At 46.5% G+C, this 65,649-nt stretch overlaps 2 protein-coding genes across 2 annotated transcripts in view; one reads left to right on the top strand and one right to left on the bottom strand.

The window, feature by feature from the left end:
* Window positions 1–11,467, top strand: part of Azin2 (antizyme inhibitor 2) — a 29,001-nt gene extending 17,534 nt beyond the window's left edge. Inside the window, exons 10-11 of the mRNA XM_013020521.1 lie at window positions 7,885–8,099; window positions 10,988–11,467. Coding sequence (XP_012875975.1) covers window positions 7,885–8,099; window positions 10,988–11,126 — 354 coding nt within the window. The 3' untranslated portion in view covers window positions 11,127–11,467. The remainder of the gene's footprint in view (window positions 1–7,884; window positions 8,100–10,987) is intronic.
* Window positions 11,468–19,452: 7,985 nt separating this feature from the next.
* Window positions 19,453–44,701, bottom strand: Trim62 (tripartite motif containing 62). The gene is made up of 5 exons (XM_013020518.1): window positions 44,022–44,701; window positions 34,232–34,327; window positions 29,524–29,780; window positions 28,161–28,276; window positions 19,453–21,745 (listed from the first exon to the last, which is right to left on the bottom strand). Exons 1-5 carry the CDS (start codon window positions 44,427–44,429, stop codon window positions 21,195–21,197), a joined length of 1,428 nt encoding a protein of 475 aa, XP_012875972.1. The 5' UTR covers window positions 44,430–44,701; the 3' UTR covers window positions 19,453–21,194.
* Between the last annotated feature and the right edge of the window lie 20,948 nt (window positions 44,702–65,649).

The raw sequence follows: 65,649 nt of genomic DNA, 5'->3' as shown, positions 1-65,649 counted from the left end.
GGGGCCTAGATATTATGCATCAACATAGTGGGTCCTCATTCCATAATTAAATATGATTTTATGTTTGTATAAGGGAATTTCCCAGACGTGCTACAGAATTCAGTTTTCTACTCAGACACACTACATCCTACTGGCTACATTCTTTATATATCTTATATCCAACAGGCCACACCATACCAAAAAAGGGACTGGACTAGCCTGGGCCAGCCCAGCCCAGCTGGTAGAGTAGGCAGCAGCTCTCCTCCTCCAGTCACCCTCTTCTCATTTGATGCCATGTCTGACTCCACTCTCCATTCCTTTCATCAGCGGCTCAGAAGAGTAGATCTTAGTCCCTGCCTACCAGTGCCCCAACCCACTTGTGCGCTGTCCTGCCAGGGGCTAGGCTTTAACCAATCTCTAGACGGCCTTTCTGGCTTGGGTACCAGGAAAGATGTTCCTGTTCCTTGTGGTTTGTGCCGTGCCTTCTGTGGGTGACCTACCTGAGTTTACTCCTTTGGGCTGTCAAACACTCAAAGCAATGGTTTCAACAGATTTGGGATCCTGTTTTTCCTTCCCAAGGACTTTGATTTTGGATTTATGGTGTGAAAGGTTGCGTTAGCTGGGTGCCAGTGGCTCACACCTGTAATCCTAGCTACTTAGGAGGCTGAGATATGAGGATTACAATTCAAAGCCAAGCTGGGCAGGGAAGTCTGTGAGATTCTTATCTCCAACTAAACACCAAAAAGCTAGAAGTGGTAGAGTGCTCCCCTTGAGCACAACAAACAAACAAATAAAAGCCTCAGGGACAATGCCCAGGCCCTGAGTTCAAGTCTCAGGATTGACCCACGTTTACATGCAGGTCCATGTGCACGCGCACACAGACACACACACACACAATATATATATATATATATATATATATATATATATATATATATGTAACTTAAAACCTTCAGGGAACTTTTAAAAAAGTAAAACCCTCTCCAACACTCTGCCCTGATGGAAGTCCTTTTCTGTCAGCATGCACAGGTAGGGCTTTGTGTTTTTCACCACACATATGTGAAGGCTAACGTTAGGGTGTACCTATGGTAGCAGGTACTGTGCTAAGCACTGGACATGACAATTTCTCTCTTCACATTTGCCAAAATCCTTTAGAGTAGATCCTATGGATCATTTTACACTGAGAAAACTGAGTTCAAAAAGGTGAGTTATCTTGTTCAAAGTCACATCCTTAATAGGGGGTGATGCTTGTTAACTACAGGTTGTGAGCCCTTGGGGGCTCATGGCTTAGTCATCTCTGATTATCTGTCTGGTGCCAGAGAAAGCTCTTAACTCTTTTCCTATAGACCTACACCTTCCTATAAAGTTGCTGTATCATTGGGCATTTAAGCATTGATTGCTCTCTTTTTTTCATGTTATTTTTATTAGTCTTCCACCAATATTCCCATGAATATTGCTAGTGTGTTCTTTGCTAATCTTCCTGCCTAGATGGCTTATTCTACATGGTAGAATGAATGTATTCATTTAAAAAACTATTTTCATATGATGAGTCCTTGAATTATTACCAGGTGTTTCCAGCTGATCTTCCCACAATCTTAGTCTAATATGTACTGTAACCACGTGTACCTCTTTCACAATAAGCTCACAGGCATTGCCTCCTGTGACCTTTTATTGATGGACAGTGTATCTGAAAGGTCATATTTTAGCACAACACAGATCTTTGATAAACTAAAGCATTTTGTTTTGGTTATTGTTTTGTATGCTTTGATGTCAATGTTTTTTTTTATATTTTTTGTGAAAATACTGTACCGAGGGGTTACAATTACATGGGCAAGATAATTCAATGTTTTTTTTATATTCCCTGTTCTTTTGATTTTTTCTTGCCAATCCTAGGGCTTGAACTCATGGCCTGAGCTTCTATTGCTTAAGGCTAGCACTCCTACCACTTGAGCCAGAGCACCACTTCTGGCTTTTTCTGTTTATGTGGTACTAAGGAATCGAACCCAGGACTTCATGCATGCTAGGCAAGCACTCTACTACTAAGGCACATTCCCAGCTCTGTTCTTTTAATTTGAGATGTCTTAAAGTGACTTTTGTTTTTTATATTTTTTAAACAAATAGAGAAGATCTTGCAAGGGCTTGCATGTGTTTCATGTGATAGTTGATAGTTTTTTTCAGTCTGTTCATTTGTTATTCTAGTTTTGTGATTCTGATATACAATTACGTTATACTATCATGTGTTTCTAACTGTACTCTGAATAACTAAGTTGTAAAGAAATTTGTCTCATTTGTGTTATTCAAGTTGTAAATTATGTATGCATTACTCCAGTGTTTCTTGTTAAGGAAATAGAATGTTTACTGGAGAAAATTTAGCACAAACAATAAAATTAAAGAATTTATAAATCTCACTGGTAGCACATAACTCTGAAAATTTATCTTGATTCCTCCTTTTTAAAAGGTATTACAATCTGGACACTGGTGGCTCACACCTGTAATTCTAGCTACTTAGGAGGCTGAGATCTGAGGATCACAGTTCAAAGCCATCCCAGGCAGCAAAGTCCATGAGACTCTTATCCCCAGTTAACCACCAAAAAGCCAGAAGTGGAGCTCTGTAACTCAAGTAATATAGAGCTAGTCTTGAGCACTAAAACTGAGAGGCAGTGCCCAGGCCTTGTGTAGGGGTACACACACACACACACACACACACACACACAGACACAGACACAGACCAAAAAGTATTATAAGTACATATTGTTTTCCAAGAGCATACACACACACCAAAAAGTATTATAAGTACATATTATTTTCCAAGAGGTTAATTTTTATAAATTTTCAATAGTTAGGCCTTTCTACTCAAGATTATACTGCATTTCTTCAATTACTAAGATTTTAAAAACCTCTGTAAAAGTTATTTTCATGCAGGGCCTTCACCTTTTTTTCTTTTTTCTTCCCTTCTCCCTCCCTTCCCTCCCTCCCTTCCTTCCTCCCTTCCATCTTTCCTTCCTTCCTTCCTTGTTTCCTTCCTTCCTTCCATACTTGCTAGGCAGGTACTCTACCACTGAGCAAGAGCTCTACTACTTGAGCCACCGCACCACTTACATTTTTTTTTGGTGGCTAATTGGAGATAAGAGTCTCATGGACTAGCCAGGCGCTGGTGGCTCACGCCTGTAATCCTAGCTACTCAGGAGGCTGAGATCTGAGGATCACGGTTCAAAGCCAGCCCGGGCAGAAGAGACCGTGAGATTCCTATCTCCAAGAAACCACCAAAAAACCGGAATGGTGCTGTAGCTCAAGTGGTAGAGTGCTCGCCTTGAGCTGAAGAGTTGAGGGACAGCACCCAGGCCCAAAGTTCAAGCTCCACGACCGACAAAAAAAAAAAAAGAGTCTCATGGACTTTCCTGCCCAGGCTGGCTTTGAACTGTTATCCTCAGACCTCAGCCTCCTGAGTAGCTAGGATTACAGTCATGAGCCACCAGCACCCAGCTTTCTCTTTCTTTTTTTTTTTTGTTCCAGTACTGGGGCTTGAACTCAGAGCCTAGCTTTTTCCTTGTTAATTGGACATTAAGAATCTTATGAACCTTCCTGCCCAGACTAGTTTCAAACCACAATCCTCAGATCTCAGCCTCCTGAGTAGCTAGGATTACAGAAGTGCTACCAGGGCCTGGCTTTCTAAATGAGATTTTAATTATAAGGTTTTGTTCTATATTAACCCCCCTTTTTTTAATATTGCCTTGTTCATCACATTTTTTAAAAATTATTTTTAACACTTTATGTATACAAAATTTATTAGGAATTATTGATTTATTTTTAGAAGTTGAGGGATTAATGAGGAAGTGTATTAGGTCCTATATGGTTTTAGTGTTTGACTTTATTTCTTCTGGGGAACTATTCTCATTTTAGGCCTCAAAGGAAAGTAACTGGATTAGTGCTGGCTCAGAATTCTGTTCGTATAACTATGTCAGAATTTGCAGCAAGTCATGTCCCCTCTGAGTTTTCTAATCTCTAAGACCAGTTGTGCAATTGTGCCGCCTTACCTCTTAGGTAAGATATAAAGTTGTAGTGGGAACGGTTTATAAATGAGGAAACCCTGACCTTTTTCACCAAGGGGCCCAATGTACAGATAATTAGGCATGTTGTTTAGTTGCCTTCAGTTGTCAGACTTGTAAACAAGGCTGAGATTATCATCTTTTTTTTTTTTTTGCCGTGGGGGTCTGAATTCTGGGCCTGGGTGCTGTCCCTCTGCTCTTCAGCTCAAGGCTAGCACTCTACCACTTGAGACACAGCTCTGCTTCCGGCTTTTTCTGCGTATGTGGTGCTGAGGAATTGAACTCAGGGCCTCATGTATGCAAGGCAAGCACTCTACCATTGAGCCACCTTCCCAGACCCTTGTTGTCATATGCTTTGGAATATTTTTTTAAAATAGTGGGTTTAAATAGCGAAAAGGAGCCTTGAATACTGGTGTATGCCTATAATTCCAGCTACACAGGAAGCAGAGAGAAGAGGATTTTTGTTTGAGACCAGATCAGGCAAATGAATGAGACCCTATCTAAAAGGGAAAAAAAAACAACCTAAACTAAAAACTAAAGGTGTTGAAGGTGTAGCTCAAGTGGTACTTTTTGCCTAGGAAGCTTGAGACTGAGATCAAACCCCAATACTTCCAAAAGGAAAAAAAATAGTAAAAGGGTAGATTGGCTTTACTTTTTTTTTTTTTTTTGGCGGTCATGGGGCCTGAACTCTGGGCCTAGGCGCTGTCCCTCAGCTCTTCAGCTCAAAGCTAGCGCTCTACCACTGGAGCCAGAGCGCCACTTCCGGCTTTTTCTGTTTATGTGGTGCTGAGGAATCAAACCCAGGGCCTCATGCTTACAAGGCATGCACTCTACCTCTGAGCTACCTTCCCATCCTGGCTTTACTTTTTTTTTTTATAAAGTTTTAAAATCTTATTTTTATACTTTTTATTTGTACCACTAATAAAAAAATGACAGAATGCTGATGTATTAGAACTCCAGGGTGCCTTTTCTCTTTATTGTGGGAGAACTATTAAAGCCTGTTTTCTTAAACATCCTTGTGGATACATTTATAGAGTGTTTCTTTCCTAAATCTTTAAATGTTAGCTTAATGTTTCTTAATGATGGCAGCTAAGGGAGATGATTCAGAGAAAGCAAGATTAATTTTACTCATTATCCAAAAGCTTGTAACAAAAAGAACATTAAGTTAAATGAACAGTATTTGTTTCTCTCCCCTTCCTGGAACAGGAACTTGACAAGCATAGGAACCTTAGTTTTTTGTGAATGCACAATCACTGATGCATCTTCACCTCTGGTACCAAAGCCTGGCACATAGCAGATGCTCAATTAGGACTTGGTAAATGAACAAGTCAAAATATACAAGTGTTCTCTTTTTTTCTTGTGGGCATATTGGGGTTTGAACTCAGGGCTTTGCATGTGATAGGCAGGTGCTGTACCATATGATACACGCCATCCAGCCCTTTTAGCTTTCATTATTTTTTGAATAGGGTCTTGCTTTTTCTCCTAGGTCAGCCTGGGCTGTGATCCTGGACTGTGATTCTCCTGTTTACATTTCCTGCCTTAGCTTGGAGGACAAACCCCTACTATCAGATCCAGCTTTTCTTTGTTAAGATGAGGGTCTCCTGAACTTTTTACATGGGCTGGCCTTAAATCATAATCCTCTTAATTTTAGCCTCCTGAGTAGGTGAGATTATACATGCTTGCCACTGCCTTTAGCTCCATTCTTAGATTGAGTAATTAATGCATGTTTGTTTTTTTTATGGGTAGGACCGATTTCTTATTAACTACTTTCAAATATGCTTATAGAAGCTGAGACATCTTTTTCCCTCAGTTTTATTAATTCCTGTTCCTGCTAAGGTGTCAAAATGACTTTTCTTTTTTTTTTCTCCATTGGTCTTTACTACCTCATTCTAGACTTCTCTATGGTTTCAATTCATATCTTTTTTCTTTTCCTTCTTGTTTTCAACATCTGTCCATTTAAAAATATTGCAGTGAGCAAGGCACTGGTGGCTCATACCTTTAAAACTTAGCTACTCAGGAAGCTGAGATCTGAGGATCATGGTTGGAAGCCAGCCTGGGCAGACAAATCCTGAGAGACTTTTATCTTCAAATAGCCAGCAATATGCTGGAGGTGGAGGCATGGTTCAAGTGGTAAAGCACCAATTGTGAATGGACAAGCTGAATAAGAACATGAGGCCCTGAGTTCAAGCCCCAATACCCACACAAAAACTATTACAATGGGCATCTACTTTGTGCTGGACTGCCAGGTCCACAGGAGTTGGGGAAGACCTGTACTGATGCCATCCCTGGACTTGTAGAGTTTTGAATTTGTCAAGAAATTTAGGCCAGGGCTGGGAAGGTGGCTCAGTGGTAGAGCGCTTGCCTTGCATGCTCGAGGCCCTGGGTTCGATTCCTCAGCACCACATAAGCAAAAAGAAAAAAGCGGAAGTGGTGCTGTGGCTCAGATGGTAGAGTGCTAGCCTTGAGCTGAAGAGCTGAGGGACAGCGCCCAGGCCCAGAGTTCAGGCCCCACAACCGGACCCCCCCCCCCAAAAAAAAGAAATTTAGGCCAAACCAGATTCCTCACAACTGTCTCATTACTAACTATAGTAAGTGTTATAGAGATAAAACTTGGACAGTTTAGAGCTTTAAGAAAGGTTTCCAGAGCCTATCTCTTCTTGAATCTACAAGAAAGGTAGGAAGTGGCAGATTTCGGGTTCTCAGGGGACAGCCTGGGGCTTTAAAGGAAAGGGTTGGGAGAGGGAAGCTGTTGTTACTGGAGTGGGAATGCAGTGGAAGGTGGAATGGGGATGGGGACATGTTGTCCCTTGGTGCTCACCTTTCCTCCAGGGCCTCCTCAAGGGCCTCCTGGACAGAGGCCCCACACTGTGACTAACTGCACCTCTGGGTTGTCCAGAAATGATCTGTACCATAAACTTCTTCTCTGGATCTGGAAGTCACTTAGGAAATATTAAAAATACATTGTTCCTTATCATCTATTCAGTTGCTACATTTATTTTTTTCTTCTTCATTTTCTTCCATCAGATTTTATGTATTGCAGCACAGGAATTTAGTCCATTTTGCATTATTTGTAGGTAAATTTTATAGAAGACTTAGATAAATGGATGAAAATATGTTTATCTTCAGTGGAAGGCTGGATATGGTCCAGATTATCTGATTCTGTAGGGTCTCTATCTTTTATTGTCCCTGAATTATTTTATGTTATTGGAACTTACATAATACTTACGGTAATGCAGATAATTTCCTCCCATAGAAATGCAAATTTTATCTTTTGGGATTCAGCTGATTATTGCCCTATAGACATTGAAAAGATTTAAAATTTTACATCTATTAAGCAAATATATTTTGCTTTTCTTAATGACCTGTATATGTGTGGGTTTCTTTTGAATTTTCCTTTGAACCAGTTGTAATATGTTACTGTTTGCTTTACTGATAGAGTCACTAAAAGCTTTGACATATATGCATTTTATATCTACACAAAGGGATGATTTATTTTCCTTAAAAAACTACTTAAAATGAAAAAATAAGAAATGAATGTTCTACATATAGAACTCACCTGTCTTCTTAGCCTTACGAATATCTAGTAGGTACTATTTATCATTCACACTTTACAAATGAGGAAACTGAGGCAAAGAGTGATTATCTTGTCCAAGGTCACACAGCTAGCAACTGTTAGAACCTGGCTGCCAAGTGCAGGGGGCCACAAATTTGGGGAAGTGGGGAGGGCCTTGGATGCCAGCCTAAGAGGGCATACAGTCTTTACCCTGTTGGCTATGGGAGCCATGGAAGGCATTTAGGGGAGGAAGTGCCCAGGCTGTGGTATGTGCAGGAGGGCTGATACCATCTTTGTCTCCCACAGAAACCAGCTGCAGAGCAGCCCCTGTATAGCAGCAGCCTGTGGGGCCCGGCAGCCGACAGCCATGACTGTGTGGCTGAGGGCCTGTGGCTGCCACAACTACACGTAGGGGACTGGCTAGTCTTTGACAACATGGGCGCCTACACCGTGGGCACAGGGTCTCTCCTCAGGGGGACCCAGGCCTGCCGCATCACCTACGCCATGTCCCGAGTAGCCTGGTAAGGAGGCCTTGCTGCAAAATGGGGGCAGGGGTGGGGTGGGGAGGCAATAGGGAAGCTTGGGGACCTGAGACCCTGCTGCTCTGCAATCCAGTTTGACTGGGAGCCCCTGGCTGCTGGCTCTAGGTGAGGTCTGTGCCATGAATGAAAAGCTTACAACTCACGGCTCTGTGAATAATGCCGTGCTGGGCAGGGCTGTGGCTCTCTGCAAGGCCCAGGCCTGTTCTTCAACAGGTGGAAGTGGTAGGCAGCAGTAGGTGGGAGGGGCAGACAGGAGTCCTGGCAGAAGGAACTCAAGTGTGGTGTGTTTCATCCAAGGTACTGTTTCAGGTTGGCTAGGACCAGAGAGGAGGTGGCAGGCAAGGCCTGGAGGCCCAGTGAAGGGCTGGGGTGGTGGGAAGCAAGGACTGAGTTAACATCTAGAAAGACCACACTGGAGATACTGGGTTCTAATATTAAGGAGGGCAAGGATAGACAATTCAGCAGTGATATTCACTAGACATTATATTGGAGATGAACTATACAACCCGGAGGGGAGGGGAGACAGGAGAGGGAAAACAGAACAAGGGTGTGGGGTGACACTGTTCAAAAGGAAATATACTCACTACCTGACTGTAACCCCTCTCTAATCATCTTTATGATTTTTTAAGCATAGACAGAGGTGGCTGGTCAGGTGGCAGCTCTGTGACCTGGGAAAGGCTTGTTTCTACTCATTGAGCCTCAGTTTTCTCATCTAGGAAATGAGTCTAACACTAGCCCTCTCTGCTTCGCCAGCTGGTGCTGGGATCCTGTAAGGCCAGAGGTGTAGGAGATAGAGAGTTATGCCTGTGGAACCCTGATGTCAGATCTTACATTAGGTAGCTTCTGTTTCTTCTTCTCACTACACAAAACTCTAAAAAGATCCATGTTATCACCAAGTGATGTAACTGTCCTGACAGATCCACAGCTGGTTAGCAGTGAAGGGCCAAGAGAACAGGAGCACATTTGAAACTTCACACAGTGTCCTGAGGTCCCAGGAACACTATCAAACCCCAATCCCCAGGTCCTGATAAGACATCAGGAAAGTTGCATTTTTTTTAACCTGTGAGGGGCACAGATTGGACTTAGTCCTGAAGGGAGTCAGGACCCATTGAGGGTTTTTAAGAAATGGGGCCAAGCCATGTTTAAAGATAAGGAGATAGAGATTGAGACAGAAGGAGCTCTCCCACAAAGGTCACCAGCCTGACTGCTAATTTGCTGTTGATCTATACAGATCAGCTGAGAGGAAGGCCTTCCTGCCAGTGTGGGACTGGAACATGCGTGAAGTATGGAAGGACTAAGGGGAAGCACTGGATAGAAGAGGGAGGGTCTTGTGGAAACACAGATTCCAGCAGAAGCAAAGGCCAGGCTCTTGACATAGAACCCAGCCCTCCTTCTCTACCCCCCATCCACCATTTCCCAGTCTAGTGGTGGCTTGCTGCCTGGCACACTGGCAGTGGGGGCCACAGATGTCTTCCCTACTTTGCTGTAGGTGAAGCAATGTCAGGGAACAACCATTAGATCTTGTTGTTTCCAGAATGAGTCCCACTGTGTTTGGGTCTCTGGGGGTGTCTCGGCTCCCCTAAGCTCTGTCACTGAAGCTGAGATCTAGAAGTAGAGGAGGAGTTAGTCGGGAGAGGGCTGGATGATACAGGCAGGAGACAAGCACAGTACAGGCCCAAGAAGGTCCACTGAATGACAGGATAGCATCTGGAGCCACTCAGAACAGAATGAGGGCAAGGTAGGCTGGGTTGATCTCTTGGGGCCTCAGCATGGAGGGAGAAGCTGGCGACTCAGGAGCAGGGGTCTATCTTTTGGAAAGATGCATCAGTGCTGGATCCTTCTGGAAAGGCTAAGATTCAGTCAGAGAGCCTGTGCTGCAGCCTGTGCTGTGAATGGAACAGGGTCTGGATTTGCTGGGGCTAGGCTGGGTGTGAGACAAGAGTTCCTGCAGTGGCCGAGCAGTTGGCCCCATACTGGAGCTCTTTATCCATTAGGGGACAGAGGAGGAGAATTTGTATGTGGGATTGTCTGAAGGGAGCAGAGTGTTGTAAGGTGACTTATCCCAGAAAAATGGAATATTGGAGCCCTTATTATACAGTTAGCAGGCTACAGGCAGCCAGTTATTACAAAGGCCTGCAGCCCCCAAATACACACAGCACAGCTAGGAAACAGGCTAGAGAGGAAAGGAAGAGTAAAAACCAGCAAACCACTTCAGCTCTGATGGAGAGCTGAGTAGGAATGCCATAATGACTGGAAACAAAACAGGAGACAGGACATGACCACAGAGAGACACATGGTATGGCATAATGGCATCTGGGCTGGTCTGGGCCTAAATAGGGTCAAAGCAGGGAGTAGGTCCACAGGAAATCCCCAGTCCCAAGCACTGGACTGACAGATTCAGTAACCTATCAGCCAAGGGCCTGGTGGGGGTGTTTCCTTCTCCCAGTCTGAAGACAAGATGCCGGACCCTACCAACCACTATGTGTCCAATATGGCACCGGCCAGACCTGACCTTACTTCAAGGGAATGAATTGTTCACAATCCTTAAGTCTGGGGGCTGGGGACTGGGATGTGAAAACTGGAATCCTAGTTCTGCCCCCTGCTAGGAACATGGTGCTGCATAGTTATTCTTGATCCTTAGATTCCTCTCCAATAAGACAAAGGAGGTAATGCTTCCCTCAGAGGGGTTCCCATGGTTCAGGGGAAGATGTAATTAGACACATAGAAAGTGCACAATAAATGTAGGTTCCTTTCTCTGGGCACTGGGGTCAGGTCATCAGGCTTCCCTGGCCTCTACCCTTGGATTGAGGCTTGGAGGCAAACCCACCCCCAATGGGGCTAGGACTGTATGTGTCTCTTGCCCCCAGGGAAGCACTTCGAGGGCAACTGCTGCCCACAGAAGAAGACCAGGACGCTGAGGGCGTGTGCAAGCCTCTATCCTGCGGCTGGGAGATCACAGACACCTTGTGTGTGGGCCCTGCCTTCACCCCAGCGAGCATCATGTGAGCGGGCCTGCTCCCCCCCCCAACCCCCGAACCCCAGCGGGGCCGCGGAGATGCCTCTGGGAGAGGTGGGGAAGGCAGTGAGCAGGCACCCTCTGGCCAGGACTCTGGTGCCTGCTCTGCTGCCCCCACACTCCACCTGTAGTGTTTCTGCCCTGTAAATAGGACCAGTCTTACACTCGCTGTAGTTCAAGTATGCAACATAAATCCTGTCCCTTCCATCCGTGTCTGCCTTCTCTGCAGCGCAAAGGGCCTGGTCAGTCAGGTGTGGGGGTGTTCTTGGGGTCTTCCTTAGTCTCCTTCCACCTTTGTAAATATGAAACAAATAAATATTTAGTAGTTTTTTTTAATATTCCAGTGGAATCTGGAAGTTCAATTCACAAAGCAATCAGGGCCAGGCCTGGGAGAAACTTCCCTAGTCACCATGAATGAACCCCTGCGCTTCCAATTCTGTACTGCCATGCTCTGAGCCCTGTCTACAGGGTGGCATCTCCCACTGGTACCCACCTCTCCCGATTTTCCCCTGTCCTCTTCACAGGCCTCTATGCCTGGTCTCCTGAGGAAGGGTGAGATGTTGGGGCAAGGCAGGGGTCAGAACAGCTTCATTTCATGGGCTCATGACAAGCTAGTGGCCTCGGTGTGACCCACCACTCAGCCTGAGGTCTGGCTCAGAGCAAAGAAAACTGATTACTTGATACAGCTGTGGAGCAAAGGGGGCAGAGTCCACATAGATTGCTTTTTTGTTTTGCGGTGCTGGACCTTGAGCATGCCAAAAGCAAGTGGTCTACCGTTGAATTGCACCCCTGCCCCATAACCCATTTTTCTTCTGGGAGGTTTTAGTAAGCCCTGTGTCCTTTCAGTAGAGTAATGCCAATATATTGTGGTTGGTTTGGCTCTCAGGCAGTGACTGTTAGAATGAGGCCAGGCATAGAGTGTGTTGTGTCCAGTGCCAGCGGGCACTGCCTCACTCTGGCACGCCTGAGATGGGCAGTTCTTACCAGGACAAAGTCTCTTTCATACTGCCAGGATTCTAAGCTATGAGCCTTGAGAGTATGAACTGCTGGGAAAAAGACATCAGATTTTAGATTGCCCTCAGCTGCTGTAGGGGAACCCTAAATTCTTTTATCTACTTAGCTTTCTTTTTGTGCTGCTACGAGGCTTGAGCTCAGGGTCTTTCACTCTCACTTGGCTTTTTCCACTCACAGCTTGTTCTCTACTTTTGGAACCACACTTTCAGTTCTGGCCTTTTGATGGTTAACTGGAGACTAAGAGTCTTTTAGATTAGTCAGCCCAGACTGGCTTTGAACCACTAACCTCAGATCTCAGCCTCTTGAGTCGCAGGATTATAGGTTCAAACCACTGGAACCCAGCAATTTTTATTTTTAAGTGAAAAAACAAGATATAACTCAAGTAGCATAAAAATCTAGCCCTTTAAAGCATAAAAGTGAATGGTCTTCAGTGTATTTGGTTGTGCAACTATGACAACTACCAATTCTATACCTGAAGCTCCCTAAAGAAGCTCCTTACCCATCAGCTGTCACTCTGTTTTCCCTGTCCTCAAGCCCTGGTAACACACATACACTTTCCATCTTTATAGATTTGCTTCTTTGGACATTTCACTGCAATAGTTTTCATATTTTCTTGAGGGCAGGCTTAGCCACCCTGCTTCACTATTGCACATGGCGCTGAGGTCATCTAATGAGGCCATGTGCCATGTGTTCAGAGGAAATTAGGCGCAACATCTCCATTTGCAAGGTTGGGCCTCGTTTTTGTACTCAGGACATCAGGAGACTCAGCACACAAAGAAGTCTCTTGTTTCTTTGGTAGCCACCCAGAACCATGCTGTCCAAATATTCCCATATTGGTCCCAGGGCTCTGCTTGTCAGCCTGTTTCTGAAATGTCTTCCAAGCAGCTGAATCCATTCACACAGCTGCTTTTTTTCCTCCTCCTCATCCTCCTCCTTCTCCTCCCCCCCTTCTCCTCTTCCTTCTTCTCCCTTTCCCCTCTCTCTCCACCCCCCTCCTCCTCCTTCTTTGTGGTGGAAATGGGGCCAAACATTGGGTTTTCTTTTGAAACTGATAACTGCTGGCAAGTTACAGGTGTAACTCAATACTTGGTTGGGCACTTGAGGGCCTTCTGTGACTTTTGAAGTGACAAGTAGCTTGACCTGGAGCTTCAACAGATCACTCCCACTGGAAACTTTCCCGTGTTTCTTGTGCTATTTGCGGTAAGGATTTGAAATTTGCTTTTCTGAGAAAGTTATGTACAGGGGTCTCGATGTGACTTATTTACTCCAGACAGGCACTGAACCTTTCCCTCTCAGGGCTTGTCCTTTCTTCCTCTTCTCAGTCCACCCTTATTCAGAAGCCAGATCCGTCACTCCTGTGACTCCATTTTACCAAGAATGACAAAGTCCTCACCAAACTACCTCTGACTCCCACTCTTCCCCCCTCACTAATCCTGGCCACACTGACCGCTCCATTCCTCACATCCCACTGCTGGTTTTGCATTTACTCTCCCCTCCCTCTGGAATGGTCTTTCCTGTGGCAGTCACTCACTTAAGTCCTTCTATTCAAATGTTTTCCTCAGGCAAAGTCTTCCTGGATCACCTTTGAGAAAACACCACTTCCAAGTCTCTTTTTCCTATTAACTGGCTTTTCTTTCATATTGTACCTATCACTACTACTCATGTTTGTCTGTGTAGCATCTGTCATCCTGTCTAGAATGTAAGCTCCTTGGCAGCAGGAACCCTATTTATTTTTTCACTTCTGTATCCTCATCATCCAAACAGAGCAGGTGCTCAAAAGTATATGCCAAATAAATAAACATAGCTCTTAACCAATTGTTAACTCATTTGTAAAATGTGGCTACTCAATATATTTCCTTCAATGGGTAGTTATTATTAAGTAAGATGGGTAGAAAGCACTCAGCTCAGTGCCTAATATATCATTAGATGCTTAATAAATGACACTGGAAAGTCATTTCTTGGATGTTTATTTATTTCTTTTTTCGTCAATTGTGGGGCTTGAACTCTGGGCCTGGGAGCTGTCCCTCAGCTCTTCAGCTCAAGGCTAGTGCTCTACCACTTGAGCCACAGTGTCACTTCCTGTTTTCTGGTTGTTTATTGGAGTTAAGTCTCACAGACTTTCCTGTGCAGGCTGGCTTTGAACAGCAATCCTCAGCTCTCAGCCTCCTGAGTAGCTAGGATTACAGGCATGAGCCACTGGCACCCAGCCTGGATGTTTATTTCTTACCAGGGCTAGGTCTGTGCTAGAGACTGCTAATGCAGAGATGAGACTTCAAAGAACCTACAGGGTAGGAGTCATTGAGAACTTGAATGAGACAATTTGGAGCAATATGGAGCACTATATATTTCTGAAACACACGCATGACAGGACCTTAGAAGGCCTGATGGTGCCATGTTTTTCCTTTATCCCCCAGCCTGGGAGAGGTAGGCCTAGCCAAGGAGCCTGATGGAGGTCAGAAAGGATGAGTTGTCCTCTCTGCTCCTGCTCGTAAGGGAGATGGTGACTCTGAGCAGGAACTGCTTTTCTACTCCACCTTCAAGAAGTCCACTTGTCCATGACAGCTCATGCTGCCCTTTGCTGCATTTTAAACTCCTTTCCTGGCATCTATGAGATGAGCAGCTAAATTTGTGCAAAATTACCTGCGAGGGGTCAGAGAGGATTAATGTTTTGAAACATGAATCAATCCTGTCAGTCATCTGCCATAATCCTCTAGCTAATTCCCACTGAGATGCCAATAAAAACTAAATTGCCTGAGATCCCTGCCTACTCTTTTCTCATATTGCACTTCCTCAGTATGGGAGGAGGGTTGCCAGTGACCTCAGGGTTACAGTTGGGAAGACTCAGCTCAAGACGTTTAGTGAGCTAGTCTATGGCCAGAGACATACATGTATATAAGATACCCTCACACTCTCGGTGACCTTGGGGTCTGATTGCCAGATTTAAAAAAATATAGTACACCCAGTGAAATTTCTGCTTAGGTGAACGAGGGATACTTTTTATCTTGTGCAATATTTGGGGTAAAACAGTACTCGTTTGAAGTTCAGCTCTCACTGGGTGTCTTTTTTTTTTTTTTTTTGGCCGGTTGTGGGGCTTGAACTCAGGGCCTGGATTTCCGCTCAAGGTTAGCGCTCTATCACTTTGTGCCATAGCACATCTTCTGATTTTCTTGTGGTTAACTGGAGATAAGAGTCTCACAGACTTTCCTGACCAGGCTGGCTTTGAACAGCGATCCTCAGATCTCAGCTCCTTGAGATTTCTTTTTTTTTTGGGGGGGGGTCCGGACGTGGGGCCTGAACTCTGGGCCTGGGCGCTGTCCCTCAGCTCTTCAGGCTAGCGCTCTACCACTTGAGCCACAGCACCACTTCCGGCTTTTTTCCTTTTGCTTATGTGGTGCTGAGGAATCGAACCCAGGGCCTCGTGCATGAAAGGCAAGCGCTCTACCACTGAGCCACCTCCCCAACCCCTCAGCTCCTTGAGTAGCTAGTATTACAGGCGTGAGCACCGGCCCCTGGCTGGAGTCTGCATTTTATTTGCTAAGTCTAACAACCCGGCCTGGGAAGTCCTCTTCGGCTGGCTGGACGTCCCTGTATGGATTTCGTTTCCTCCATCCGTGGATCCGGGGTGTTTCTGAGAGTTGCGAAGCGACTCCTTTAGGCGGAGAACCCCCACATCCTCCTGCTCAGGACCCGCAACTTTCGGGGATGGAAGCGATGCTCTTAGTTACCGCAGAACGGAACCATGACTGCGCGGCTTCTAGCCGCTGGCGTCGCCCCGCACGGTCTCTCACTCCGTCGGCTTCCTGTTTCGTGACGTCACTTCCGCATCCCCGGGCCGCCACAGGGTCTGCACGCTCTGCCCACCCGGAGGCGGAACCGACTAAGTATAAAAACCAATGGAAGCCATTGGTTGAAAGATACAGCGGCAGCTCCGCCTCCAATGGGAAACGGAACTTTCGCTGAGGGCTCGGGCGGGAAGGAGGTCAACCCGGGCCGAGAGCGGCGTGGGGGGCGGAAGGCGGGGGGCGGGGGGGGAGTGACTCGGAGTCCACCGGAAGGCCCCGCTTGTACCGGAAGTGGATTCTGGGTTGTCTGCGACTTCTTCAAGTTCCTAAAGAACCGGAAGGCCGGTGGACGCGAGGGGACTCGTCTCTGCTCTCCCTTCGCTGTCATTTCATACTTGGGAGATGACATCTTTCTGGCAGCAAAACGAGGCTCCGAATGAGCTCTACCGAGGAGATGTTTGGCATTTTATTTTTTTTGGGGGGTGTCCGGTCGTGGGGCCTGAACTCTGGGCCTGGGCGCTGTCCCTCAGCTCTTCAGCTCAAGGCTAGCGCTCTGCCACTGAGCCACCTTCCCAGCCCCATGTTTGGCATGTTAGAATAGCGTCTACTGTCTGTCTGTCCTGCCCTGCTCTCACCCTTCACTAATAGCATTTCATATCCACTCCGGATTTTTTTTCTCTTCCGTTTCTGGAGTTTGAATTTAGGGCCTGGAGATACTATCCGATTAAGGCCACAGACCCCCTCGTCCCCGCCTCCCCCCTGTGTTTCCTGCAGCTTATTTTTTCTGGTAAGGGCCTCACTTTCAGGGGTTGGCCTGGGACAGCCATCCTCCTTTCACCTTCCTCTGTAGCTAGTGTTATACCAGGCTTTTTGAGGTAGGGTCTTGCTAGCTTTTCCCTCCCCTCCCACGCGAACCTCCAAACATGACCTTTCAATCTCTAGCAGGTTTGAAAAAAAAAATAAAAAGAGTTTTTCTATCAAAGTAGCTTGCTTCCTTTCTGTTAATTTTGTGAGAATTGTTTTTCTGAAAAAGTTCATGCTTTGCCCAGGTGGCTTGGCTCTTGTTAATATATTTTAGTTACATCCTTTTTCTTGCTGCACTTTAAGACATCTTTTTAAAAGTTCCTTATATTTTAGTTATAGCCTGTTAATTAAGCCAAATACTTTTGCAGTTTGTGAACCTGAGTTCAGCCAGTGTGAGCTGAGTGGCCAGGCCTGCTGGGTTAGGGATAAAAAAGGAGCAGCCTGTCTCCTATGTGTGCTTGCTTGCCTGGTTATGGCACAGCTTCTGTAGAAGTAAACCTTGCCTTACTGAGTTGCTTTGAATATGTGGTCCTTATTCCTACATGACATCCCAGTAACCTGAGGTATTTCTAACACTGGGCTTGCAGGCCTGCTCCCAGTGCAGGCTTGAGGTGTTTATGGATGCCAACCTTTCACTGTCTCTGATGGAATCCTGGTTTTGCCATTATAATCCCAGCACATTATCCTCTCTGCCAGTTTCTGCTTCTGTAAAATGGGATAACATCTATCTTCCACTATTATAAGGATTAGTTTTTTTTTTAAACATACTTGATTGGGTGGGGGGGGGGGGGGAGGATGGGAAGGGGAAACAAAGGAGGAGGCTACAATGCTTGATAAGAAATGTACTCATTATCTTGCCCATGTAATTGTAACTCCTCTGTACAGTATTTTCACAATAAAAAATAAATTAATGTAAAAAAAACATACTTAAGGGCTGAGAATGTGGCTTAGTGGTAGAGTGCTTGCTTAGCGTGCATGAGGCCTTAGGTTAGATTCCTCAGTACCATATAAACAATAATAATACTAAAATCATATTAAAAATTAAAGCCATACTTAAAACACTCAAAAAGTTCCTGAAAAATTAGAAAATTGAAGCTTAGATGTGAATTAACTTAAGAACAGTTAGAGCAAGTTGGGAAAAGTGTTTGCCTAATCTGAGGGACCTATCAATCACCCAAGCTGCTTTCATATACAGACTTGGTCACACTGAGGCCCAGTGTTTTGGGGGAAGCTCACCAGGACCTGGGGCTTTATGCCTCTGACTTCTGTACCCATCATAGGCTACCTTTGTTGTGGCACCACGATAGGGAGCTCCTACGCTGGGGCTCTGGGCCAAAATGTCAACCTTCCCTTACTTCACCTGACTCCCAGGAAGAGAATATAATATTTTTAGAATAGTCAAAAATAAGAATTTATGAAAATTTGAGAGCAGACAGAGGACTTCTGTATTTTATATTGATATTAAAAACATAATTTTCACAAATACAAGGAACAGGCAAGTGAACACACTTCAGAATAAAAGCATTTTTCAGTCTGTTGATAGTTTTGGACAGTTGAGTGTCTGGGTAGTATCACCTCACCTTTCTTCCTGCTCTGGTCTCTATGACCTCTTCCTTTATGTGGTTTTGGATTCCCAGAGAGCCTGGGTAAAAGCATTGGTCCTCCAGTAAGGAGAAATACACATGTCCTGGTAGGCAGTTAGGATCTATCCATTCAGCACCTCGGTCAGTACTCTGCTCTTTTCTTCCCTCCCCTGAAGTCCCATGCATTTAAACCTATTACAAACCTTTGCAACTGACTTCAGTGGAAGTAAGTGATAAGAAGTAAGAGGAACTGGTTGGAGAAGAGGGTAAATTGAGCCTGGACCCAGGCAGGAGGGGAGGAAGCAGAGTGCTGCCTGGATATTAGCAGTCAGCTTCCTGGGATGGAGTCTCTGGCTAAGAGGGAAGGCCTGTTCCCAGAGACCCCGAGATGAACATTGAATTGCAAACAGACCTTAAACTGTTGCTTTCTGTCTTTACTGTCACTCCAGAGATACTGGCCTTGTTAGGGACTAGGCAGGCCAAGATGTGGGACCCAACGTTAGAAATACAGAATCCTGGACCGTTGGTATTAGAATCCTGACAATCTGGGCTGGGAAGGTAACCCAGTGGTAGAGTGCTTGCCTTGCATGCATGAGGCCCTGGGTTTGATTCCTCAGTACCACATAAACAGGAAAAAAAAAGCTGGAAGTGGCGCTGTGGCTCAAGTGGTAGAGTGCTAGCCTTGAGCTGAAGAGCTGAGGGACAATACTGAGGCCCAGAGTTCAGACCCCACCACCAACCAAAAAAAAAAAAAAGGCTGACAATCTGTCTCAATAAACACAGGGAAATTGAAGCCCAGTGAGGTAGAAAGACCTGCTCAAGATCTCCTAAGGTTGTCATAAATCTACCCTGGGAATCATGGAGACACATGAAGCTTGGCCCCAAATTGAGATTTGACTTACAATCACACGATTCCATGAAGGCTGGTTTAAGCTCCATTTTGAAACTCAGGGGATCACAGTTCTGGTGTCATCACTGGAAGCATCCTCAAAAGTGTGGTTAGAAGCAGTATGGGATTTCCCCCATAGGATTACCCAGAGACTGGCCTAATGTAGTCATGTTAATTGTTTCTACATGGACAGATAGGCAGACCTCTGTGTTTATCAGAATGAATGGAAATGACCACTGGCATCCTATAACTTTAATAAAAATTGACCATAGCTCACAAAATGGACAATGTTTAAATAAAAATACTGGTGGAGCTGGCCCAGATTCTGGGAGTTGAGGAGGGATAGGGCTCTCTTGCTCATAGGAGGCCCCAGTGAGTGGCAGTAGAGTCAAGCTTAGCTCTTCTGGCATTTTTAAGATGGGTGTGTTCAGGCACCCCCCAGTACAGAACTGAAGCCCAAGGATTAGAGAAGCCAAGGCTGAGGAGACATTTTGTCTTGATCTTGCAGGCTTACTTTTGGAACTTTCACCTCTAGTTGCCAGCCTCTCTGCATCCTAGAAGGTTCCAGACGCCTGGCTGATGAGGGCCCTTGTCTAGAAGTTGCTGAGGACTTTGATCATTCTGTGATCAAACCTTTGGGTTCCTTTAGTCACAGCAGTACACCTCCAGGCTGTGCGCCTTAAAACCAATACCTCAAGGTGGACTCTTCTTTGTTCTTCATGGTCGTATGCTGTGACAAAAGGTGCAGATGGACTTGTTCAGTGGCCACCTGTTTTAGTATGGCTGAGGCTGCAAAGAAGAAAACTACCTTTCCCAGATTCCTTTGCAGCTAAGGATGGGGTTCTGACTCAAGTTTCCACCAACAGAATTCCCTGTGGATATGTGTATTTGGGACCTGAGTTAAGTGGAGAAAGGCAGGCTTCAGAACAACCACTTACTGGTGGGGACAGTGGCAGTGGGAGCGCAATTCTCCAGTCAGTGGCTTCCCACAGACGGGAGCAGCTTTCCTGGTCATGATAGACCCAGTAAATCTGGCAGCTGGAAATTGTTCTGGACATTCAGCAAAGACTGCTTCTTCAGCCCTTTGAGTAATTTTGCAAGCCACCAGGGGCCTGGCAATAAATCCTTGTCTAATTAAGCCAGCTTAAAGTGGCTCTTGTTTCTGCAGTAGGGTTCTAAGCGAGAGAGATGCCAAGTCTGAAAAGCATTCCAGCCTACAGTCTCTCCAACAGCTGCTCCTAGTGGTCACTCTGCTTCCTAGCAGGTCACAGAGACTGGCTGGTGAGGGCCCTTGTCCAGAGCTGCTGGGGACACTGATCATTCCATGATGGCATGTGCTTCAGGTGTCTTTAATTAATGGCCTCTATTTCAGCCTCTGGGAAGCCCTTAACCTGCCGTTAGGTGGTGGACAGGAAAGTGACATGGTAGCTTAACATGTGGGCTCACATGTGGGTGCCTTCCAGAAGCAGCATTGCCATCTCAGACTTTCAGACCATGGGAAAAGAGGAACCACAAGCTCTTCATACAAGGTAGGCAGAAGGTATTCTTAAGCAACCCTAGGATCAGCTATTGCCCATGTCCACTGTAGACTGGGGTCAAGACTTAGAGTCAAGTTTTAGACCATGAGCATAAGAGGATTTTAGGCTGCCAACTATTGGCCACATTTGATAAACATCCCAAGGCCAGGCAGCTGGACAGGAGGGAGGCAGAGGGAAGGAGTCCTCAGGGGATGAGGGTGGGCAGAGGCTGCCCTGAGAGGCCATGTCAAGGTCAGGACAACAAAACATCAATGCTGGGAGAGAGTTTAAGAAACATGGAATACCATCTCCATGTCACAAGACAGGACGAGGCAGCTGGAGGGTGAATCACCAGCTTGAGGTCTCAGAGTGGCTGTGGTAGGCTCAAGTCCAGGCCTCCCATCTTCTAGGAAGGGCTCTTGCTAGTGGTAGTGGCCCCAGGAGGCTTTGGTCCTCTTCTGAGCCTGGACTAGATGCGTACAGTGTTGATCCGCAACGGCTGGACATTCTTGCCATTGGCGTGGCTCTGGCCAGGGCTGAAGTAGGAGCAGAGCTTACCAGGGAACTTCTCACGGAAGGTGTAGAGCCAGGACATGTCATCGGCATTATAGAAGATGAGCAGGCCCTGGTCATAGTCCAGAAAGACACCCACCTTGTCAAGCTTGTCCCGGACGTTGAGCCGTGTCCAGGGCTCTGTGCAGGCGCTGTACTGGTTGCCATCATGCATGACGATGCAGTAGAAGCCACGGCTTGGCTGAATCTGGATGCTGCCCTTGCGACTGGCAGCTTCGTGTGCCAGCCCAATCACCCACTGGGTCTTCTCTGCCACCACCACCTCCCAGTAGTGGACACCACTACTGAAAGCCTCGGAACCAAGCACCGACACCTCCACGTCGAAGCGCTTTGGTGAGTCCTGTAGCGGCTGTGGGTGTAGGTTCCCATAAGCCACGATGGTGCAGTCATCAGACAGGATCAGGCGCTGGTGGGCAGTACCTGGATCCAGGGTCAGGGCAGCAGGCACTGTGGGGTGTGGAGAATGAACACATCAGTAGAGAGAACACAATAGTGCCTCCTCCAGGGAAGGGTTGTGAGGTATGCTTCCAGGAAGGTCTCTGACATACCACATGGCCCTGAATAGAAGCCTGACCCCTCTAGGTCTCATCGTCCCACCCTGTAAAATGGAAAGGGTATTGGTTAAAGTCTGCTAGCTTTGCTCTCAGCTGCAGGCAAGCAGGAACCTGGCTGTGTGGTCACTGCATGGAAAAGGTGCAGAATGGTCATTTTACAGATGTGGAAGGTCTGGAATTCGGGAATTTCAGAGCTGAAGAGAACATAGATTATTCAGATGCTACTGACCCCTAGAGGTTGATTTGGAAATCTGCAAAGGTGTTTAGGTTTATTCTTGACACAGTTGGGACCCAGGGATGCCAAAGACCCTGTGTGAGAATACACAGGACAGTGCTACTGAAGGACTAGCTCACTGTCCAGCTTACCAGTGATGTCCAAACGTCATGTGGATGAAAGCTTTCTTATAATGACCTGAAACTATAACTTAATTCCATTTCCTTTATAAATGTGAAATAAGTTTTCAGTTTTAATATACACTGAGCATCTGCAATGCAACTACCATGCTGGAGGAAGGCTGAATTTCTTTGTTTTCTTTTCTTTTGGTTTTGGTTTACAATTTCATTAAGGACTGTCTGCCTTCATGGTAAATACATCTCCCAGGGCAACATCTGTGTGAATGAGACCATGTCCCTGTATGGGTGGCACATGAGGTAGAATAGTGTTTGACCTATAATATGAGCACCTGGCAGCACCGTTACATTTCCCAGGGTGGTTCTGAGTGAGTTTCTACACAGTGACACACAATATTAAAAATAATAATTTCCTTCTATTTCTCCTTTACATTATCATTACAGCATATAAATGTATATATATACATGTAACTATATATATATATATATCTGTGCAATGATTGTATCATCTTTGAGACATTACAAATTCTTTGTAATGAGAAGTATACAATGTGTCTGGAAGAGCTGAAAATTACTAATTCCCAGTCAACTCTTCCACTTGATAGAAAGGAAAACCAAGACACAGGGAAGGAAACATGACTGATCTTAAGTCAACCAACACCCAGCAGAGCCACAAGCAATCTGGCCCCAGGGCCTTCTACCAGCCCCACCCCACTCAGGCCCCAAAGCCGTTGCTCATACTATTCCCCTAACTCCTCTCTGCTATTGTGATTACCCCACAAGGCTCAATTCAAAAAGGACTGTGCTGCTCAGCAGGCATGCCCCCCTGAATTCCTGAGCTTTCTTGGTCTTGCTCCTTTCCTGGCATGGGACATCATCTCTTGTGCTCACCTCTTACTTCATTTGCACCAGGAGTGCAAGCATTGTGGAAGTAAACAATCTGTGTGTGTCCATTGGCCAGCATGGGGCAGGCCCTCCAGAAATGCTTACTGATATAAGTTGATCCTTTGATGTTGGGAAGAGGTACAGCCTGGGTCACCTGCCTGTGGGCTGGCCATTCTGGATTAAAAGGTCTGATCCTAACATCTCAAGAACCCTTATCAAGATCTCTGTTTACACTTCCTCTTTATTCTGATGACCAGCCAGAGCAGTAGAGGGAATCCTGGGCTTCAATGTCTGTAGCCTGGAGTAGCTATTTCCAGCCCTGAGCTGGAGAGGGAAGAAGTGGACAGAAGGGCTCATGCCACAGTTCCTCAGGGTGAAGGACTTCTCCATCTAGAGCTCTGTTCTTTCGTATTTGTGGGAGTGGGAATATGAGGACACAGGCTGGGATGTGGCTCTCCAAATACCTGTATGATGGACTGTCCCAACAGGGAGCAGCAACCAGTTCCTGACTTGTGCTTCTATTCCTACATACACTAACAACAAGCTGGTGACTGATAGATCCCCCTCTTCCTGTCAGGAGTAGTAAATTTAGCCTTGCATTTCATACTTTTTTCCTCCTGCTCTTAGAACTCAGAGGGCTGTAAGGATACAACCAGCCCTGGGAATAAAGGGACACAAAAGAAGGAGCCTAGAGAAAAAGACTGAGTCCAAGGATGAATTGCCTGTGGTCTGACTGGTAACAGTGCATCTGGTGAGCATCAGAAGGCTCCTGGCCCAAGGCATTGTGGGGAATTCCCATGGGTGGGGAGAGGTTTGTGTGTGTGTGTGTGTGTGTGTGTGTGTAAGGGGGGAGGGAGAGAGGGACAGGGACAGAGATAGAGACAGAGACCATGGAGAGGATCCCCTAATGAGGCAGAGGTAGAGGCAAACGGAGAGGGGAGGGGCAAAAGCAGGAGCAGTTCTCAGTGCTGGGGAGAATGTGACTTGCATCCCAGGTGCCCAGGATGTTACAACACACAAACCTTGAAGTTTAGAATGGAAGGACCACAGGGAGACTGGCAAGAAAGCATGAAGACAAGCCTCAGACTCCTAAGCCATTGTTGGGCAGTATGGGCCACTTCTGGAGTCACTGAGCAGTGGGGAAAATTCTAGAAGGCAGTGATCAGGTAAACAGGGAACCTGACTATACCAGTCCTGCAAGTGAAGCAGGGTAGGGCCTTTTGTGACCCATCACAGCCCTAAATCCCCAGGGGCTAGTCTCCTAAGGATGGGGGGCTAGAATTCTTTTTTTTTTTTGGTTGGTCGTCGGTGTTGAACTCTGGGCCTGCACACTGTCCCTGAGCTCTTCAGCTCAAGGCTAGTGCTCTACCGATTGAGCCAGAGCACCACTTCTGGTTTTCTGAGTGGTTTATTGGAGATAAAGAGTTTCATGGATATTCCAGCCCAGGCTGCTTTGAACTGCGATCCTCAGATCTCAGCCTCCTGAGTAGCGAGGATTGCAGGCATGAGCCTGGGCACCAGGCTAGAATTATTGTAAGACGTGTGTAGCCTGGCTCTCAGGGAACTCCTACAACCTCAAGGGTTAGTCTGGAACCTGATCTCCCACCTTATCATTATCAGCGGGTCCATTTTCTCATATCTCCTTTTTCCCTCCCTAAATCTGGCAAGAATAACAACCTTCAGACCTGATTCACCCCCAGTAGACGCAATTGACCTTATGAAACCAAGGCACTCCCCTGGGCTCATCATTGTCTAGGCCAGAACTCATTTCCAAGTTGTGGGACTCTGAATTCATAAATACAAAGGTCCGGTGTGAGGTGGCCTGTCTGTTCTCCAGGCATGTCCTTTCTTGAAGCCTGAGACCTCCGGCCACAAGGCAGAAAGAATAAGAGCTGTGGGGACCTTAGGATGTGTTTATTTCTCTGTCCCAACCACCACCCAGGCAGCAGAAAGAGCCCTCTCAGAGCACAACACAGTACCCACTACTTGGCAGCAAGTGGCTTGTGTTTCTTTGTTCTCAAGGACAGCGGGGGGCAGGGGCAGCAGGGGCCTAACTGTACAGGAAATGTGCAGCTTCTCTCCCCAGGCCTTCCCAAAGTCTGTTCCCTGAGTCCTTCCACTTTGTCAGACCTCAGCTGCCTGGCAGGAACATCATACAGTTCCACACCCCCCTAGTGAGGAGGACCACCATTGCAATCCTGAGGGGCACAAATTACTGCACTTATTATTTTGTTTTTGAGGGAGAAACAGAGGCTCTCTGAGTTCAGGGACTTGCTCAAGCTGCTCCATGAACTGAGGACCAAAGTTGGAACCTGAGCTAAGTCTTCTTACATCATGTTCTGTCTATCCTGTGGTCCCAGAAAGTCTGTTCAGCAAGACTAGGGGAACATCCGATGATTCAGGAGAAGAATAACCAGTAGCAAGTGTTTACTCAGTTACAGGATTATTATCACAAATGTATAAATTCATTTGTTTCCATCCCTACCCTGGGAAATAAATGGGACTATCCCTGTTGCACAGATGAGGAAACTGAGGCTCAGCCTGGGGCACTTTGCCTTGGATCAGGAGGGCAGGCTGGGAGTCAGCCATGATTGGATCCAGATGGGCAGGGAGAGGAGTGGCAGGAGAAGCAGTGTCAGGTGTCCTTGGGACAATGGGCAGGCTGGCCCATGGCAGGGATTAGTGTCTGGGAGCTGGGTAATCAGGCCAGGTAGGCAGAAGGATGGCAGTGGGAGGAGGGTTGGGGGGGGCAAGGGGATGATGCTGATGGAGAACAGGACAGGTGCTCAGTGGAGTTTATAAGCAATCCAGTAGGAAGCTTTGCGCTATGGGGGGAGGGGACAGGAAGCTTTTATAAGCCACAGGCTGGGTCCCAGGGGTACCCCTCCCATCTGGTGCTGGCAGAGGAGCCAGAGTGACTTTACAGGCCCCACAGACAAAGGAAGGGGCCCAGTCAGAGGGCCCAGCAATCTGATGTCCCAGGGGCCTCTGCTCTGAGCAGGGTGTTTGGGGGCATACCCTGTGCTCCCTCGGCCCTTTGGCAGGCAGCATTTCCTGGGGCATGGATGGTCTCAAGTTTGTTTCACAAGGGACACTGGGAGATGTCACGACACTTGGATTTGGTGAAATGAGGCAAGAGGCCCTGCTCTATGCAGGTCAGGGACCTCAAGGGCTCCAAAGGCAGCAGTGCTGAGGCAGACAGAGTTGCTGAGGCAGACATCAGCAAGTTCCCTATCAGTTTGCTCACTGATGAGGGAGGTGAAAAGGAACCGGCATCTCTTACTCAGAGGAAGAAACTGAGGCTCTGAGGTGGAAGGGCTGTCCAAGGCTGTGTGGAATGGGAATCAACTTCACCATCATTCATTGAGCATATTCCACGTTAGGCACTATTCTAGAAGCAGAAGCTAGACTTGAATCCACTCTTCATTCATCAACCAACCTTGACTGTGCTGGATGGTAAGGCTGAGTCAGACCCAGTTACTGATAATTGCTTAGAGCTCACAGTTTAGAGACAGAGCAGCAGAGAGACAAAGAAAAGGACAGAAACAGACAACAACAAAAGAGCAAGCCCCCAAATCTAGAAAAGCTTCTCAGAGGAGCTGATTAAAAACTAAAAGGCAGCTGGATGCCAGAGGCTCACACATATAATCCTAGCTATTCAGAAGGCTGAGATCTGAGGATCGTATTTTGAAACCAACCTGAGCAGGAAAGTCTGAGACTCTTTTTCTCCAATTAACCACCAAAGAGCTGGAAGTAGAGCTATGTCTCAAATAGTAGAGCACCAGCCTTGAGTAAAAAAGCTAAGGGACTCAGGCCCTAAGTTCAAGACCAGCAGCACATACACCTAAAAAGATAAAGTTGAATAAAAATTGGCCAGTAAGACTGAGAATGATGGAGAAAGCCCCAGGCAAAGAGAACAGAACACGCAAAAGCATGGAAAAAGATCACAGCCCACTTATAACCTTAAGATGGCTCAATGGAGCCAGTGTGATACAGATGGAGGATGAGACGTTCGCAAGGCCCAGGTCTTAGAGGAACTTTGAATGCCAGGTTGAGGTCCCTAGACTGCCTCTCTGAGCTGGGATGAAGCAGATGGCAATTAAGATAGAGAGCTCCTAGACTATCTGCTTTTTTGGGGGGGGGTGTTCCTGGGGCCCAGGCTGAGAAGAGAAGGGGAGCCTGGATTCTTGCCTCCCTGGCTTATTGCTGCTTTCCCACGCATGGCCCTCATCCTACTGGGCTCATGTAGGACTCCTCAGGATGGGAACACCGAGCAACCAATCCTAGACAACAGCCTAGAACCACCACCCAGTCTGCCAGGAAATGGGCTCTTCCCCATCCCTTGCTCCCTTTGTCAACAAAGGTCCAGAACCAGAGACTTCCTTTCACATCAATCACAGTAGGAGCCACCTATCAGAAGAGGCCTGGCATCCATGGGGGCATCAGCTTTTATACCCTCAGTGATGGCCACAGGCTCTTGCTGTTCCTCCACGGGCTCAATTATGAACATCTTGGGATCCTCCATGCCCCAGCCCCAGATCCATCCCTCAAGCTTCCAGCTCCTAGTTCAAGCATCATTCGGAGCTTCGCTGGCCCCTCCCTGTCCTGCTTTTTGCCTCTTGTTCCCTCTGGGCTTCCATGGCACATGTAAGTCCCTTGTCATTATCCTGTCCCACTAGACTTGAATCTACTGGCTTGTCCCCTTTGACTCCTCTACGGGGTTCTAATACTATTTGTAGAGTGAAAATGAATCCAGGGAGGGGTAAGAACTCTGACTGCTGTGTGACCTCAGGAAGCCAGTGAGCCCCTCAGAAGCTCCCCGGCTGTCCCCCCAACCCCAGCTGGTAGCAGTGGAAGAACATCTGTATTTCTATCTGGAGGATGGGTTTTCTAATAGAACCTGTCTCATAGGATGGGATTTGCTGAGCAGGGGGGTTGTGTGGATGCCCAGAACAGACCCTAGGACAAAGGCAAGGCACTTCGCTCATATTCCAACCTTGCCTATCCTGACCAGCCCATAGTAATTCATACGTTTTTCTGGGCCCTCTTAGGGATAGCAGGGAGTGTTTCACCTGGATGGATGTCCTGGAACAGAGACTTCCAGATGGTGTACTGCAGGGGGCCTGTGTATTTAGAGGTTGGGAAGTCTTCGTAGGTCAGGTTGGTCTCGTGGATTTTCCCCTTGAGTCTGAAAGGACAGCAGAGAGATGGTTCATTAAGGCCTGGATTCCTCCCACACTCTGGGGCCCTGGGGCCACTTTGGGGGTGGCTGACAACGGGTGAGGTCACTAGTGAGACATCCACAGATTCAGATGCCAGTGTCTGCTGGTACCATCTCTGACCCCTCCAGCCATTACCCTCAGTCTTCACATCTTTCAAGTGGGCACTAGGCTAGCACCTGCCTTCTAGGCTTGCTGTACAGATTCCATGGTGTAATATACATTGAATGCTTACCACAGGGGCTGGGAAGGGGACTTAGTGGTAAAGTGCTTGCCTTGCATGAATAAGGCCCTGGGTTCGATTCCTCAGCACCACATAAGCAAAAAGAAAAAAGCCAGAAGTGGCGCTGTGGCTCAAGTGGTAGAGCGCTAGCCTTGAGCTGAAGGACAGCACCCAGGCCCAGAGTTCAGGCCCCACAACCAAAAAAAAAAAAAAAAAAAAAAAGCTTACCATGGGGCTTGACTCATGGCCAACACCAAACTCATGATTTTGGGGTGTGTGTGTGTGTGTGTGTGAAACCTTTGATTCCTGCTCAGTCACCTTGTTGAAGGACCTTGGCCTCCTGATGTGGTATCTCGAAGCTCAGTTTCCACATGCATGAAATGGGGTTGACAGTGGTAACTACCGCTAAGAAAGTTATTAGAACACATCACTATTACTGTATTATTATATATTATTCTATTATTATAGAATACTATATCAACCTAATTGTATGTAATATAAATATAATACACATAATACACTATAAGATTATAAATACAATCAAATTACTTATCCTATAGAATACCAACAGCATACAATATACAGAGAATAATATAAATAAATAAAGCTTTCAACACAGACTCTGGCTCAAAGCAGATATCCCATAAATGACTGATGAAGGAATGAATAAATGGCTCTCCACTGACACACCCCACTGCCCACAACTGCCCACATCCCAATTTCTTTTTTTTTGGGGGGGGCCCGGTCATGGGGTCTGAACTCTGGGCCTGGGCGCTGTCCCTCAGCTCTTCAGCTCAAGGCTAGCGCTCTACCACTTGAGGCACAGTGCCACTTCCAGCTTTTTTTTCTTTTTTCTTTTGCTTATGTAGTGCTGAGGAATCAAACCCAGGGCCTCATGCATGCAAGGCAAGTGCTCTACCACTGAGCCACCTTCCCAGCCCCCACATCCCAATTTCTTTGCATGGGCTGGGAGAGGCAGCAGGTGGCACTTACCGCTCAGACAAGGAGGCTACCCCTGCCAGAAAGGTGTGCCGGTCTGTCTCAGCCAGCCGCTCCTGCAGGATCTGGGTGCCCTCCTGCACCTTCCGTAGCTGCTGGCTGTACCGCTGGACCTTCTGCTCTATGTCAGTCAGTGTGCGGGCCGTGTCAGCCTCCAGTTCCTCCAGCATGGCCTTCTGCCGCTCTCGCAATAGCCGGTGCAGGCGTTCGAAGGCCTCGCCAATGGTGGTCCGCAGGCTCTTAGTGGAAGACTGTGGGGAGACAATCACCAGGGGTTATGCATGGGACACAGGTACAAGTAGGGCTTAGCACAAACCCTACCATGTTAGTCTCCAGTAACAACGGGAAGCCAAGAGCCTCAATCAGCAGAGGTAAGGTGGGGAAGAAGACATGAGTGGATGGTGGCACAATCACAAGTAGGGACGGCATATAGTTCCATGAAGTCCATTAGGAAATGAATGAAATGGTCTAGAAGAGACAAGAAGGCTGAGGAGGCAGAGATGGGAAGCTCAGCTGGGCAGGGAAGAGGTATAGAGAAGATGCATGAGAGAGGATGTATTCAGTCTAGGGACAGAATGGGTGTGTGTGTGTATGTGCGAGTGCTTGCACACATGTATGCATGCACATGTACACCAGTACTGGGGCTTGGAAATCAGGGCCTGGGCACTATCTCTTTTTCTGTTCAGCACTGTGTTCTACCACTTGAGTCATAGATCCACTTGCAGCTTTGGTGGTTAAATGGAGATAAGAGTCTCACAGAAGCCAGGCTCCGATGGCTCACGCCTGTAATCCTACCTACTCAGAAGGCTGAGATCTGAGGATCGAGGTTCAAAGCCAACCCGGTCAGGAAAGTTCATGAGACTCTTATCTCCAATAAACCACCAGAAAACCAGAAGTAGTGCTGTGGCTCAAGCGGTGGAGCACTTGCCTTGAGCTGACGAGATGAGGGACAGCACTCAGGCCCAGAGTTCAAGCCCCATGACCAACCAAAAAAAAAAAAAAGAGTCTCACAGACTTTCCTGCTCAGACTGGCTTTAAGCTGCAATCCTTATGATCTCAGCTTCTTGAATAGCTAGGATTATAGGCCCAGCTAAGTGAAATCTTTATTTTTCACCTTTGGCTCAAGAGAAAACAAGTTCATGAAAGTCAGAGAGCTTCATAAAGTAACAAGGTACTGGACAAAACTTACCTTGTCCTGAGATCTTAGACTCTAAGCTAAAGATCAAAGACTAGAGTGGTCTGTTGTCAGAAAGGCCAGCATGTACCTGCATGGTTCTCTGCTTGTGGTCACCATGCAGCCCAGGCCCAGGAGGATGAAGAGTGAAAGACACAGGGTTTGGTTTCCTGCAGCCTGGGAAGAGCTCCAGCTCTGGGTCTCTAGCTATGGCAACATCAGTAGCCTAAGCTCTATGAATCTTTATTTTCCTATCTGTGACATGGGTAGCAAAAATGACAGGGAAGGGTTTGGAGGTGTGGTTCAACTGTTAGAGCGCTAGCCAATGACCAAAAATGTCAGGTATTAAGTTTGAGTCCTGGTCTCAGATTGAAAAAAAAAAAAAAAAGGCTGGGAAGGTGGCTCAGAGGTAGGGTGCTTGCCTCGCATGCATGAGGCCGTGGGTTTGATTCCTCAGCACCACCTAAGCAGAAAAAAAGCCAGAAGTGGCACTGTAGCTCAAGTGGAAGTTACTAGCCTTGAGCTGAAGAGCTGAGGGACAGCGCCCAGGCCCAGAGTTCAAGAGTTCAGCCCCCACAACCGACAAAAAAAAAAAAAAAGGCCACGGATGGCAGGAGTTCACTGAGGACAAGTGAGGGGGTGTCCGTCAGCTGAGAGACAGAGCCTGGGTATAGCAAAGGGATGAATTCTAACATACACCCTGGGGAGTCTTCATGGCTTTGAACAGGACATCTATGAGAGTGGACAGTGTCCCTTGTGGGTGGATGACGGGCAAAGGGCACAGCCTGAGGAAAGCTGAGAGGCAGGCGACATAGGATACGGCAGCATGTGGGGCCTGCCTCTGCAATTTCACTTTGCAGGCTTCTGGCTGGCAGTTCATGGAGTCAGACACCCCACTGTGTTCAGTGCCCAGGGCTCTGCAGGAGGCTCCACAAAGGCTCAATTAGGGCCTGTTCCCTCCCGTGGTGGCTGCTGGCCTGCAGGAAAAGCTGCTGGCAGAGGGCCAGCCTCCCTGCGCATGCCCACCCAGCCGGCCAGGCAGACAAAGAGGGGGTGGAGGAGAAGCTGGAGAGAGACAGCCAGGCAACCACAGCCTCCCAGGGCCCCTCACCCAGGGAGGGCTGAGGCCACTGCTAACAGGAAGGATGGAGGTCTGCCTCCCTTCCCCACACTCTGAAACTGACCTCCACAGGCCTGTGGGTCCTACATCACCAATCTGGCTCCTCCTAGCCTATGGTGAAGCAGCATTCATCCAATGGCCACCCCTTGCAGATGGAAAATCTTGGTTTGCCCCATCTTGGGGACAATTCCTCATCTGAAACTCAGCTTGGAAGCTCCCTTCTGAGTTACCTTTAGGGAAGTTAAGCTGTTCCCGGGGCCTGTCTTAATACTCTCTTACTGTATTGTCCTGCCTCTCCTGGGCAGGAATAGTATCTTCCTCAGCCCTGGCCCCTGGGCTCCATCCCAGGGCCTCGCATGGGGCTGTGGCTCAGGAGCTGCGGAGTAAGTCTAGAGGGAAAGAGGAACAGTGTGTCCTTGCTGATAAAACTGAGAGAAGACATTGGTGGTTTATGCTTGTAATCCTTGCTCCTCAAGAGGCTGAGATCTTAGGATCACAGTTCAAAGCTAGCCCAGGCAGGAAAAGTCTGTGAGACTCTTATCTCCAATTAACCACCAGTAAACCAAAAGTGGTGCTGTGGCTCAAAGTGGTAGAGCACTAGGTTTGAGCAGAAAAGCTAAGGGACAGTACCCAGGCCCCCTAGTTCAAGTCCCCTGACCAACAAAAAAAAGAACAGTTCCAAGCTGGGCATCAGTGGCTCACACTTGTGATCTTAGCTACTCAGAAGGTTTGAGATTTGAGTATCCAGATTCAAAGCCAACCTGGGCAAAAAAAAAAAAAAAAAGCATGTGAGACTTTTTAATTGACCAGCAAAAAAGGCAGAAGTGACGGTGTGGCTCAAGTGGTAGACCCTTAGACTCTGTGCTGTCATGAAGGTGATGCTGTTGTAGAGGTGAAAATAAAGGGAAAACATAGATCTCAGCACAGAGAAAAGCTCAGTCCAGTAAATACTTTCTAGGCTGGAGCTACACTGCCCCAAACCTTTTTGGTGCCTTGGCTGAAAAAAACAGCCAGCAGCCAGGCCCACCACATCCCTGCAACATACGGAGTTTGGAGTGGCTTTTTTAGAAAAAACACTGCCAAGAACATGACACCTTCTGGGCCGACCAAGGAAAACATAAGAGCCAGAGGAGGGAGTCCAGACAGGCCCCCAGGCCCCACCACTGGAGGGCAGGCGCCACAGGAAAACCAGTGAGGCCCCAGGTGAAATATGGCCTCAAAACCTCCATCAGCATTTCTTGTATAAATACACTGGTCCAGACAGGAAGCAGAGCTGGGGGAAATGGGAGGAGGAGGGAGCCCCACAAGACCCCCCAGAGGCAGACAGATGGACAGGAAAGCAGGGCAGGAGGAGGTCACTGGAGAAAAACAAAAATGTGGGGGTGGGAAAGGGAAGCAAATGTTGCTAGGGGTGGGGTGGGGTGGAGAAAGATCTGCAGATCCTTGCTCATTCAGAGGCTATTCCTCATCTCCAGAGAGGTGCAAAGTCACCAACTACACAGGGAAATTGAGGCTGTGAGCCACAATAAAGCTATAGTCCTGTTTCTCATTGGTTGCCCACTGAGGGTCCTGCCTGAAGGCTCTCTGGAATGTTCTCTGAAGAAATGTGTGGGATGACCTCTCTGAGACCTCACAGTGGGTTGGTGATCATGCTGTGATACAGATCTGGGTTTCCAATGGTTTCTCCAGGGCCTAGGCTGACCTCTGGGGGCTGGAGGTCCCCAGCTCTGCTCCAGCTGCTTAAGAACAGAGCCAGCCAATTGCTCTCCATGCTCCACACTATGTGTAATTCCTCTGTTCTAAGTGGGACTCCCACCCTCCAGGCTCCATCCAGCCCTGGATTGCATCCGTCTCCACTGCACAGAAGGAAGGCTAAGGGTCCAGGAAATCATGCAGTCTATCCGAAGTCACACAATTAGTGCCCAGATTAGAATCCACAGTATTAAAGAAAAAGCTCCCCACCCCCATCACTGTATCCAAGATACTGCAGGGTCTTGCCCTGTTTTTCCAAGTCTGTATCTCTATGGCCTAAACATAAGAGGGCTGGGAGATGATTTGGCTTGGACAGAACAAGCTCATGGTTGCCTCTTTGGGCGACACTGTGCTTAATAAGGGGAGCAAAAGCCCTTCAGGTTTCCAAACGGTCCCTGGCCCCATCCCATCTCCCATCCAAAACTGGAAGAAACAGACTCATCCTGCATCCAGACATCAAAACTCAAATCCTCGCCTTCTTTCAACCTGAGGTGGGTCTTCCTCTTTATTTTCATTTAAGATCTGTGACATACTTCTCCCATGCCAGGTATGGCACTCACCGGGAAGTCAGGTCTCCAGGTGGCGCCGTGGCCACGCCCCTCCCGTCCCAGATGGCTCCGCCCCCAGGGGCCCCGCCCCCGCCAGGCTCAGCTCACCTTGGTCTCGGCCAGCTGTCGCTTGAGCAGCTGCAGTGCCTCGGTGTGCTCCCGTTCGCTGTCCTGTAGGGCCTGAAGCTGTTCCTTCAGCTCCCTCTGAAAACACATACAGGTCAGCACAGGGGACAGGCCACACCTGACCTGGGAATCCACGGTGATGGAGAGCCCAGCCCTGCTCATCCGGGAAGCCTGATCCTGCCCTCTCCTATCCGTATCACCCCTTCTCCATGCAGTTCAACCGCCAGGGTCTGTTCAGTCCATTTCCTAAATATTTCTAGGATCCGTGCTCACTTTCATCTGGACGTTTGCAACAGTCTCCTCTCTGGCTTTTGGCCTCTCCAACTCCACACAATCTCTGCACACACACTACCCAACTCTGCCCCTAGTTAGTCACTGGTTCCCCATTTAGAACTCTGATCCACCCATGATACACCATAGCTCATAGCTAGACTCATCCCTCACGTTCCCTAAGCACGCACCTGGAACAGGCACTGCTGTCAGCCCTGTCTGTGTTCATTACTTAGACCCTCTGAAACTCTAAGCTAGGCTATGTCACTCTGATGTGGGGAAGGAAGGCACACAGAAACTGACGTCATGGCTGGAACTCTAGCAGCCATCTTAGGTCATGAGACAAATGTAAATGTGGAAGTCACAAGCCAGAAGATTAAGAGGAAGGAACTGAGCTAAGCCACTGATATGCTCAATGATATGTAGAAATCTAGCTCTTTGGGTTAAAAAAAAAAAGGGGAGAAATGATGAAGGAGGAGAACGAAGAAGAGGAAGAAGAGGAGGAGGAGGAGAGGAATAGGGAGAAAAGGAAGGAAAGGAGAAAGAAAAAAAGGAGAGAGGTAGGGAGGGAGAGAAAGAAATGGAGAGGAAGTGGGAAAGGAAGAGGGAGGGAAAGAAAGAGGGAGGGGGAGGGAGGCAGGCAGGATAGTGTTTGCCAATTTCTATGGGGTCAATGCTCCTGCCAAAGCAATCTCAATTTGTCAAGTGTGAGGTCACTGGGTGCACAGTCAGGAAGAGATGTATACAAGCAGCTCTCAGGAACTGGTGCAGCAAACACAGCACACTATAGCCTGGATCTTCTCCTATGGACTTGTTTTCTATGACAGAGAAAGATATCCACATGGAATCCAGCTACTTGTCAGGTCATTTCTAATGTATCCCTTTCTCTTGGCTGAGTACAGAATGACTTCACTCAGACAGCCTTGAGTCTGTCCAGCTTGGTACTCCATCTGACAGAGAGGAGATATCTAAGGCAGGCCAAGTGCTACAATGCCCATTTGGGGTTCTGATGAGTTCTTATAGGGCCCAGCCAACCAGATAGTTTTGTCAGTATTTCTGAGAAACAGTTCTGGATGCTACTGTGCCTTACACTGCTCTGGCACCTAAGAGACCTGACAAATTTCTGCCTAATGTTGGACTAAGTGAATGAGAGGACTGGCCTGTTCCCTTCCTCCAGGACCTCCCTTCACTCATTCCATAAAATGTGCTGAGGTCTCCTTGGGCCTGCATAGTGCTGTGTCAGAGATGGGAACAGGGATAAGGGACAAACCCTTACCCACAATGCCATGTTGTGTGCATGAGTTGAGGAGAAAGGCATGAACACAGACACAGGAAAGTGAATGTTTGGACAGTGTTAGCGAACCCCAGACCTGTTCCTCCTCACTGAGGAAACATGCTATCCACCTCTGTGAAGGGTAGGTACCCTACTAACACCATCCAAGCCAGAAGCAGGGACTCACCCTTCACACATCCTGCCCCAAGTCAGCTCAATCAGCAATCTTACTTGGAATATGATCTCTTCTCTACACAATGGCCCCTCGTTCAGTTTTCATACCTCCTTTTCTGGACTGTGGTACAGCCTCCTTCCTGCCTTTGCCTTTTCCCTGCTGCTCTAAGCCCCTGACATAGCAGCTGGAGTAACAAATGTGTAAAGGCTTCTCCCCAACCCTGGTGTCTTTCTGCAGACTTTCCACTGTCTGGGAGAAGGGTACAAGGCCTTAGGGTGGCAATTCAAGATCTTCTACCACCTGCCCCAACTTTTGCTAGGTCCAATTATGGCTGCCAAGAACCCATTCAGCTATTTAAACTGCAATGACTTAAAATGAAGTAAAATAGACCAGTTCCTGAGTAGTAGTGACCTAATTTTAAGTGCTCAATAGTCACCAGGGACTAGCAGCTACTATTACCAGTAAGTGCAGATGTAGAACTTTCTAGTGTTCCAGAACGTTCTATTGGATAGCACCAAGTGTCTTGTAGTGTTCACCTTTGCCTTTGCATGCGCTCTGCTCACATGCTCACATGCCTATTTTCTCTCTACTGTGGGACTCACCTATATTAAAACCCAGACTAAAAGTCCACTCTGCTGAGACCCCATTTCCTCCACTCCCAGTGCTGCCTCAGATACCCCTGTGTGGAAAGCCCACTTTGCACGGCTGTGGGCTATTTACATTTTAGTTCAAGATTACCTGTTAATCTCTCCTAATAGGACCTGAGTTTATAAGGGCGGAGACCAGGTCTGAGAGATTTTCACACTCTCAGTACCTAGGACAGGGCCAGGCACAGCCTGACCTCCTGCTTTGGTAGAATGAACCTGCCTTTGCAGGAGGCAGGCAGGGCTGGGTCCAAGCTCCCCTCTGCAAGGTGGGGCGGGGGTGGGGGGGTAGGGGGGGTGGAGCCAGTCAATGCAATCAGATAAGATAGGAAAACAGGAGTAGCAGCCCAGCAAGCCACTCTCACAGGACAGAGCGTAGGAGGCAATCTGTGTTCTGCATCACCCTCCACCCACAGATCTCCTTCTAGGCTGGGTCATACAGATTTGGGTGAGGACTTGGCTAGCTCTGGCCACCTACTGTGTCCCTGGGATGTCACCCAACCTCTCTGTGTCTAGTCTCTCGCCTGCAAAAGGTATATTACTTCATTTCAGAGTTGCGATAGGACACAGGAAGTTTTTAGCCTCCTAGGACACAGACACTGGCACACACAGATGCCTGGAAGATGGGGCAGTCCTGATGTGTATGAGGCTCTTCCAACACTTCATATGTGTCCAAGGGGCCCCTCCCTGCCTCCTCAATTGCAAGAGCAGGAAGAACAGGAGGGACCATCTGTTCTAATCCTCCAATTGCCAGGACAGGAAACAGAAGTCCAAGGAAAGGGAGTCATTGGCCTATGGCCACCCAGTTCACCAGTGTAGAACAAACCGGAAAGTCTACTCCCAGCAGTGAGGTTGGACAGGAAACAGGAACCTGTTGATCAACTCATAAGTGACAGAGCTAACCCAGAGGCAGGCCTCTGTAACTACAGCATGGCAGAGGCTCAGGATCATAGGGGCTGGGAGGAGGTGGACCTGGTTTGTGGGTTTGAATTTCATAGGCCTCTCATCACCTAGTTCTGACAACAAACAGCAAGGTCCATCTCATGGATGGAGGAATTAAGGATCAGAGAAGTTAGGCAGCTTGCCTGCCTGAGGCCACACAGTTAGAAAGAGATGGAAGCAAGACTCTGAGTAACCCTAAAACTACCCAGCCTCTCTGTCAATGAACTCAACACAGCAGTGGTTTCTGAGCACTTACTGGGTATCAGGCTTTGTGCTGGTCACCCTGGGATTTGATGAGTTTGTTGAGGAGGCAGAAACTCTGATAGTGAGAGAAAACAATTCTCATGGAGAGCAGTCTACCTAGAAACTGATGTACCTGTCACCAGTGGGTCATGCTTGTGACATTCACCCTTGACCTCAGTTTCCCCACATAAGTAAATCTGCAACAGCACTGGCTCCAAAGGACTGTGACCATCAGATGACTTCTCTCACCCCGCATGCTATACACAGTGAGTTCAATCTATCTAAGTCATTGTCACTCTATCGTAAGTATATTCAAACCAAGCCTGTGAACTGGGAACACATGGAGCTTTACTTCCAATGGAAAAATGGGGAAGGCAGGTGGCAGGACTCCTTCAGTCTCCAGCATAGGCCAGGCCATTTCAGGTGGGGAAGACTGATTGGGCAGGAAGTGGAGAGGCTGGGGATTGCCCAAGCCAGGTATGAGCCAGGTGAGTAGAGTAACTAGCTAGAAAGGCCAGCTGGAATGAACTGGGCTGAGGTAGAGGTGGCAGAGACCCCAAGTCCCAGCTGGGAAGAGCTGGTCCCATCAGAGCTGGGTGAGGATAGAGAGAGGACTGTAAGTCACAATGAACATACAGTGACACAGTTTGTTTTTGTTGTTGTTGTTGTTGTTTTTGCCAGTTCTGGCGCTTGAACTCTGGGCCTGGACTCTGTCTCTGAACCTCTCTGTGTTCAAGGCTAGTGCTCTCTTACTTGAGCCAAAGCACCATTTCTGGCTTTTTCCGTTTATGCGGCACTGAGGAATTGAACTCAGGACTTCATGCATGCTAGGCAAACACTGTACCACTAAGCCATATTCCCAGCCCAGTTACACAAATTTGTCATTTGCAAGGCCCTGCCATTCCCACCAGTTTGAAGAGACTCGGACTGGGCAGTGACCAGAAGCCAGGACTCAAATGTTCCCAAGGCCAAGGCTCAGATTGGCCTACTTTTAGTTAACTCTCTGGCCCAGTGGGACAAAGCTGCTGAAGAAGATATTTCAGCTCTGGCTTTAGGGACTTTTCTTATTCCGATGGAGATAGCATGAGCTCTGGAGTCAGAATACCTGGGTTTGAGGGGCTGAGAAGGTGGCTCAGTGGTAGAGCGCTTGCCTTGCATGCCTGAGGCCCTGGGTTCGATTCCTCAGCACCACATACGCAAAAAGAAAAAAGCCGGAAGTGGCGCTGTGGCTCAAGTGGTAGAGTGCTAGCCTTGAGCTGAAGAGCTGAGGGACAGTGCCCAGGCCCAGAGTTCAGGCCCCACGACCGGACCCAAAAAAAAGAATACCTGGGTTTGAATTGTGGCTTTGCGATCTTAAGCCATCATTTTTTCAGCTCTTAACTATCAAATGATGAGAGGGGCCCTTGGGCTGTGATGTCAGAAATCCACACATGTGATGTAGACTTTTTCTACCTCCTCATCTCCCACTGTGCCTCTGGATCCTTTGGGACTGTGCAATCCCTGCTACTAGTGATACCAGCTGCCCCCTTGCCCAAGGCCTCCCACTATCTGCATTTATTTTTGGAGGACCAGACCTGGGCACTGTCCCTGAGCCTTTATGCTCAAGGCTAGCGCTTTACAACGTTTGAGCACAGTTCTACTGCCAGCTTTCTGTAGTTAAGTGGAAATAAGAGTCTCATGGATTTTCTTGCCTGATCTGGCTCTGAACAGTGTGATCCTCAGATCTCAGTAGGGCTTGCACTCAAGGTGGAAAGAATTCTTAAGTGAATTTCTTTTCTTTCTTTCTTTTTTGTCAGTTGTGAGGCTTGAACTGTGGGCCTGGGCACTGTCCCTCAGCTCTTCAGCTCAAGGCGAGCACTCTACCACTTGAGTCACAGTGCCACTTCTGGCTTTTTCTGTTTATGTGGTGCTGAAGAGTTGAATCCAGGGCCTCATGCATGCAAGGCAAGCACTCTACCACTAGCCACCTTCCCAGCCCTCTTAAGTGAACTTCTGAATCCAAGTCAGAGCCCTTGTCAAAATCTTCCTCACCCATCATCAGTGTCTTGTCAGGTAACAGCTGGGGGTCAGGAGCTAGTGATAATGCTGTGAAATCAACTTGGACTGAGTGGGTGCATAGCTTGGTGAGTCAATCTCCCCATTTATAATATATGTAGAGGGTCAACCAGATGACTCATGCCTTTTCTGATGCCCTGAGATGTTAGCGTGCTAATGAGGAGGAGGGGCTTCCCAGACAGAACCAGTGGGTCCCAGCTCTTCTGCCTACTTAAGAGTGAGATCAGTGAGCCTCAGGTCATCATCTGAGTGAATGGTGCTAATCCTTATCCATCCCAGAGCACAGGGGCTGTTCCAAAGATTAAAAAATGCTTGTCACATAGTACCTGCCATGTAGTTAAGTGCCTCCATAGCTTACATTTTAGAGCTATTATTGGGCCATTGTCACCAGATCATTTTACTCCTAGAAAATAATCATCTCAAGGTCCCCAACTTCAATCCCCAGTTTCTATTCCATAGCCTACAACCAGCCTGGCCAAACTGGACATTCCTGCCTGACTACCAAGAGGCCTGCAAAGAGGGAGGCAGAGATGTCAAGAGCCAGCTCTGGGTCTGCCCCTACCCTTCAGCCATCCTCACCCCATAAGACTGCTGTGTGTTCATAGACTTCGTCCTTTCCTGACAAAAGTGACAGTCACTTCCCAGGATTCAGAGAATCCCGCTGGCTCCCTGACCTGCCCGTGAGTGCCTTCACACTTGTCATCTCTTGGGGGAGACAGCAGCTGTCTTTCTCTCTCTACATAGCAAATGCACAGTCTTTTCTGGCTCTCATTTCTCTGATTGGGGAAATGAGAGAGGACAAGGCTGAGCCTTCTACATGCCTGGAAGAATCCAGAGCCAAGATCTGAATCCCACCACTCCCAACTCTACTCTTTCCTCGTGGGCTGCCTTGGGCTTTCTGGATCATTATGTCCAACTTGTCAGGGCTCCCATCCAAGGCCTGTTCCTTGCTGCCTTTATTGGCATGAAAGAGGCCTTGGGAAAGGCTCTAGTGGTTACATGAGACCTGGAGGGGGTGGCGGAGTCGAATCAGATCCCCTCTCCAGGGGTCAGGAACCTGAGATGGCCAGAGAACCGGATGCCACGTCTGACCAAGATGACATCCCAGCCACCTGCCCTTGGGGTGTCAGCTGGTACTAACAGGCTGTGTTCCTGGTCTGATATTGTGCTGAGTGTTCTCGAGACAAAGACAGGCTGGTAGGAGACAAAATCCCCACTCTCAATTCCTTGAGGACTGTCCAGAGGCTTTATGTGGCTCAGCAGACTAGCCTCAAGTCTAGGCCCTGTCATTCGCCATCAAAAAAGACCAAACAAATCTCATAGCTCCTGAGCCTGTCAGTGAAGGTCCAACAAGACAATGCAAGCAAATGTCTCACTGCAGCCCCAGGCATGGGTTGAGAAACCTCAAACCCTTTGGAGATAGAGCCTCTCCCTCCCCTTTGCTTTGTGGGTTCAGCAGCAATAGAAACAGGGAGGAAGATACTAATACACACATGTTACATACAACTCCTACCTAAACATACAGTAACTATAGCCATAGTGGGAGTATTGGGGAATTTTAACTTTTACATTATATTTCTCCACTCCCTATGCAAATTTAATAATCAGAAAAGTGTGTGTGTGTGTGTGTGTGTGTGTGTGTGAGCTTGAACGCAGGGCCTCACATTCTCGCTTGGCTTTTACACTCATGAATGGTACTCTACCACTTGAGACACACCTTCACTTCTGAAATAACTATTTTTTAAAGCAGGCACAATTCCAGACATATTTGACCTATGACCAGGAAGGTCGTTTCGCCTAGTGTTAGAAATGACAACGAGAGGCTTAGCAAAGACCACTGGCTTAGTGATCTTAGTGATTACTGGCAAAGATCACTGGTGCTGGTGGCTCACGCCTGTAATCCTACCTACTCAGGAGGCTGAGATCTGAGGATCATGGTTCAATGCCAGCCCAGGCAGAAAAGTCTGTGAGACTTTTATCTCCAATAAACCACCAGAAAAAAACTGAAGTGGTGCTATGGCTCAAGTGGTACAGCACTAGTCTTGAGCTGAAGAGCTCAGTACAGTGCCTAGGCCCAGAGTTAAAGCCCCATTATTGACCAAAACATAAAAACAAAAAACCAAAACCATCACTTGACCAAGGACATGTGGCATATCAAGATCAGACCCCTAGAATCTGCAGTACAGAGCAAGTGTGCATGGCAGAGGAAGGAAGACAAGAGCTGCACAGAGAAGTAACACTGAGCTGAATCTGGAAGTCCAGTGGGCTTTTACTAGTGTAGGTTCTTGACCAGGAGCAATTTTGACCTCAGAAGACATCTGTTGATATTTGGAGACATTTCTCTGGTTGGTTATAACTTGGAGGAAGGGTGTTGCTACTGGTACTAAATGGGTAGAGGCCAAGGATGCTACTGATCTTCCTATAATGTACAGGGAACCCTGCAGAACAAAGAATTACCTGGTCCCAATGTCATTAGTGCAGGGTATGATGTAACATGTGATAGCTATCATTTACTGAATCACCAATGTGCTTAAATTCAGTTCTTATTTAATCCTAACCCCATTAAGAGTTAATGCTATCAATAAAGATCCTGAGGCTCAGAGACAGCAAGTCATTTTTCTAAGGTCAAACAGCCAGTAAATAGCATAGCCAGGATAGAGCTTTCCGAGTTCAAAGCCAGAGTTCCCAGTCTTCCCATTTTGCTGCCTCTAGGATGTAAAAGAAATGTAAAAGCTCTAGGCCAACTCCGAGGTAAGATATATGGAGACTCCAGCTGAGTATCTGGCTTCCTCTGGCTTCAAGGCTCTGGGCCTCTCCTTCCTCCCTCCTGCCGTTTCCCCATCTGTCAAGTAAATGTTGTACCAGATGATCTCCAAGGTCTTGCCAGCTCCGAGTCTGTCATTTTCCAGGACTGAGGCTACAGCTTAAGCTCCAGCAGTTGCCAGCTGCCAGGAGAGGTGGAGTGTGAGGACTGATGCAGCCTCAGTCCCAGTGCATCGAGAGCTAATGAGTCCTGCTTCCCCACAAGCCACTAGGATGCAGAGGCAGATGGGAATGAGGAGGGCTTGAACCCTACTCAGGAATATATCCTCCTCAGAGGGGAGGCAGGTTTCTCTACAACCACCTAGCCAATTCCAAAGGATATACCAAAGCAAGCCTCCATATCAGGTGAGACGAGACAGGTGGGACAGGGTGTTGGGGGTGGGGGAAGGGACACTACAGGTGGACAAATGAGCTCTCGTGGGAGAAGAGAGAATAGGAACAAATGTTGTCCCAGTTCTTACCAACAATTTAGGCATCCAGAATAACAGGCTCCAGCCAGATTGGCCTCAGAAAAGTCCGGGTAAGAAGGTATGGTCCTGACTATGACAAGTATCAAGGTTTACATGACATGTGGCTCCACTGAGTTACAGACAGCGCCTGAAGCAGGTCTAGGACTCCAGGACAGTGCACTAGAGTGAGAGGCAGTTAGGTTTCTCTTTTCATTGCAGAATGAAAAGCCCCCGGAGACTCCTAGATATTCATCCTCCACCTTCTCAAATCACCATTGGGCCTTATTCTTCAAGGCTTGAAACGTATGCACTTTCAACAGCCTCTCCTCTGATTTAAATCCAAATGGGTCTTGCTATAGATGGACGACTCCACCCCAGTCTTAATCCTTCATACATCTTGGGGCTAACCTTTGGTACCCAGACCAGCATTATTAGCAGTTGGCTGATCCTAACTCTAACCCTTCTCTTAAGCACTTAACTCTTACCTGCCTAACACAATCACACCTGACTTCCCTCTAGGTCCTGAGGCACACCTGACCAAGTCCCGCCCTCCCCCACCGCGCCCCCAAACCTGGCTACACCACTAAGCTCCTTGTAACCTAAACTGACAGTGGCTCTGCCCTTGCCCAGCTCTGATGTCCCTAACCCGACCTCAACCAGTAAACTGATCTAGCTCCGATATCATCAGTCTCCTCGATCACCGCCCTGGCAGGGCCAGGCTCCCATCACCGCCTGAGGCCACGCCCCTGTCGGCAAAACCACGCCCCCAGTCAACACGACCACGCCCCTCGTCACATTAAGTCTGATAGGTCCCTGACCCTGCCGGCGGCTCCGCCCCTGGACGATCGTGCCGGAGCCCCGCCCCCGGTGCAGCCCCGCCCCCGGTGCAGCCCCGCACCTGCAGCTCCTCGAAGGCATCGTCTATGCCGGTAACCTGGTGCTGCTCGTGCAGCGCGGGCTCGTCGCAGAAGAAGCAGAGCAGCGCGCGGTCGGTGAGGCAGAAGAGCTTGACCTTGTCGTGCGCCTGGCAGGGCCGCGCGGCGCGGCGCGCGCTGAGGATGGCGTCCAGCGGGAAGGCGCTGTAGCGCTCCACGATGTTGGCCAGCTTCAGGCTGGGCGCGAGCGCGGGCTCGGCGAACGTGCGCCGGCACTCGGGACAGTCGCGGGCGCCCTGAGCCTCCTGCCGCACCCAGTGCTCCGTGATGCAGCGGCGGCAGAAGTAGTGCTCGCAGCCCAGGCTCACCGGGTCCTGGTAGATGCTCAGGCAGATGGAGCACAGCAGCTCGTCCTTGAGGCTGCACGCCATGGTGCCGGGGGCGGCGGGCTGCGGGACCCGATCGGCCCGGGAGCGGCGGGCCGAGCGCGGCGCGGCCGGGGGCGGCACCCGGGGAGCTGAGCGGGGCCCAGGCCCGTGGCAACACGGGCAGCAGCAGCTACCAGAGAGGGAATGAGGTGCAGCCTGGGGAGAAGACGATACACGGACGGGGTGCGGGGTGGAGACCCCCAGAGATGCGAGCCCGGGAGGGCGGTTTCGTAGTAGCGGGTGCCCCAGAGCGATGGGTGCGGGAGGGGAGAGGCCGAGGGTGTCCGAGGGCTGATGCTCCCGGCGAGAAGGCTTCAGAGAGTGGGACAGTCCGCAGGGAGGGGTGCTGGAAGCAGGAGACCCGGGAAGGGGGCGGAGGACATAGGGGGGCTGCAATCTCCCGGCGGGGGCAGTTGGGGGAGGGGGAAGAGCTGAAGATGGGAAATTCTGGGGGAGGAGGAAGCCACAGCGAGTTGCACCGCGGCTGTGACGGGCAAAGGAGAAGGGTGCGGGCGCGCTCAGCTGCCTGATCCCCGCCACAGATCCCGGCCTGGCGCGGCCCCTTACCCACGCCGGCTCAGCGGCCACCGCTTCGGTCCAGCGCAGCCTCTCAACCCGGAACCAGCCGAGCCGAGCTGCTGGCCGCCTCGGGTCCCTCCCCGCCCCCCGTGGGCGGCACCGAGGAGACTCCGCCCCCGAGGCGGGAGGTGGGGGGAGAGGCGGGGCCTGCAGACCAGACCCCGCCTCTCCGCTCTCCTCCGGCTCCCAGCTGTTCTTCAGCCGCTGCAGGCGCAACCAGGTCTTGCTCAGGGACCCCGCGGCAGGGGCAGGGGGAGGGGAGGAGGAGGCAGCTAATGTGAGAGGACAAAGAATAAGGAGCGTCCTTCTGGATCCTCGGCTTGAAGACGTGGGAGAAACAATGTTCTGTCTTAAAACAATCAAGAACATGTAACCTGCACAGAGGATACTTTTTTTTTTTTTTTGCATAGATTGTAAAGGTTCTTTGCTTAGAGCAAATCCAAGGCCCGCACACTCCTAAGCGTTAGGGTCCTATTTCCCCTTCACTTTCTTAAGGAGTACTTGGGGGGTGGGGAAGATGGGAGAGAGTCCTCACTGGTGTCTGACTCCAAGGAGTTCCCCCCACTCGAGAAACGATTCCGCAGTGCTGCATTTCTGTGGGGGGGGGGCTGTAAGGGGGACTAGAACAGGAGAGAGGGAGAAAGAGTAATGGAAGGTTTTATTTTCTGTAGCAGATGGAGAGGAGGTAAGGGATTTCTAAGCAGATGTGTATTGTGTGTGTGTGTGTGTGTGTGTGTGCACACCTGTAAAGCCAAAGATGTCGAAGAACAGCCTGACGTTCTGTGCCGTTGGGGTGGGATAGGGAAGAAGCTTGGGTAGAATGGAGGGCATAGAAGGTTTTAGTAAAGATTTCCTTGAAGGTTTTAAGGAAATACGATTTGGCTGGATTTTCATGCTATTACTCAACTGTATATCTGCTGGATGCCCACCACTACACATGCACAGAGCCTTGAGCCAGGGTCCGGTCCCTGCCTTCACTCTGTTGAAGGTTTAACACGCATCTCCAACTGTTATGCCAAGGTCGCAGGAACCCCCCCCCCCAAGAAGACCACCTAGAGTCAGACTACAGCTGTTTTATTTAAACGGGCTGCAGCTCTGGCCTCGTCCTACACTCCGACACGGCGGAGCCTAGGAGGAGAGCCCCGAGCTAAGGATTTGCAGGTCTTATAAAGGCACACAATCAACAAGGTGTTTTGATTATCACCACGTGTTGCTTTGCTAGACAGAAACAAGCAACACGTGGTGGTCAGTGCCTCATACTTTAACCTTTCATTCTTATCACCACCTTCAACAGAGTGAAGACAGGGACAGGACCCTGGTTCAAGGCTCTGTGCATGTGTAGTTGGGCATCCAGCAGATATACAGTTGAGTAATAGCAGCAAGAGCCTGGGTTGCAGGAGGAAGAAAGACTGGTCAGGGAGGTCACTTTGTCATCGGTCCTGTTGGAGGTGAGACAGAGGAAGCGAGAAGGCTAAAGGATTAAATACAAGAGCTCAAAATCCCCTTCCTCACCCCACCCCCAAAAGTACAGAATGACTCACCCTTTAGCCAAGGTGCACTTTCCCTCCACACTTCTATGGCTTTTCACACACACACACACACACTGTCTGCTTAGAAATCTCTTACCTTCTTTCCATTGGGCACAGAAGACCCTATGGAATTTAGTGAGGGATTGGATATGAGGATAAGGGAGAGGAGACACTGAAAAGGGTCCCCGGTTTCTTCCCCCTCCAGCAATGTATTTACCAGACTTAAATTTTACTGATGTGCAATTTTTAAGAAAGCTGTAAGTTTAAGCCTCTGTGGTACATATGTCCCCCAAGACACCCTCACCTGGTTCGTGTCCCTACCGTTGCTAGAAGCAAGTTGGTTGCTCAGCCAGCAGCTGTTCTTCAACTTTTATCTTGCACCCAGAGTTGTGATTTTGTACAGGGGGTCCCTTTATCCCTGTGACCAAGGGAAGACAGACCCTATCCCAGATCTAGAAGTGAGTTCTGTTTGGCCCAAGTTGATTACAATGGTTGTATTGTTCCTGCCAGTGATGGTTTGGGCAAGTCTGTCTTGAAAAGCTTATTAGGTGGAGAGAAGACTTCTGGAAATGGTCTCCTTGTGCATGGAATTTTAGAAACCATCTTGCCCCTAGTCTAAGGATGCAGCCAGTTGCCTGGGAGCTGGGGGTGGGGGAGGGGAGAGTTCTAGGGAGGAAGAGCTATTTCTCTGATGTAGATCCTGGCCTTTTGGATATGTGAGATGGTCCATCTTATTGTTCAGGCAAATTTAATAGTAGCAGACTGTCACTTGACAATCCAAGAATCCCAACTGATTTGTTGACAAACATCTCCTTTTTTCACTTTTAAACAGGGCATAGTCTAAAGTATTGAAGCATTTGAAGTGAAATGATGAAATACATGATGATGGGTAAAACGGTGACTTCATTAGTCCACATGTATCTGCTGATATTGACTCTAGACAGGCCTTGAGTGAGTGAATGGAACAAACTATGCTCCTTACTGTTAAATAACTTGCAGTCTAGAAGGGTGAACAAGGAGAGATTCTTGATATCAGGACAGTAGAGGATGTTGTCACACATATTATTGGGTCTGAGTCCCAAGGCAGTCTTTTTTTTTTTTTTTGTCGGTTGAGGGGCTTCAACTCTGGGCCTGGGCACTGTCCCTCAGCTCTTCAGCTCGAGGCTAGTGCTCTACCGCTTGAGCCACAGCACCACTTCCGGTTTTCTAATGGTTTATTGGAGATAAGAGTCTCACGTCTCGGACTTTCCTGCCCTGGTTGGCTTTGAACTGAGATCCTCAGATCTCAGCCTCTTGAGTAGCTAGGATTACAGGCGTGAGCCACCAGCATCCGGCCCATAGCAGTCTTAACTAATAAATATTATTTCAAATTAACTGAGTCTCAAGGATTGGAGATGGTCTGGAAATTTCTATGGTCCACTGAGATTCTTCCTCCTATTCTATTGGAAGAGGTGGCTAGAGACTGAACTTCCTAGCTTCTCTTACAACAGAGTATGGCTTTGTGACTAGCTAACTCTTTCCAAGAGATCAGAAATAGAAATAGGCCTAAGGCAGTGGACTTTTGCTCTTCCATGCCCCATTTCCTCTCCCCTTGAATTGGAACACAGATGTGTCAGGGAACTCAGCTTCAAAAGGGCTGGCAGAGAAAAGAAAAGGAAAAAAAATACTGGGTTTCTGAGTGTGGAGTCGCATCCTACTGACATGAATGGGAATCAATGGTCTGAACTAAGACTTAAAATTCTGACTGTGGTGCAAGCCACCGGCTTCCACTCATACGCAAGAAATAACATCAGGATTTTTTTAAGGAATTGTTGAATGAAAGGAAAACAGGAAGACCCAAATATACATGGACACACATAGACCTGGGCATAATTTACAAACAAGGTGTTATTTGCGTAATAAAGATTCTTCAGAATCATACAGAAATTCGAATCATGTTCATCTGTGGGTTGGAATTATGAAAGAACTTTAACTTTTACTTAATGTATCTCTGCTTATTATATTTTTGTTTCTTCTTTTCATTTTATTTGTCAGTTGTCATTTATTTAAGCATGATCAGTCAGGTGTTCTACAAAGGGCTATCAATTCAACATGTCAGTTTTGAGTACAATGCATCTTGATCAGTCCATTCCTTCCATTGTTCTCCCAATCTCTCCTAACCTCATCTATTTCCTCAGGTTACTCACTTATTATATTAATTTTGTAATCAGAAAAATTCAAGCATAGTTGATTTTTCATGATTTGTGGCTTGAGGTTTTACAAACTCCAACTATGCTTTTTTGCAGGGATTGGCTTCTGAGCCGTGAGCTAAAGCCACAAATTCACCTAGTTTTAAATTTTATTTGGAACTTTCAAATTAACATCTGTGGCACTTTGGCAGCTGTTTGTGGAAGTACTTGTGGGCAGAGGTGAAAACAGAGTTGTCCCTAAGTCTCTTCCCAGCTGCAGTGGAGCAAGGAGAGGCTTGGCTTGCTTGTTTCAGCTCTCATTTATAAATAAGCATCTTTTGTGTGACCTACTCATTGCCACATTTCTCTATTTTTTTGTAGGTGCCCTTTCTCTCTTTTGGTGAGTTTGCTATTTAAAATGGTCCCAAGCCTAGTGCCCTAATGCTAATGCCTAGAACCTAAATGCAAGAAGGCTGTAATATGCCTTTGGGAGAAATATATGTATGTATGTATATATGTATGTATGTATGTATATACATGTATGTATGTGTATATCTATAGATAGATAGATATACACATATATATTTGGTAAGATTCAGACATGAGCAACAGTATTTTTAGCTATAGTTTAATGTTCAACATATGGCCTGCTATAACCATACGTTCTGAATATATAGATTCCACCAACTACAGATTGAAAATATTTGAAAAGAAATTGCATCTGTACTGAATGAACATGAACACTTGTTCTTGTCATTTCCTCCTAAAATATGGTGCAACTCTTTACATAGCATTTACATTTATTGGATATCATAAGTCATCTAGAAATGATTTAAAATCTATAGGAAGATATGCAGGGGTTAAATGCAAATAGTTGTGGTGTTTTATATTAGAGGATTTGGGTTTTGGTAATCCTTGGGGCTTCTGAGGAGCTGGAAGAATGAATGTTATATGCTAATTAACAGAAACACAAATAAAACAAAGATATGCATTGATTAGTTGCTAAAAATATGACCCTAGACTTGCAGGAACTTGACTTTATTTCCTCTTGAGATAATGACTCAGTACTTGTTAATTCAGTTTTTGCAGGAACTTTATAGATCATAACCATCATGAATCATGAGACTCTATTCTATTTAAGGTGGTTGTCTGTACCAGCATTTACCAATACCAGATATCAGCATCTGGGAAACATCAGCTCAGGCTAACTTGAAGAGAGAAGAGCAGGAGGATGAACAGTGTCTGCGCAGCTATTATATGGCAGGCATTGAGTCAAGTCTTTATGGCATTATTTTATCAAATCCTCACAACAGCTTCCTAGACTGGATGTTTTTCTCCCCATTTCCTCTATCTACAGCCACAGTGCCATTGACTTCTTTACCCCAAGCATCAGAAAAAGTATCCATGGTTGTGAGGCTAGTACCTGGATCAAATCTTAGCTATCATCTCAGTCCTGGAGCCTTTAGAAATGCTTCTGGAGGGCTCCCTCTCTCATTCCCTCTCCATCATCCTAAACCTTGGGCTGGACTCCTCTAACTCAGGGAGACACCTGCTGTTTCTCAGTGGGAGACCTTGCCTCCTATACAGAAAAGGAAGTAGAGTGTCTCTAGGGACTTCTCCGCTTCCAATCCCCTTCAAGCTATCAGTGTATCTATGGAAACCCTGCAAATCCTCCTGAAATGAGGCAGAGTGTAAAATAAACAAATGCATGAAGTAGATGCACTTCTCTCTTCATTCATCCTCCCTCCTTTCCCCTTCAGAGAATGAAGCTGGCCTTCTGTTGGAAATGAGTTCCTCCTTCTAGGCCCTGGTCTAATTCCCACCTCTGGGAACTGACTCCTTCAATTATCCCTGCTAGCAGCTCTATATTCTTGTCTCCTTTGTTACTATTTGGCAGCTTTTCCTTCCCCTATAAACATGCTCAAGATTCTCTAAAAATGACACTTTCTAGTTTCCCCGTCTTTAGCTACCACCCATTCCTTGCTACCCTCGATCTAGCGACACATCTTCTGCCATGTGCCATGAGTCCACCAAACTCACTATTAATCTCCTAATTGCTAATTAAAAATAGCCTCTCATGCATAGTGGCTACTGTTTATCAAAACAAACTAGAGGGAAAAACTAAGAGGAAATTTGAAATATTTGTGATTCCACCAACCAGAATTAATTGTTTTTAGTGTCTGTATTTTTATCCTTACAGACCTTTATCACACATAATTTAGACATACACACATATGGAGAATGGGGGAAGAGAGGAGGGGAGAAAGAACTATTATTAACATTTCTACTTATCTTTATAGACCTTTATCACACATATTGAGGCATACACACATATGGGAGAATGGACAGGAAGGGAATGGGGGAGGGAGAGAGAGAAAAAGAGGGAGGGAGATTTTATGCTGGTATGAGGCCTGGACTCTCCTTTAGCTTTTTCATTCAATGATAATATTCTACCACTGGAGCTGAACCTCTATACTCAGATCTCAGCCTCTTGAGTAGCTAGGATTGCAGGCATGAGCCACAGTTTGAGGGAGAGACTTTTAAAAATAGAAATGACTTTGCTCTCTAAACTGCCGTTTCTTAAGATACAGTCCTCGAAGCACAAGTCTTTTTAGCGTGGGTTCGCCCATGAGCTGACAGAGACAAGGACTCCAAGGAGGAGTTTCTTTGAGAAGTGCATGAATAACCTCAACAGGGAAGTAAGTGATGCAGGGAAGGGGGCATTTGTATCATAGAGGACAACTGACCGTTTACCCTGCAAGGGAACCCTGGGTAATGCCCACTACTGACCTCAGAATTACCCCAGGACAAGGGCACAGGAGCTGGGGTATTTATTCACCATCCTGGAGTGCTGAGGCAGCTTCCTAGTGGTATTCAATTCTTCCATACTTGAGAACTGTCATGTGTATGTTCACCTCTCTTTAGTTCTGGGAAGATCTCTTCAGCCATGATGCAGATGGAGGCTGGTCGTTGGGAGTCTTGGGAGCACAATGATGTGTTTCAAGAACAAGGGCAGCTCAATGACAGGATTTGTCACAGTTCCCGCTTACACTTGCTCAGATATACTGACACTCACAGTCAGTTTCTAAGGTGGTGGCTAGTCACAATTAATAGAAGAGCTGGGTGCTGGTGGTTCACACCCATAATCCTAGCTATTCAGAACTATGATCTGAGGATCATAGTTTGAAGCCAGACTAGGCAGAAAAGAGCATACAGAAAAGTATCTGTGAGACTTATCTCCAATTAACTAACGAAAAGTTGGAAGAGGGGCTGCGGCTTAAGTGACAGAACATTAGCCTTGAGTGAAAAAAGGAATAGCACCCAGGTCCTAAGTTCAAGCACTGGCACCAATAAACAAATAGGTAAAAGAAACTGGAGATGGGTGTGTTGAAGAGAAGGGGGAACAGACACTGGGAAGGTTCTGCATGTAGAACAAGTGTCAGCCCCCACTGCTGTAGTTAGTTCTTAGACTAACTCATCATCTCATCGTCTTCCTCCTCTACCATCCAGTATGACATCCCTCACCTAGGGCAGCAGGAGTTACCTAACCTGCTATTGTAGGGATTCCTTTCTTTCTTTCTTTTTTTTTTTGGGGGGGGGTCCAGTCGTAGGCCTGAACTCGGCCTCGGTGCTGTCCCTTAGCTCTTCAGCTCAAGGCTGAAGTGCTCTACCACTTGAGCCACAGCGCCACTTCCGGCTTTTTTTTCTGCTTATGTGGTGCTGAGGAATCAAACCCAGGGCCTCATGCAAGGCAAGCGCTCTACCACTGAGCCACCTTCCCAGCCCAGGGATTCCTTTCTTTACCTGCTGGTTTACTAGCATGAGGAGCCCCAAATTGCTCAGAGGCAGATATAATTTTAGGTTTCATAAAAACATTACTAGATCGTCTGCTACATGTATTTTTTCCCTGTCCTCTGGGAATCTTTAGTCTAACAGAACCTAAAGCTTTGGAGTTAGGAAGGAGCATTTTACCAAGTGAGTCACTAAGAATAAAGATGAGAGGAGGCCTGTAATTTTAGCTACTCAGGACTGAAATCCGAGGATTGTAGTTTGAGGTCAGCCTGGGCGGAAAAGTCCATGAAGCTCTTATCTTCAGTTAACCACCAGAAAGCTGGAAGTAGAGCTGTGACCCAAGTGGTAGGGTGAGGAAGTTAAAGGAGAGCACCCAGATAAATAAATAATAGATATTTTAACAAAGGTAAGATGTACCAGGTACCAGTAGCGTATGCCTATAATCCTAGCTATTTATGAGGCTGAGCTCTGAGGATCATGGTTCAAAGCCAGCCTGGGCCGAAAAGCCCATGAAACTCTTGTCTCCAATGAAATATTCAGAAAAAGCCAGAAGTGGTGCTGTGGCTCAAGTGGTAGAGTACTAGCTTTGAGCAAAAGCAGCTCAGGGACAGAGCCCAGGCCCAGGACTAGCAAAGAAGAAGAAGAAAGAGGAGGAGGAGAAGAAGGAGGAGAAGGAGGAGGAAGAGAAGGAGGAGGACGAGGAGGAAGAGAAGGAGGAGGAGGAGGAAGAGGAGGGGGAGAGAAGGAAAAGGGGGAGGGGAGGGAGGAGGAGGAGGAAAGAGAGAAATAAAAGAAAGAAGGAAGGAAGGAAAGGAAAGGAAAGAAGGAAGAAAGATAAAAGTCGAGTGACTTCTTAGTTCCCAGACCTACATATTCTGCCTATCAGGGACTCAGCACATACATAGTGTAATGGGATCAAGCATCATAAATACATTAAGGACAGCGTCTCAGCCTGTCTCTTCCAGTTGATGCCTTAACCCCATCTTCAAATGGTTCTTTCAGCATGTTCTCACAATGGAAGCTTCTGGTGGATATGGTTTATACTAGGACACTTGAACAATAGTCTTGTATCCATTTCCTTCAAGGCTGTGTTATGGAGAGTTGCGTGGTGGTAAATGTGGGAATGATCATGTAGCAGTGTTAGCCAGGGCATTGTGATCAGAGAAGTCCATTTTGTGTCAATTCATGAAAACCTAGAAGAGCCAGAGCACTTGAGGCCAATGCATGGGTGACTGACTGCGCCTCTTGCGGGCTGCTACTAACTCAAGAGCTAAGCCTCAGGCTCTGCTCAGACAGATTGAACACTTAGTGGTAGTAATATCTAGGTTAGCCTTGATGAAAGGGAGTTTGTGCTGTTTAGAATGTGTGTGTGTGTTTGCATGTATGTGCTAGTACTGGGGCTTGAACTCAGAGCCTTCGTGCTCTTGCTCAACTTTTTCAGCTTACAGCTGGCACCTCCACATGAATTCCATCCTTGTCACCATGTTTACTTAGTTCATGGGTCAATCCTTCATGCTTGGAGGTAGCTGAAAAGAGAGGTAAACTCATTCACATTGATTCAGTTATCCCGTCTACCTGGTTGTTCAATGCCTGCTCTACCTGGGGCACTGTATGGTAGACGGTAAATTGGGACACCATTCTATACATTTTGCGTCTCCTCTCAGAGATCAGTCTCCATGCTTCTTCCTTAGTCTTCCTTAACTGCAATTCTCTAAGCAACTGGCCAACCCATACACCACTACCCAGCCATTCTTGACCTTACACTACTTCTCTTTCTGTACCACATTGATGACTCAATATACTGTTTAAGGTTCTGCCTCCTGGAAAAGTCTCTCCTTTGGATGCCCTGCATGAGGCTGTAGTGTAGTAAGTATATATATTTTTACCATCCACTAACCTATTATGCCAGCCTGTCTATGAGCCATGCCCAAGTATTTTGCTCTTCTGATAGCTGGTCACAAGAAATTTGCTACGAGTTAACAGGTGTTAGCTGAGGAAGAGACTATGGTGTAAGCAGAACTGACCACATGGGGGATGGGCCTGATTGTGTAGTTTTCAAACCCTCTGGTTCTGCGTAGGCCGAAATCCTGAATGTTCCATGTCTAGCCTACAATGGGGTTGCTCTTGCACCTGCCTGACTGTGTGGCTCAGTGGATCTGAAAGGACACACTATACTCTATGAAGTGTTGGTCACATGGTCAGCTCATCTGCAATATCCAGCTGCTCAGTTTCCATTAGAACTAATGCCAGTCATTGGTTTTAATGATGAATGGCTTTCTGCTACACGGGAATGCCTTTACTCCAGAGTCTTGGGAGTCTCTGCAAAGGCTCGACAAGGAGAAAGTCCGGGAGAACTGATTCTGTACGTACTGAACATGTGGCCTGTGGGACTCTTTCCCAGAGGAACCCAGTCTTTCTTTCAAACAATGGGCTCTGGATCTAAGAATTCAAATGGGAAATTGTGATGGCTTCATCAGCCTTCAGATCGCCTGCTTTTGGTCCATTTTGGTTATAGGGATCAACAATATTCTTGTAGGTTGTCCGTTGATCTCACCCTTAGAATATCCTTAGGTAAAGCCCAGGTGGGCTTTCTGATTTTGCTGTCCATTATGATAATTCCATCTACCTTGCTTCTGATGGTTAAGTGTTGCTACCTGGCCTCTGTGGTTTTGAAATCCCATTGCTAGCATTAATAGACACCAAGGAGCCTGGTTTCATAGCAACCTCCCCTACTGTTCACCTAGCTTGGAAGAGATGGCCACTGTTCTGCTGCTTAATAATGCTAGTGCTCGGCCTTTCTCCAGTAGTAATGGGGCATACACAGCTACTGCTTCCTCTTATTGTAGGCAATGAATTTCTTCTAGCAGGTCTGTCTCTCTGACCCTTTCAATGGCTTCCTTTAGCGTGGCAGTTCATGCATTCCTTCAACCTTTATTTGAATGGGTCTTTCTGGCAGTGAAGCAATTGCTTCTTAGCCCACCTCTAGCCCTTTATGACTATATTGTGTACTGCTAGAGCTGAGACCTAGAAAATCACATTCATCATTTGCAGTTGCTTCCTGCCCTGCCTTGCCATTGAGGAGTACAGAGGGAGCCAACAAGGACTGCATCCGGAAGGACTTGTTTCTTCCTATTGGCTTCCTGTTCCTGTGAGCGTCGCTCTAGCAACACATCTTCCCTCTGGCATCAGCAGTGCCTTCCCTTGGCAGTAGCTGAACCCAGTTTGCAGTTTTCCCAACACTTTGCTGCACCAGTTCCCAACATGCTGGCATCCTTCCTCGGAGACTTGAGTTTCAGCTTCTTGGAACTCCTCCTCTAAGCTTCTAAATTTAATCATGTGGCCCTCTTAGCTTGTTTCACCAGCCTGACATGGTACCTGCTCCCATCCTTGCTTCCTGTGTGATAACTTAGCACTCTCTACCTTTCGAAGCTCAATATCTATTTAACAGTAATTTATATTAGATTCTTCACTTAAATTAGGGTTGTGATTTCTTTTTTTGTATTTTTTTGTTGTTGTTCCAGTAGTAGGACTTGGATTCGGGCCTGAGAGCTATCCCTTAGTTTTTACACTCAAGAATGGTGCTTTACCACTTGAGTCACCGCTCCACTTTCAGTTCTTTGGTGGTTATTTGGAGATAAAAATCTCATGAAGTATCCTTCTTGGGCTGAGTTTGAACCATAATCCTCAGATCTCAGCCTCCTGAGTACCTAGGATTATAGGCATGAGCTACTGGTGCTCTGCTAGTGCTGTGGTTTCTATCTCTAATAGATTCTAATCATCATTCCTCCCAAGTTGCCCCAAATCTTCCTGGCTCTAGGTATTCTTGCTAGGATGGTAAATGCAGAAGTTCAGGATAGTGCCTCAATAAACTCTTCTCCTCTGCATCCTTATGTTCTATTCCTGTCCCAGCCATCACCATCAATACCATTCCCAGACAGGTCCTTCAGCTTTCTATTGGTTCTTTTTAAATTTGTTTTTTGTTGGTCATGGGGCTTGAACTCTGGGCCTGAGTGCTGTCCCTCATCTCTTCAGCTCAAGGCAAGGGTTCTACCGCTTGAGCCACAGCACCACTTCCAGTTTTCTGGTGGTTTATTGGAGATAAGAGTCTCATGAACTTTCCTGCCTGGGTTGGCTTTGAACCTCAATCCTCAGATCTCAGCCTCCTGAGTAGCTAGGATTACAGGCATGAGCTGCTGGTTCCTGACTCAATTGGTTTTTATTAATCAGGTTCTGCAGTTCTTTCAGCAAAAACAAAAAAAAAAAAGAAAAGGAAAGAAAAAGAAATCTTCTTTGTCCAAGTGGAGGTAGTGTTTCTTCAGTGGTATCATCCTGAGTCTTGGCCCCAGTGACTGGCCTACAGCCACAGAGGAGGTCCAAACAGGTCTTGAGGAAGACAAGTATCATCTTGTAAAGTATCTGCTTCAATGAAATCTCTGCACTGCCTCTAGCAAAAGGGAGAGGAAGCCTAGTGCTCCGTAGCAAAGGGAGTGAGATGTTTCTGTCACCCTTATCATTAAGTCATGGACCTGATTTTCAGCCCTCTCTGCCCTCCAGCTGCAGGAGAAAAAATGTCATCATATGGGTTTTCTTTTAGGCCATTCCTAGTTTAGTAGTTGGCTGGGTTGGCCCTATAATTTCCCTTCCTTTAGCACAATGAACAAACTCTACCAGTTCTTAATTGCCATTGCTTCCACATCCCACAGATGCTGAAGAGACACATAAACCACAGTTGTATCTGAGCACTCCCCACCCCCAGTTCATTACAAGCAAAAATCCTTATAATGGGGCTCCTACAACATGGTACAGACTACCAGCAAGAGGATCTAGCTGCCACTGTCTGGCAAGTTATGTAATTCTAGAATCCATCTTAATGATCTGCTTTTCAAGACCATTTCTAGTATAAGCTGTCTTAGGAGACCAGAAGCTGACTCTTAGTTAAAGTAGCTTACTCAGAGAGTGTCAGTTACACTGGAAAGGAAGCAGGAACTGAAGAAGGAAAGGATCACAGCCAATAAGAGTGTGCAACTGGGATGAATTTGATCCAAGGACATTACATGCAGGTACAGAAATGCCACAATAAAACAACTTGGCACAATTAATATACACTAATAGAGAATAGGAAGAGTGTACTATAACCCAGTTACAAGATTGGTTATTAAAGCCAGGAAAGTTTGGGACAATGTGCATAATGTTCTTCAGAAATAACCTGTCTGAGAAATGAGGAAGCTGAGAGCCATTGGTCAAAGGTAGACACTACCAGGTGTCAGGAAGACCTAAGAGATATTGGTTGGGAATTTGATAATGTCTGCAACAATTTACATCTATGTCTGTACCACCCAATCACTTTCTTAAAGAACAAGTTCCTGATTAGGGCAAACCATGGTAACAGAGAAACAGAATTTCTCTGAAACTTCCTGTGAGTCTACAAGCATTTCAGAATGAAAAGTTAAAAAATAGATATGACAATAAAGGAAACAAATGCAGTTAAGTAGTGTGTGTGTGTGTGTGTGTGTGTGTGTGTGTGTGTGTGTGTGTGTGTGTTTTGGTAAGTAGGTAGGTATGTAAGTGACTATTCAGGAGCCTGAGATCCAGACAATTGTGGTTTGAGGCCATTAGGGACAGAAAAGTTTGTAAGACTACATCTCCAATTAGCCAACTGGGCTAGATTGAAAGTATGACTCAAGTAGTAGAGCACTAGCCTAGTGAACGTGAGGCTTCGCATTCAAACTCTAGTACTGCCTCCCCAAATTTTATATATATATATATATGCTATTCACAAATTAAAATTTCAACTAGTGCACAAAACATTAAAAATTTACATGTTAATAGGGTTCACATGATGCTTTTATATAAGCATACATTATGAAATGTTTAAATCATATGTGCATACATACATTATACAGATTTAGAGTGGGCTCCTGAGTTTATGAAAGTATTATAAGAGGAACAGAAGCCCCTTTCTTCTCTTACTCTAAACATTTAGAAATGCTGTACAGAACATAGTAATACATGTCGAAATATATAACTTGCTGGGCACCAGTGGCTCACACCTGTAATCCTAGCTACTGAGGAGGCTTGGGTCAAAGCCAACCTGGGAAGAAAAGTCTGTGAGACTCATCTCCAATCAACCACCAGAAAACCATAAGTGGTGTTGTGGCTCAGGTGACAGAATGCTAACCTAGAGCAAAAAAGCTAAAGGATAGCACCTAGGCCCTGAATTCAAGCTCGAGTACCAGCACTATATACACATATATATATAGAAATATATATACTATATATATAAATATTATATATGTGTGTGTATGTTTAACTATATATATATATATATGTTTAACTATAAAGCTGTAGGTAGGGAGGAGCAAGCTGGGAATAGTTATAATCACAGCTTGCAATTGAGCCAGGGTGGGTGTATATCACTATAGCATGGTAGAAGTGGTGGCTGGAGGAACCTTAGCCAAAAAATAGACACAAAATTTGTCTTGGAACTGATTAAAGTCATGGAACTTCTTGTGAAACTATTCATGGTACTCCTCCACAGTGCAGGGCATGTGAATTTTCTTTTGCCCTGAAAACAGCTCTTAGTGCAGATTATCTTACAGTGTCAACTTTACAAAGTATGAGCAGGAAGAGCTGCTAGGAAAGAAAGGCAGAAGATGAAACAACTTGAACAAGTTGTGTGTCATGTTTCCTGAGTCCTCCAGAAAGTGAATGCAGAGGTGGAGTTGGGGGTGCAAGGGGTTTGTTGAGGAGTAATAACCACAGAAGCTAAGGAAGAGGAGGAAGCCATGCAGGCAAAGAGAGCCTAAGATGGGAATGTAGATCTGACAGAGTCTTGGAGAACTACAGGACCAAAGTTTCCCATTAGAAGATCCTCATGTTGAAAAGCAATGACAGTAGCAACAGTAGTACTCCTGTATGCCCTGATATTGCTTAGAGACTGTGGAGGAAGAGTATAGCCCCTCCACAACAACAGGAGCAGATCCAGATAGCTCAAACATCTTGAAGTTGCCACCTGGCTGTATGCCTCATGGCTGAATGACAAGTTCTTTTTCTTAAAAAAGAGTTGAAGGGGGGGGGGTACAAATGCCTAAAGGTAGGACTATAGAACAATCTGAAAGACTTGAATATAAGTATGTTTTAGAGGGAAAATTAGGAATGCAAACATAAGGCAAAAAGAGGTTATAAAAAAAAGCACCAAATAGAAAAATTAAGTATTAAAAACTCAATAGAGCCAGGTGCCAGTGGCTCACGCCTGTAATCCTAGCTACTCAGGAGGCTGAGATTTGCGGATTGCAGTTCAAAGCCAGCCCTGGGCAGAAAAGTCCTCTTGAGACTCTTATCTTCAATTAACCCCTCAAAGAATGAAAGTGGTGCTGTGGCTCAAATTGGTAGAGCACTAGCCTTGAACGAAAGAGCTCAGGGAGAGAGCCCAGGCCCTGAGTTCAAGCCCCATAACCAACAACAACAAACACCAACAGCAACAACAAAAACTCAGTAGAACATACAAGGCCTTTGGTTTAATTCCTACACTGCAAAACAGAACAGAGCAAAAAGATTATCTCATATATGTTTTGAAGGGTAGATTAGAACCAACTGTAAAGAGAATTACCAAACACAAGTTGATTGGAAGTAATGCTCAGAATGCAGCACAGGAGGAAATCTAAAGGGGACATTATGGAGGACAGTATAAATGCAGAGTGTGGGCTCTGCAGATCCAAAGATGAGACACAGTCTTAATCCTGTAAGTCACGGTACCAAGGTCTTAGGTGTGTTTTTCAATCTCTCTGTGTCTCAGTGGGGATATACTACCTCAGGATGTTGCTCTGAGGATTAAGTGAGTTTATAATTCTTGGCACAAAGTAAGTGTTCAGTAAATACTAGTTAATATTATAGAGGAATGGAAAATATGAAAGATAAACAAAACCTCACAGAGGAAAAAAATGAGGAATTCCGACATTTGTATTGGATTAGTATTTGAACTGGCAGCTTTGGGAGGAGAAGATAAGAAAGGGCAACACTAAAAAAAGTGGTAAAGAATTTTCTGTAAGTGAAGAAAAGTGGGCCCCTAAAATGAAAAAGGACACTGAGTTCTGAGTTAGATAAAAATTCCATCCCTAGATATGTGGTTGAGGAGTTACAGAATAGTTAAGATAACGAATAAAATCTGAAAACCTACCAAAAAGGAAGCATTACCACCCTCAAATGATATTCTGTTTAAGTTGATTTTTTTAGCAGCAACAATAAACACCATTGTTCTAATAGCTTAAGGAGATTAAAAACATTACAATCTTGCATTTAGCTATCCAGCGTCCAGTGTGAAGTTATATAAAAATTTCAGATATACAGAAATTCAGCGTTTGCTAGTTTTTTATTTTTACTAAAAATTTATGTTCACTGTACACTTAAATGTTATTCTCTTCCACCTTCTTCTTGCTCAAATAATGTAGAAATGATGAACTTTAACAAGAAGAAATTAAACTCACAGGTCAGGCACGGTAGAAAGTGACTCAGCTATAGGAAACTGAGGTAAAAGAATTGGGATCCAAGACAGAACCCTGCTTCCTTCTCCCCCAAAAAGTGAAACCTTATTTGAAAAATAATTATTGGGGGCTGGGGGCTCAGTGGTAGAGTGCTTGCCTCGCATGCCTGTGGCCCTGGGTTCGATTCCTCAGCACCACATAAGCAGAAAAAAGCCAGGAGTGTCACTGTGTCTCAAGTGGTAGGATGCCAGCCTTGAGCTGAAGAGCTGAGGGACAGCGCCCAGGCCCAGAGTTCAGCCCCCACGACCGTCAAAAAAAAAATTATTGAAACAATGGGCTCAAGCGGTACAGTGCCTCCCTAGCAAATGATAGGCCTGAGTTCATACCCCAGTGTCACCAAATAAGAAGATGAAGGAGAAAGAGCTGAAGAAGGAGGAGGAAGAGAAGGAAAGGGAGAAGAAACTAAATTCATAAGGATAGGAATTATCTTCTGGGCAAGAAGAAACTAAATTCATAAGGATAGGAATTATCTTCTGGGCAAGAATAACCATATAATCTAGAGCAATAATAGTAACAGTCACATGGATAAAGTTAACTGGTCAAAATATATGAAATAATGACTCGAGGCATTGGACATTATACAGCAAAGGTTAGTGGGATGAGAAACAAGCAAGATGGGCTCTACAATTGTACCTGCTTGCTACCCAGGGAAGGTTCCCAGGCCACAGCAGACCCCAGATGGCTTCCTGAGATGAGGAGGCAGAGTTGCAAGTCCAAGGAAGCTGTAGCCTGCAGCACAGACTAGAGACTGCTTCACAGTGCTGAGTGTTGACCAACAGGAAAGATCCCAGGTCTGGGGAAGGAATCCCCCAAAAGTTTAAAGGAAAAAAACTCAAGATTTTTCACCTACAGCCAAGAACCAATCACAATGGGGGGGGGAACCTATTTCTTGGTACCCTGGGGAAAGTATTCAGTTTATTTAAGTAACTGGGAAAATGAACTCTAAGCTGATTGCTGTGCTAGCAAAGATGTTAAAAGCTAGACCTGAAAGGATCAAGTTATTTTTGCGTAATTTAACCACATTTAGAACAAAGCTAAAGAATATTTATAGGAATAGGAAAATTAGCCCACACCCAACAAAATGTGAAATTCACAATGTCTAGCATCTAAATTAAAAATAAAATCACCAGATGAGTAAATCTGAGAAAAACATTTTTTTTTCCTATCAAAGTATTTTGCTTCCTTTCTGTTAATGTTGTGAGAATTATTTTTCTGAAAAGGTCCTAGTTTGGCCAGGGGGCTTGGCCCTTGTTAATTACTTTTAGTTACATCCTTTTCTCTGCTGCACTTTAGAACCTCCCATTAGAAGCCCCTTGAATTTTAATTACATCTTTAATGAAGCTATGTCCTTTTGCACGTCCTGAGCTCAGCCAATGTGAGAAGAAGGGCGGGACCTACTGGGTTAGAGATGCTCTGTGTGCTTGCTTGTCAGATTTTTGGCTGATGGCACACCCTTCTACAGAAGTAAAATCTTGCCTTGTTGAATTCCTTTCAGGTTGGTGTCATTATTATGACCTATATGACACCTCAACATACTGAGCTATTTCAAACACAAAGAAGTTGGAGAATACTTTTTATAAGTGAGTTAGTCACATTGCAATCACTGGGAGGAGAAAATTAGCTTAAAAGAGACTTAATTTAGCCTGGTATTGGTGGTTCATGCCTGTAATACTAGTTACTCAGGAGACTGAAATCTGAGCATCAAAGATCAAACCCAGCCCAGGCAGGAAAGCCTGGAAGACTCTTATCTCCAGTTAACCAGCAAAACAAAACAAAACAAAAAAACCCAGAAGTAGAGCTGTGGCTCATGTGATAGATAGTGTCCTTAAGGGAAAAAGCTAAGAGAAACTATCCAGGCCCTTAGTTCAAGCCCCAGTACTGGCATTAAAAAAAAAAGAAAAAAGAAAAAAAGAGCTGTGTGGGTGGCTCACACCTATAATCCTAACTACTTAGGAGGCTGAGATCTGAGGATCTCAGTTCAAAGCCAGCCGGTGCAGGAACATCTGTAAGACTCTTATCTCCAATAAACTACTCAGAAAACTGGAAGTGGTGCTGTGGCTCAAGTTGTAGAGTGCTAGCCTTGAGCTGAAGAGCTGAGAGACAGTGCCCAGGCCCAGAGTTGAAGCCCCATGACATAAACAAACAAACAAACAAATAAGTTGGATTTATTTTGGCTCATGACTTCAGAGGTTTCAGTCCATAAATTGATAATTGCTTTGGGGCCTATGGTCAGGCAGAAAGCATCATGGTAGGATGTGGTAGAGCAAGTCCATTCATACCAGAGCCACAAACAAAGCAAGAGAGAAAGAAGAGGGTCTAGGTCACACTGTTCCCTTCCTGGCTATGCCCCAATATGGGAAGGCAGAGAGTTGATCATTTAATTGCTTTTGAAATCTAATTACTAGGTTATAATTCCCCCAGAAAGAGGTTTGCTGGGTCACATACAAATGAATGTGTGTGTGTATGTATGTGCGCGCGCGAGCACACGTGCGTTCTTTTTTTTTTTTTTTTTTGGTCAGTCATGGGTCTTGAAATCGGGGCCTGGACACTATCCCTGAGTTCTCAGCTCAAGGTTAGCACTCTACCACTTGAACCGAAATGCCACTTCCAGTTTTGTGGTGGTTTATTGGAGGTAAGAGTCCCATGGATGTTCCTGCTTGGACTGGCTTAGAACCACGATCCTCAGATCTCAGCCTCCTGAATAGCTAGGATTATAGGCGTGAGCCACTGGCACCTCGCTATGTTCTATTTTTTGTTTCTTTAGGAAACAAAATGCTGCTTTCTTCCACAGCCGTACTAATTTACATTTATACACACACCACCCAATAATGTACAAGGATTCTCTTTTCTTCATTCTTAGCCAACATTTGTTCTGGCTTGTGTTTTTTTTTTTTTTATAATAGTCATCCCACAGGTGTGAGGTGATATCTCACTGTGGGTTTTGATTTGCATTTTCCTGATGATTATTGACATAGAACATCATTTTCATATACCAGTTGGCCATTTTTGGCTTTTTTTTTTAAAGAAATGCCTGGGCAAACCCTTTTTCTATTTTAAAATTAAGTGGTTGTGGTATGGGTCCTTGATATATTTGGGATATTGATAATCCATAGGCTGCCTTTTTATATTGTTTCTTTGTGTGCAGAAGCTTTTTAGTTTAACTTAGTTTCATGTGTTTATGTTTGCTTTTATAATCTGAGCTTTTGGTGTAAAATCGGAAAGACTCTTGTCAACTTCAAGGACAAGGAACTTTTAGGAGTTTCAGAGTTTCAGGTCTTATATTTACCTCTTATTTTGAGTTGAGGTTTGTTGTTGTTGTTGCTGCTGTTTGATTTTGGTTTTGTCATAGTATAAAATAAGGATCCAAGTTTATTCTTTTGTGCGTGGGAATCCAATTGCCCCAGTACTGTTTATTGAAGAGGCATTTCTTCTGTTACTGTGCTTCTTTCTCCTCATCTTCCTCCTCCTCCTCTTTTCTTCATCAGTACTGGGGCTTGGACTTAGGGCCTTGCATTCTTGCCTGGCTTTTTCACTCAAAGCTGGTGCTCTGTCATTTGAGCCATACCTCTACTTTCAGCTTTTTGCTCATTAATTGGAGATAAGTCTCATGGACTTTCCTGCCCAGGATGGCTTCAAACTATCCTCATATCTCAGCCTCCTGAGTAGCTAGGATTACAGGCATGAGCCACTGGTACCCAGCTTCCATATATATTGTCGGTCGTGGAGCTTGAACTCTGGACCTGGGCGCTGTCCCTCAGCTCTTCAGCTCAAGGCAAGTGCTCTACTACTTGAGCCACAGCGCCACTTCTAGTTTTCTGAGAGGTTATTGGAGATAAGAGTCTCATGAAGTTTCTTGCTCAGGCTGGCTTTGAACTGCGATCCTCAGATCTCAGCCTCCTGAGTAGCTAGGATTACAGGCGTGAGTCACCAGCACCTGGCTTCCATATAATTTTTAAAACTGCTTTTCATGTTTTCGTGAAGAATGCCATTTAGATTTTGATAGAAATTGTGTTGCACTCATGTATTACTTTGTGTAGTATGGACATTTTAACAGTGTTAATTATTCTAATCCATGAACTATGATGTCTAGTCCATGAACACATGCTGTCTTCTCATTTATCAGTATCTTCTTCAGTTTAGAAGAGTAACTGTGGATAACCCTACAGCTTACATTATTCCTCTTGGCAAGAGACTAAATGCTTTCCCTTAAGACCAGAATCAAGGCTGTCCATAGCTGCTCCTTTTATTCCACGTTGTTCTGGGGATTCTTCCTGGTGCCACTAGAACTAATAATTAGTAAGGCTTCAAGATAAAAAATTAATATGCATGAATCTACTGTACATCTATATGCTAGCAGCAGTCAGAAATGGAAATATAACACATCACTTAACAATATCATAGAAGTATGAGAAATACTTAGAGTTGAATCTGACAAAAAACAAGAAAGACTTAGATACTGAACACCACATTGAACAAAACATTGAGGAGACTTTGAAGAAGAGCCAAATGAGGGGACTGGGAAGGTGGCTCAGTGGTAGAGCGCTTGCCTTGCATGCCTGAGGCCCTGGGTTCGATTCCTCAGCCCCACATAAGCAAAAAGAAAAAAGCCGGAAGT

Source organism: Dipodomys ordii, unplaced genomic scaffold (assembly GCF_000151885.1).
Source record: "Dipodomys ordii isolate 6190 unplaced genomic scaffold, Dord_2.0 Scaffold51, whole genome shotgun sequence".
Lineage (NCBI taxonomy): Eukaryota > Metazoa > Chordata > Mammalia > Rodentia > Heteromyidae > Dipodomys > Dipodomys ordii.
This window is presented reverse-complemented; position numbering and strand designations above follow the sequence as displayed.

Coding starts and splice junctions, on each gene's coding strand:
- Trim62 (XM_013020518.1), bottom strand. CDS start 44,429: ATGGCGTGCAGCCTCAAGGACGAGCTGCTGTGCTCCATCTGCCTGAGC. Junction 29,781..34,231: donor GACAGCTGGCCGAGACCAAG/GTGAGCTGAGCC, acceptor GTCTCCCCACAG/TCTTCCACTAAGAGCCTGCG. Junction 21,746..28,160: donor GTTCCAGGACATCCATCCAG/GTGAAACACTCC, acceptor CACACCCCACAG/TGCCTGCTGCCCTGACCCTG.